At 33.1% G+C, this 72,089-nt stretch overlaps 2 long non-coding RNA genes, 2 other non-coding genes and 1 pseudogene across 4 annotated transcripts; all 5 read right to left on the bottom strand.

Moving 5' to 3' along the window:
• Positions 1-3,077: 3,077 nt before the first annotated feature.
• Positions 3,078-4,699, bottom strand: LOC121172872 (uncharacterized). The gene is made up of 2 exons (XR_005886620.1): positions 3,991-4,699; positions 3,078-3,886 (listed from the first exon to the last, which is right to left on the bottom strand). It is a non-coding gene; the product is annotated as an uncharacterized lncRNA (long non-coding RNA).
• A 2,366-nt stretch (positions 4,700-7,065) lies between these two features.
• LOC112998244 (small nucleolar RNA R64/Z200 family) lies at positions 7,066-7,157 on the bottom strand. The gene has a single exon (XR_003263283.1). It is a non-coding gene; the product is annotated as a small nucleolar RNA R64/Z200 family (small nucleolar RNA).
• Positions 7,158-41,408: 34,251 nt separating this feature from the next.
• Positions 41,409-43,517, bottom strand: LOC102669300 (uncharacterized). The gene is made up of 4 exons (XR_005886619.1): positions 43,313-43,517; positions 43,106-43,236; positions 42,034-42,279; positions 41,409-41,686 (listed from the first exon to the last, which is right to left on the bottom strand). It is a non-coding gene; the product is annotated as an uncharacterized lncRNA (long non-coding RNA).
• Positions 43,518-45,181: 1,664 nt separating this feature from the next.
• Positions 45,182-45,273, bottom strand: LOC112998243 (small nucleolar RNA R64/Z200 family). The gene has a single exon (XR_003263282.1). It is a non-coding gene; the product is annotated as a small nucleolar RNA R64/Z200 family (small nucleolar RNA).
• Positions 45,274-64,972: 19,699 nt separating this feature from the next.
• Positions 64,973-65,054, bottom strand: LOC112998249 (uncharacterized; annotated as a pseudogene).
• Positions 65,055-72,089: the final 7,035 nt, after the last annotated feature.

The raw sequence follows: 72,089 nt of genomic DNA, 5'->3' as shown, positions 1-72,089 counted from the left end.
CATTAAAGAAATCAAGGAAGGAAATTTATTTTTTAGGGAGATAGAATCCACGCCACTACGAAGAGGACACTGGTTTGCAAATTTCAAAATGAAATCAAGAAAGAAAAATGTTATTCCTTCCATATGGTGGAAATTTATTTTCTAGGGAGATAGAATCCACGCCACTACGAAGAGGACACTGGTTTGCAAATTTCAAAATGAAATCAAGAAAGAAAAATGTTATTCCTTCCATATGGTGGGTGTTGCTTCTAATACTGGTGGTTTCAAGACTAACCACCATCCTTACAAACTCATATTTCAATTTAGCACCAAGGTCATATTGTTAGATGATGGTGCAGTCCCAAACATTGCATATGATTTGGTGCCTATTTCTACAATCATGGTTGGTGGTCTTGATGTCGATTATTTAGTGGGAAAGGTTGCTCTTCTAAATTCAATAAATTTTGATTTGATTATTATTTCTACTATTATGCTCTTGTGATATTTGTTGGATAAGATATCATGGGACTGTTGACTAGTGTTGGAAATGAGAGAGAACGAAAAGGATGACAAGAAGACCAAGATGAATGTGATTCAACTTGAGGATGAAAGATATTTTTTTTTTTGGAAGTTTATTTATTCTTATGCATTATTTGTCTGTTTAAAATAATGAATTTATGTACAAGCAGGGTGAGGATAAAGTGTACTCTATTTGGAGAATATGTTGACAAGTTGAATGCTTCCTTGCTTCTGGAGAAGGTACAAATAGTGTAGTTTGCCAAAATAAAGTCCTTCGAAAGTATGAGTTTTGGTTTTGTATAATAGAAATAGAAAAAATATAAAAATATTTGTTCATATTTTTAAGTTAATGTTTTCCTTTGTTGTTTTTCACTAGAGAAATATTTGTTTTTAAGTCCTTCAATTTAAAGAATTTTTAAAGTAAAAAAAATAATAAATAAGTTCTACTTAATTTTTTATTTTAACTTAAGTAACTTTTAAGAAGAAGAAAAAAAAAACTGGGTCAAACGGTATCTTAGTATTGAATATGGAAGGAGCTATAAATGCAAGTTGATGTTTAACAAGGATAGGTCAAATTCACAAGAATCGGGTGAAAACAACTATATAAAGATGTTCAGTTTAAGGGAGAAAATGACATCTCTTTGTCTTTGAAAGGGAGAATGAACACTATCCATAAGTTAATGAGATTTAAATGACTATATTTGGACATGTTACTTACTTTGTTTAGGTTTTCATGCATGTGCTTTATATATATATATATATATATATATATATATATATATATATATATATATATATATATATATATATATATTAACTTTAATAACTATTAGTAATGTTTTATGAACAATACTTTATGGTTAACTTTGAATTTAATTATATCGATTTATAATATATATGATATTACCTTTTATTATTTGATGAAATTTATATAATAATTATTTATATTAGATTTAGAAATTTGTAACTAAAAATTGCTGTCAAAACTTTAAATAGATATAAGTAGTATGATGGATTTTATGTTAATGTATTGAAAAATTCCTATTATCTTCAATGTTTTATCAATATATTCATAATTTATATATTGGTATTGGTTTTTTAGTTTGATCAAACTAATCATAATATAATAAGTCTAAATCTTTTCCGCACAGGTTAAGATAGGTTAAGATACTAGTATAACGCTTGTAGGAAAGTCTACAAGTGTTGTATATAAGATAAAATAATGTCATTCGGTAATTACTGATTTATGACATTTACTATATAAATATACAAACACAATTTGTTTGCTCTCCAAAAGATACAAGGTTCTTCTAATCTATGATATTTACTTGACAAATATACAAACACAATTTGTTTGATCTCCAAAAAATACAAGTTTCTTCTCAGAAATCTCCTATCACACTACACCAAATTTCAAAATATACAAAGTTTTTTTTTGCTTTACGTAGCAGTTTTATGGTGCTATTGTTCTCGGCAATATATGTTTATATACAGTGCTAGTAGGAAGTTCTATGTGCGTTATAGAAAATAGGCAGTGCTTTTTTTTATTTTTATAAAGTGCTATATATAAGATAAAAATCATGAAAATAACACTGCATAACAACTGTGTTAATATTTAATGGTGACATTTAATTTTAAAAATCATGAAAATGGTATGATTTTAAAAGAGCAGCATGGGAATAAACAACAGAGAAGTCAAATCCTCCTCCTAGATGAACGTTGTCTATTGATATATTATTATTTTTAACAACGGTGTTTTGCTTCATTTACATTTTTTTCAAAACTGTAAACACATAATAATAATAATAATTCAACTTATCCACTACTAAAATCTATACAAAAACAATCAATCAAAGTGATAGTGCTAATGTAATTTTTTTATTTTTATTATATATATGTGTGTCCACATGCTTTATGATTTAAAATTTAACCATGTCATGGTGTCAATATCATGTCTGGTGTCAAAATTCATACTTCATTGATGCTTGTGACTATTAAATCCAGAAATCAGAGGAGGAGATCAGAGTTACTCCAAAAATTTCTCTCCTAATACTTTGTCTAAGTTTATATCCAATTTTCCAAGGTGATATGACATGTTGCAAAAAATTTGTTACAATAAGCTCTATTTTATGCTGACCCATTTGGCTACTATCTAACCCCCTAAGATACTGCATGATAAGTTTTCTATTGGAGAAATGATGCCTCAGAAAGCTTCTCCAACTATACTAGCATAAATTCATTACCAAAATTCAGGTAGCATGTTGTTTATAGACATCGCTGGGTAGGTTTTTATTATTTCTAATTGCAAGTTTGTGACCATTTACAAATAAACAAAGTGTTCATTATTCCTAATTAAATTAATGAATTGACGTAGAATGTTAAATACGATGTCAAAAATAGTTAATAGTATATATCATACAAAATCATATTAAGAAACACAGGTGATCCTTGTACACTAAAGTACTAGTACTAGGTTGAAAATTAATTAGAACAGGATCAATCAAATGCTGAGTGAAGCTTATTTTTTATAATTTAGGTTACAAAGTGCATAGAATAAAACCAATTAAAAGGACACTAAATAATTAAACATATAGAATTTCTTAATGACCTCCAAACATATTACTTGGGACAAAATGATTGAGCAGCAGACAAGAAGTCATAGCAATAATATTTTGCTTGAGTCATCCACCATTTTCCTGCAACACATTTTCTATTAATCTCCTATGCTTCCCACTTTAACACAAAATTTCACTTATGAAGACCCAAAATTTCCCATTTTCTAATCAAATAGATCTTCCTTGTTATTCACATTTGAATAATATAATGGCAAGTCTCATGTATATATATAAAATTAAATTTCCACTTAGCCAATCCAATTCCTTTACCTTCTCCCATTACACAACTCGGAGAACCAAAAATGACATCTCTAGCATGAAAGTGAGATTCTCTGGAGAGGAGAATTGGTTATTTCAATCTTACACAATGAAGGCTACATGGGAAATTTTAGACCAATAAAAACAATATGAACAGAATAGGTTTCCAAAAAGGTCATTAACTAATGTTCAACCCACTAACTTAACTGGTGATTCTCCAATTTCCCAGCATGCATTATTTGTTGAAATACCCTCCTTTATCTATGAAATCTCCTGTCCAGCAGACACAATATAAGAATAAAATTATCATAATAAAACCTACGCTCCAAACTATGTAATTAAGAGGAATTTTGCCAATAATAAGGAACCATACTCCATCGTTTCTTAACCGTAAAAATAAGTTTCCATTAAGGTACAAACTCAAATATGAAATATAAAAATGGTATAAATCAAGCCTAGGTTCTTGTCCAATTGAATATCACAGTCTGTCCCAGAGTTCTAAATCACGGCCAAACCTTTGAACAAACAGAATAAACCAATGATTAACTAACATCAAACAGATTATATCATGTGCCATAAGCAATCCAAGGAACACTTTCTTTTAAAATGTATATTTTACCTTAAAAGATGAAAGTGGTCTCTACCAAAATTGAGGCACACCGTTCTAATGACATTGAAATCCTTCATGCCCATACCAGCATTGCATAACATTTTTCCCTCTTCACTTCAGAAGTATCCCTTGTCGAGCAAGCACTTCATGAGTTGGACCCACTCGGGCCAAGGATGAGCAAGCTCGAGTATTGGCTGCTGCGCCGAGTGCAAGACTACAAGTTGTGTTAGGCTTGGGAGCAAGACTGCGAGGTTACTAAACATAGAACTTAGACACCGCTTTTTGTCCAAACAATATATAAACTCAGTATTAGGGACATTAGACCTCACTCATTCAAACAAGCGGCATATATCACCTCCATGTTTTATATTTACAGCATTTTTGGAAACGTATTATATTCTATGCTATATATTGACAATTTAGGCATTGTTTCAATAGAATTCAATTCATTAAAATACACACCCAGTATAAATTTTTTTTACATCCTATAATCATAAAATGCAGTGTTTGATTAACTTTCACATGCAGAACTGCCGAAACCAAAATCAAAAGCAATAATAAATGATTTCAATTGCAACACATCTACAGAAATGAAAAATTGAGATTGCAAAGAATATATATAGCAACGATTCTCATGCATGATAAAATCTACACTCACATTAAGAAGAATACCAATACTTTGACAAAAAGCAGAAAACCAGAGCCATTAACACACAAAATTCTCTACTGCAACAAAATTTTCTAGAAATTCAAAAAAAGACAAATTATCTGCATTTGAAGATCAGAAATTGGCAATTGTTATCAGTCATTGTGATTCCCAAACACGGAGCAATGAAAAACTCATCATGTCTCTCAACTTATAGATGAATTCGCAAAAATTCATAAAGAGAGAAATAAGGCACAAGGCAATTTCAAAAAGAAAAAATTAACTATCAGAGACTTAATCACATGATAAATACCAAATGAATTAATCCAACCTTATTGTTGCTTAAAGTTCAAGCAGTGCTGAAACTGATTATTTGTCAAACTTATTGTTGCTTAAATGAAGCAGGGGCTGAAACGGATTCTTTGCCAGTTATCAACTTTTGACAGACGGTTGCTCACTGTGCCTGCAGCAATATTACCAACAAGATCTTAAATTGCCCACTTTAATAAAATACAAGAGATGATGGTTTAACATCTTACTCATAATATTAATAGTGAGACTCTTGTAACCGACTTAGCTTTTAGCTCTGTGTTCTACCAAGCACCGAAGAAATTTTATGTTCCCAGTTTATTCATATCTGCTTTTTTCAATAATAAATTAGCATCTAATAGACTAGAAGCACATTAAACAATTAAGTAAAACTCGCAAAAACATAACTCAATAATAACCTACGAATGACTGGAAAGTAATATAATCAATGAATCACAGTGGATACATAAAAGAAACAGTAAAAATAGATCTATAGCATGAAACTCCCTATTCAATTTAAATAACAAAATTTAACAAAACACATGGATGGAAATGTTACTCTCATGGCCAGTCCCAAATGAAAAATGCGCAAGCCAATGGAATATGAGACTGCTCTGGCAGAGATGTCACCATTCACCAATGAGGGTGGTGCCATCAACAGTGAGCATTGATTTATAGCAGTTACTATATACAATTTGTTTGCTCTCCAAAAAGCATGAGACTCCTTCTAAGAAATCTCTTGTCAATAGAATTTAATTAAAATGTAATTATAATGCAAAAAATTTTACCCTATCTCCAATCACAAATTTTATCTAGAGGACTGTAATAATTTCCATTTGTTAATATCAAAACCCTCCTCCTTTGTCCGGGCTTGGGACCGGCTATGAGAACATAGGCGGAGTTAAAAACTTTTTTTTACAAGGGTTTGTCTAACTGATCCCAAGTAAAAGTCGGGTTAAACCACCCCATTTCTAATGACCAATAAAATTTAGATATTTTTTTATATTTTGAATTCTATCATTAATGTTATGACTATTACAATCTATATTATCTTTAATTTCTCTTTCATATCATTTATTTAGTTTCATATCATTTATGTATAAAATCAAAACTTTATAGTTGTTACTTAAAAGTTGATAATAAAAATTATAGTAAAATACATAAATATATTTAAACAAATTATAAAATATTAAAATTTTAATAATTATTTTTAATTAATTATAAAAAACTACATAAAAAGTTTTCCTTTATTTTAACTTTAGAAAAATTTTAAGATTAATTTCTTTTAATTGATTGAAATATGTAAAATTAACTTTTGGTAACTAGCTGTCATTTTACATATAGATAGTACCAACAATCAGATTGTAATGTCAAATGTAAAATGAGAACTATTTTATGTATTTCACTAAATTGAAAAAATTAAAATTCATTTTTCCAAAGTTAAAATAACTGAAAACTATATTCCAAAAGTTTTTTTCATGATAGATATTTACCTAGAGTGAATAAAGAATAGATTTTTATAATTAATTAAAAATACTAATTATTAAGATTTTAATATTTTATAGTTTTTTTTATATATATTTATGTATTTTAGTATAATTTTAAGTATTAACTTTTAATTCATTATTATAAAATTTTAATTTTATACATAAATGATATGAAGAAAAAATAATAAATGAGATGAAAAAAATAATAATAAATTATATGAAAGAGAAACTAATGACAATGCATCAAAGGTGATAGCCATATCTTCAAATTATAAAAGAATGGCCAAAAATCTATTGCTCATTAAAGATAAGGTAGTAATTCAAACCCTTTTAAAATAATATAAATAATTAATTCTGCTGAATAACAGAATTCTCAATAAATAAATTATAATTCTGCTTAACAGAATCATCAATAAATTATGAACAAATAAATTATAAGTTATCATTAACAGCAGAATCAAAAATAAATAAATTATAAATTCGGTTAAATAACAGCATTATAAATAAATAAATAAATTATGAATTCTGCTGAGTAACAGAATCATCAATAAATAAAGTATAAATTCAGCTCAGTGACAGAATTATAAATAAATAAATTACAAATTCTGTTCAGCAACAGAATTATAAATAAATAAATTAAAAATTCTGCTGAGTAACAGAATTTTCATTCTCATCGATTTGAAAATTTCTGAAGTCTGACATGGAATTTATTTCTGAAATTAACACTGCAGAAAATATAAAAAAACAAAATCAAAACCTAAAAAGATTAGCTCAAGATTTCAATTTCTATAGGAAAATACCTAAATAAACAACAAAATCAAGAAATTCATAAGAAATATTATAATTAAAAGAAACAAAAACAAGAATCCAAGGAAAGCACATGGGCGTATACTGCAAATAAAAATTCAGAGAGGAAACACAACGCAAAGATGAAGAAATTCAGAATATAAAAATAAAAATATTATATTTATCATGATGATTCAGAAAAACAGACCAGCGTAAGAATCATCATGTCTATTCACCGATGGAATTAAATTGAATAGGTAATTTCAAGAACAAGAAAACAGTGAAGGAAAGCGATAAATAACGAAGACGACAATACGATTTCAGAAAGTTAGAAATAGAAACAATATAATGTTCAGAGAGGAGAGTAATGGAATGAAGTAATGAGAGGCAGGTGATTAGGGTTTAGCATAAAATAAAGAAAAAACGATTGAATAAAAAACAGATAATAGGAGAAATGCTAACCTGTGTATTATGAGTGAATTGGAGAGAGGGAGAGAGGGAGTGAGTTGGGGCGGAAATGAAATGGAGGTGCAGTTGAGAATGTGAATGTGTATTTTATAACACGAGCGAGGAGTGAAATATAGAGATGAACGGCTGGAGATTGGGGTCAGAGATATGGATCGGACGGTGGGGAGAGGCGCATAGGAATCACTTCTTCACTTAATAAATCACTTTTATTCAACATTTTTTGTTATTCAATGTAGTATATATTTTATATAAAACTTACTCGTGTTAAGATCATTTATTCATTTATTTCACCGATTTTTTTCAGGTTTATTTAACATTTTTTGTTATTTAATGTAGTATATATTTTATATAAAACATGATGAAAAAAATGACTAATTCATTTAAAGATAACAGAAAAGAAGAAAATATGATTTCAAAAAGTGTAACAGAAAAAGAACCTAATAAAATCTAACAATGACAAACAAAAAAATCTAATTTTAAAAAAAGTAAGAAAGAAATAAAGAATCTGATCGAATTGAACAACTTAAATCTAACGTTGATGGACGATAGACAGAGTTACTCGTGGCGTGTATTTTTATAAGAAAATTCAGTCGAATGGTAAAATATCTAGATCGAACAATAACATGAAACCCTGAAACAATAATAATTTCTAATTAATTAAAATATAAATAAAATTTTAAATTATATACATAATAAATTATAAAGAATAATAATTAATTAAAACATTATTTAAACCCGACCCAATCCTATATTAGGCCACAAAGTCCAATAAATAACTTACTTACATAAAAAACAAGACATTTGCTATTTGCACATTCTTTGCTAAGTACACCACTGCCCTTTTTATTTTTAGTACCAATTATATCCTTTTAAATCCTATTTTTACTCTCTATATTTGTTATTTTTTAAATCTTATATTTTATCCAATCTTTATTATAAACGATGAACCTCTGTATTCATTATTTTTTAAACCTTTTTTTATGTATTACTGAATTTTCATAAAATTTATGTGATACTATACATTTCCTCCATGTGATATTACATTTCAATGTACACTTTATCTATTATATGGTGTACATAATACTCCTTCTTTGTACACAATAAAAAATGTGTAAAAATAATCACAAATCAAAGTTGTTGATAGACATTAGTTGTCTTCTCACATTTTGTGTATTGAAAATTTTAGATATAGGTATTAGTCTTTTAACATCTAACATCATAATAAGTATGCATCCCACCATTAGTGATTATTCTAGCTCTTAAAGGAAGGAATGTTCGATGACGGTCAAAAATCACTTTTCAAAACAACATATATCAATTCCAAAAAGTAGTTTCTGGAACTTTGTTTTAAATGTGCTAAAACATAGCTTTAAAATTACTTTTTAGAACTTATATATGGTTTTCTTGAAAATAAATTCCATAATTATGAGTATTTTATTAAAACATAGTCCGAAAAATTACTTTATGGAATTGATATATGTTGTTTTAAAAAGTATAGTGCAAAATTATGTTTTAAGAAATAAAAGGATATAAATATAATGGGGTATGCTAACATACCAAATTATTTGGAAAAAAAAACTTAACTACTTATTTCATGATAATAAATTTATTTACGAATAATAAGGTAATTTAATGTTTATATTTTAAAACTCATTTATTTCTCTCTCCCTCTCATTCTTAAAATTAAAAAAAAAATATTTAGGGAGAGCAGAGAGAATGAGTGTCACTAAATATATTCACCATATGAGATGCAAAACAAAAGGAAAGACAATGAAATGACTTTGAAAATCGACATTAGCAAAGTATTTGATAGAGTCCAATGAGGTTATCTTCTACGGGTGATGGATAAAATGAGATTTCACATGAAACAAGTAGGTTGGATGAAGCTTTGTTTGAAAATTGTAAACTACCAAGTCAAAATAAATGGGGATCATGTAGGACCAATCTCACCTAAAAGAGGACTAAGATAGGGTGACTCATTGTCACCCTACCTTTTCATTTTGTGCACAGAGGGATTCTCCTCTCTCCTTAAAAAAGTCGAGTGTAAGGGAAATATTCATGGTATAAAGGTGTACAGAGGAACACCTGTTCTCTCACACCTTTTATTTGGTGGCAATTGTTTTCTATTTTGCATGACACCAGAGAAGGAAACAACTAGACCAACTCAAATCCTTGATACCTATGAAAGGGCTTCTGGTCAAATGATCAATTTAGACAAGTCATATATTTTTTTCAGCACCAACACTCAACAATCTTTGAGGCAAACAATCATGTTTGGTTTTGGTGTCTCTACAATCATAGGGTTTGGAAAATACTTGGGCCTCTCATCTGTCAATGGCAAAACAAAGAAAGAAAATTTCAATTATGTAGAGGATTGAATTTGGAAATGCAACTAAATAATAAAGTCATCGGCTTTCTTTTACATAAAAGGTTCACAATCACTTTCTTCTACATCATATTCAAACTTGTCCAAATAAATAATAAAGTCATCGGCTCGAACAAGGCCGTCCGAGACTTCATACAATTAATATAAAACCCTATACCCCAATGTCACATCCTATCAAAGCGTTGTGTCTCGACGTCCTTCAACACAATATTCCTTAAAGCAGTTCACCTAGTCATTTGTTCCCCTGAACACAGAGTTCAAGATCATCACAGGATCCAAACACAAACAACAAACCGGGAGTGAGTTATCACATTCCTAACTAATAGAGAAACAAGACAACTAGATATACATATCATATAAACCAAATAAAACTTACTTACATGTAATTCCCGTAATTCCACCACTTTGTCATTCAAAATTCACTTTTCATCAATCAATCACACTTTTCAATCATCAATCACATTACACAAGAATCACACGCTCTGATCAAGACATAATAACACCTCAATTTCATAATAAACAATTAGCAAACGCATGAGACAGTTATGCTAAGACTCAAGCCTATATGCAATGTGGTATCATGTCAGTGAAAAACCACCCTAGGGCGCTTAGGAGTACATAATAAGACACACCACACAATGGATTTGTCAGGTCACTCTCACTAAGTAAGATCATAGGGAGACCAGTCAGGGTCAGATGTTTTGCGAGAATACTCCAACCATATGGGATCAGCATAGGCTTAAAGGAGCACTCAAACCCGGTGACCCCCTAGGCCTACACTCCGAAGAGTCCGTCAGGACCTTTCCCTCCTGATTCAGGTCCAACCCCTAAAATCATTTTAGCACACAGACACTGCGAGCGAATTATACAATACCCACGACCTCACACTCGTGTCTTAAACACGTACAACATATTGCGCTACAATTTAACACTGGTTCCTAAATAGGAACCTACACCTTCTCTTTAACACTGGTTCCTAAATAGGGAAACCTACACTTTCTCTTTAACACTGCGCATTTACACTTTTCTCAAGATAACACTGGTCGGGTTATTGTACAATTCACAGCTTACAACACAAATAATGTCACATCAAGAGTTAATCACACACTTATTTATAACCAAAACTCATTCACAATTTCACATCTCATAATGTCACAATCCACCATCACATGTTTTCACGTATCTCACAATTCAACACCTGTTCTACTTTACACTTTTTCTCAATCTCAATAACAATATTATAATCTCAAAGCAACATATTATTCCACAATTCATCACATATTTCATTTATAAGCACTGCTCATGAATTATACAATACCTCGACCTCATACTCGTGTTTCAAACATGTTTAACACATTGCGCTACAATTTAGCACTGGTTCCTGAATAGGAAACCTATATTTTCTCTTAAACACTGCACATAAACGCTTTTCTCAAGATAACACTGGTCGGGTTATTGTATAATTCATAGCTCACAATATAATTATTGTCACATCAAGCGTCAAACACACACACTTATTCACAATCAAATATCATGCCCACAATTTAACATCTCATAATATCACATCAATCATCTCATTTTTACATGTATCTCGCAAATTGACACATTCAACTTTGTACTACTCAATCTTCACTATAATATTATAATATCATTATAATAACTTATTACACCTTATAACTCATGCACATCACACAATAATAATATTTGCATGATACAAAACATATATATGTATATAGTAAATTAAACTACATTATTTTTTTATCAAAGGATTTCTATAACAATTAATTTAATATTACATCAAAAGAAATTACCACTAGACATTAACCTTACAATTTTCTTTAATTTATTATTCTAGTATTACAATAATTATATACACATAACATGTTGATCATCGTCGTAGAAAAATTAGAACAAGATAATAATTTATATAAAATAAGTCATTGAATAATATTATTTAAAATATAATTTACGTTAGCAATTTCTCATTGGGACATCAACTGATTCATCAAACATATATAATTCACTGTAATAATTAAAAGGATAAAATGAAAATTGCAAAAATACCCCAAAACCCATTCCAATTGATATCTTTAAGGATCCCTACACATGTTCTCACTAATCCCCAATTGTGAATAACTCATCCCTTACCTGTGAGCGGACTCACGTGTCTTCAGCCAGTGATAGTAACATCTCTAGCGATTCCCTGAGATTCCTTCAGTTATTTCTTCGACTGCTCCGATAGAATTCCCAAACGTCAGAGAGATGAAGAAGAGATTGAAACCTCCACTTGTATTGTCTTCATGAGATTCCATTTTCTCCCTCCACAAACGTTATCTCGAAAATCCCAACGGCAGAAGTGTGCGCAATTGAATTTCGAAAAACATATCCAAATTTCATGAAAATCCAACAATTAACGAAATCGGGATCATAGTTTTACCGAGATAGTTTTGGGTTTCTGCGGGAAATTAAAATGCTACAATGTGAAGGGTTTTCCTCTAAGCTCAGATATGATTTTGAAATTCCCAACGGTGAGAATGTTCAAAATTAGGTTTCAAACGTGGTACTCAAATTTCACGACGATCCAACGGTGAACGAGTCCGAGATCGTCGTTTTTATGAGACAGGTTTGGCGTGCTACGGAAAAAAGAAAGGGTTTTGAGAGGAGAAGAGGAAAAACGAAAATGAAGCCAAAAAGAGACACCTGACTTAACATAACTATTTATACCTAGGGTACTCAGCCTATTATTTGCTCTATATTTATTTATTTTATAAAAATAAACTCTATTTTATTTTCTATCAAACAAATAAATGAAATACTCTTTTTATTTTCTCTCAAATCATTATTTTAATTAATAATTATATCTCCTTATTTATTTATTTATAAAATCTCATCATTTTTCTAAAACTCTATTTATTTATAAATAACAATCCTTTTTAATCTATATTAAAAAAAATTGGGATGTTACACATTTGATGTGATTTTCTTAAATACGTTTGTTTCCAAACATTTCCAAATGTGCACTTGGTAGCCTTAAAATGACCGTCAAGCCCATAAACAAGATGGGCTAAACTAAGGCTCCAAACTCAAAAATAAAGATTGTACTCAAAATAGTAACATTCAATTTTATTTAGTAATTGAATAAAGCAAATAAAATTAATCTTCATTACCTTTTCAAATTCAACCATACAACAATAAAATAGTAATTGCTTCTATTTGCTTACTTTCTTTTTCTAAATTTTTCTATGATTAGTAACCTTTCTTTGCTTTCTAGAATTGACTTTCAGCTATATAGCTTGATTGACTTTGGGGCTTTGTTAGTTTAACAACTTTCTTGTATCAAACAATGGGCCTTTGGGCTTTTTTCTCTTGAAAAGGAAGTAGATTTTGCAATTTCTAGAGTGATTCAATAATTGGATAACTACAAAGAATTTAATTTTGGGACAATATGCAATTTTCTTAATATAAAGAGTGTTTAGTAGGGTGAAAATAGGCCAAGCAGACAATCAGGAGGCTTGTAGCCTAGCTGGGCCTGACCTTTTTAATAGGGCTCTTGCTAAATACATCTTCTTCTTTGCTATCTTAACACCATTTTCTGTCATTAAATTTATTATTACCATTTATATCCTTTTAACCTTGTTTCTACACCTCGAATAAAAGCATGTTTCTCTACGTCGCAAACTGATTGGGGAGGAGAATTTTGCCCATTAGCACCTTTTTTTGTTGTTTCCCCTTACTTAGCCCTTACAATACTCATAAATTGGATTCCAGGTCTCATGAATGCCTTTTCTTAGGTTATTCTACTTCTCATAAGGGCTACGAGTGGATTTCCCTTATTGAAAGGATGTTTGTCTCAAAGGATGTCTTATTTAACGAGTTTAAACACCCCTATTTAGTTTTGTTGAGTCTACATGTCCTGCCACTAAACCATCCTCGTCCCTCACTTCTTTTATTTTTCCTTCCATACCAATCATAAATAACCAGCCTCCTCATCAAGCTAACTTCTCTTATAGTTCTTCATCTCAATCTCCTCAAAATAATCAGGTTGCAATTACTACTGACATTGCTTTTAAGTCAAATTATGATATTGTTGTTCAGTCAGCTTCTATTGTTGTGTCTCTTTAGTCTCTTGACACTACACATACATCTCTATAAATAGTTGACAATAATATTGCTCATTCTTCTAATACCATTGATCTTTCATCTTCTTACACTTTTTTTTTCTCTTTTTCCTTCTTGACCTCTTATCTTCTGACACTTTTTCTTCATCTTTTGCAAACTAGATCCAAATCAAGTAATCTTTTACCTACGAATCCGTTACTTCTTCTAACTCATATTGAACCAAAGAATGTGAAACATACCTTGATTTCTCGAAACTGGTTGTCAGTTATGCAACTAGAATATGAACCATTGATGAAGAATAATACTTAGGATCTAATACCTCTTACATCTAACAAGAAGGCTATTAGCTGTAAGTGGGTATTTAGGGTGAAGGAAAATGCAAATGGTTCAATAAATAAGTATAAAACTCAACTGGTTGCCAACGGATTTAACCAAGTGCAAGGGTTTGATTTCCAATACATCCTAGAGCTACATTCATGAAAACATGAACTTTTTAATGCCAATGTACCACACTCATCATTTTGGTGAAAGTAACAATTTATTACAAAAAGGACAAGAAAAACAATCAGGGAACAGTTGATCCCCAAATTATATATAGTCAATGATGGACCATGGGTACAATTTGTAATATCATCCACGACCATTAATTAAAAAAATAATCTATCCTAGAAATAAAGAAAGTTCAGGTAATCAAAACATGAAAGTAAACATGGGTTTGAACTGAAAAATCAAATCCGAGCAAGTGAACAATGTGGCACGATCTAGGGCGAGAAGTGAAGTGAACGAGTTATTTGAGGGTTTCAGCTTTGAGTGGGACTGAGTTGTTAGGATTTCTTAAAATATAAAGGCAATTTTGTAATTTCCTTAGAGCGGGGACTTGTGGGGCAGGGGAAATGATCCTCATCCCCATCCTTGTCGTGCCTATGGCGAAATATTTATCCCCGTCCCCGTGGGAAAATATTCCCTATATGCGGGACCCTGAATAGGATAGTCCCTTTGGAGATCCCCGTTTATGGTACAAATTGATACCCCTATTGCAGAGTGGGAATCAAATGTTGATCACAGAAGGTCAATTTCAGGTGTTGCCAGATGTTTGGGTCTAATCTTATATATTGGTGGTCCTAGAAGCAGTAAGTGGTTGCAAGGTCAAGTATAGAGGTAGATTATCATTTTTTTATCCGCAAAAATAATATTATATATTAGGTAAGTTTTAGTACAAGTCGTATTGTGGTTTTTACAATCATCAATGAAGTCTCCCATGCGGAGGTTTGGTTCCCTAATAAAAACTAATCGTGATGGATTAAAGAACCAAAACTCTAAGTATATATTGGTGATCCCTATCTGTGGAGCTATTTTCCACTAATTACAAAACCATTCTTTGATATGGCTTGACCATAAATGAAAAGGATTGTCAAATCCTTTTTCCAGGTTCCTCAGCTAGCTCCAGCAAAAAAAAATGGCATCATCCAGTAACTTACTGGTGTTGGGACTATTGTTTGAAAATATGATTATGTTTCTATAGTTCCATTTACTCCAAGTTAGTGCCACCCACCAAATTAACCATCCCTGTGACTTGATACCAAGGCGTGTATTGCAGACAGAGTGTTGCATGAAATTTTGCCTTGGTGTTGCGAAAAAGAGCCCACCATATTGATCAAAGACAATGATTCCCACCAGATCTACCTAATTCTGTGACAGCTGAAAAACAAATGCCCTGCATCCTCCTCCTCCTTTTTTGTATAGAATGGGCAGAGTGTACCATTGATGTTTATATTTCTTCGCGTCAAGTTCAATTTAGTGGGCAATCTGTCCTTCATTAATCTCTAGACAAAAAATGTTACCTTGTTTGGTATTTTTAGCTTCCAAATGGCATGAAAAATTCTATCTGTATTATCATCTTTTGAGTTCATGTCCATTAATTGGTATGCACTTCTAATTGTGTATTTTCCACTCGTATCATTTGTCCATACCCATTTATCTGATTGTGGGAGATTTACATTAATAGCTTGTATTTCCTCTAGAAAATCAGCCTGCATACTTATTTCAGTCTCGAATAGTAGCCTTTTCCATTGCAAACATCATTCCTATTTCCCTTCTGAACTATCTCTTATTTGCAAAATGTATTACTTTTGTTGTTTCGAGTTCAGGTACAGTCTAGGATACTTTGCCTTTAAAGGGATCCCATCAGCCGCCCATCCATCTTCCTAAAATCTAACTTTTGAACAAGACCCTATTCCATCTTATGCCATGTTGGAACCATCTTTCCTCCCCTAAATTGTGACACACCTTTTTCAGGTCATACCACCATTTGGAGACTGCTTGATGTGAATTGTTGCCATCCAAGCTCCGCCTACCTCCATATTTGGAATCCAACACTCTAGCCCAAAGTTCCCCCTGATGGTGAAATAGATCTCACTTCTACTATCCCAGGATAGCCTGATTGAATTTGGTCAAGTCTCTAATTCCCAAGCCTCTTTTTTTATTTTGATAGAGATGTTGTCTTCCATCTCACCCAAGCAATTTTATGGATATCCATGTCTCCACCCCATAAGAACCTTCTTTGTAGTGTGACTAGCTTGTGTACCACCTTTGGAATCCTGAAAAAAGAAATAAAATAGATAGGGATTAAGTTTAGGGTTGACTTTATCAGAGTCACCCTGCCCTCAAATGATAATGGCTTTTGTTTCCACTTTGCTAATCTACTCTCACATTTTTTAACTATGGGTTCCCAAGTCACACAACTTTTAGGGTTTGCCTCGATGGGGATACCCAAATAGGTAAACGGTACAACTAGTAAGCTACAATTGAAGTACAAGGCAGCCTCATTCAACCATTGGGCAGATTTTCCAACCGTCCCAAACTGACTTTTTGCATAGTTGATTTTTTGGCCTGATACCATCTCAAAAATCCTCAATATTGCCTTGAGGAACTTCACGTTTATGCATTGATGTTTCATCGAAGAAAATGGTGTCATCTGCATACTGCAAGATGCTGATTTCTATTCCATCTTTTCCCTCCAATAACCCCTTGTACTTGTTTGCTTTCAGTGCTTTTCCATTAAACCCGTTAAGCTCTCAATCACAATATTAAATAAGAGAGGGGCTAGTGGATCCCCTCCGCCACAATATTATCATAGTTTGGCACAAAGTATTGCAGAATTATCCTGGATTCAGACCTTGTTGAATGAATTGCAAGTTTCGTTCAACACACCCATTGTATTATATGACAACCAAAATGTTGTTGCTCTTGCCCACAAACCAATCCTTCATGCAAGAACAAAGCATATGGACATTGATATTTTCTTCGTTCGAGAGAAAGTTCTAACCAAGTAGATGATTGTTCACCATGTTCCTGCACTAAATCAATGGGCATATGCTCTCATAAAGCAACTTTCTCCAAGCAAATTTATTTTTCTGGGAGCCAAATTCAAAGTGCTTGAGACTCCCTTAAAGTCTCACCCACATTTACTTTGAGGGGAGAGGGGTATTAGAGTATTGTACAGAGAGTTACAGTATCCAATTTCACTCTCTTAAGTTAGTAGTTAGGAGGTTAGTTATAGTTAGTTTGTATGTTAGTTATTGACAACTGTTGACAGTCATCATAACTAACTACCTAACTCTATAAATATAGAATTGTAACACAAAAATTAGTACCCTTATAATATTTTCTCTTTACTTTGAAGTTTTATTTTCTTTCTTTTCTCTTTTCTATGATCTGTTAGAACTCTAATCTCATGAAAGAAATTAAAGAAAAAATAAAATACACTGACAAATGATAATATCTATTTGATGTGACAAGAGAGACATAAACACATAGGAAAGGTGTCAATGGGGTGTCTAAAATATTTGGGTGCCCAAGTATCATTGTAGGAATTAATAGAAGATATTGCAGTTTCCTATATTAGATGAATCATAGATTTGATTTACTTTGTTTTAAAATAAGATTTTTTATCATTATTAGCTATTATTTGTTTCCTTTATTATTCCTTAAATCAAGGAACAAACTTTATTGTAATATTTCTATATAAGCAGTAATTTTACTGCTTGAATAAAATAAGAAAGTCTTCCCTATTACTTGGTAGCTAAGGTATTCAATAAGACCTATGGTATAGACCACTCAAAGACCTTTGCCCCGGTCGCAAACACGGTTAGAATTCTCCTATCACTTGCTGCAAACTTGGATTGGTTTTTGCACCAATTAGATGTTAAAAATGCATTCCTCGATGATGACTTGGAGGAAGAGGTATACATGGATAGTCCTCCTGGCTCCGAACACAGATTTGGGACAAAGGTTTGTAAACTAGAAAAGTCTCTTTATGTACTCAAGCAGTCTCCAAGGGCATGGTTCGAAACATTTACCCAATCAGTTAAAAGACAAGGATATTCTCAAGGCCAAGCACATCATACCTTATTTACAAAATTTTCTTCTAACTGAAAAATTGTTGCACTAATAGTCTATGTTGACAACATCATCCTCACTGGAGATGATGAAGAGGAATTGGCTAGGCTAAAAAAGAACTTGGCAGCAGAATTTGAGATCAAGGACTTGGGATCCTTGAGGTACTTTCTTGGAATGGAGGTTGCTTGCTCAAAAAGAGGAATTGTTATTTCTTAACAGAAGTATATTCTAGACCGCTTGGAAGAAACTGGAATGAGCGGTTGTAGACCAGCAGATACCCCCATGGATCCCAATGGAAAACTTTGGGAAAAAGGAAGTGTTCCCGTTGATGTTGGAAGATACCAAAGGTTAGTTGGCAAATTGATTTACTTATCTCATACTCGACAACATTGCTTTTTCAGTGAGTGTTGTATGTCAATTTAGCTCACAATCCTGTTCAGCATGATAAAACGAAACACATTGAGATTGATCGCCACTTTATAAGGAAGAAATTGGATGCTGGAATTATTTGCTTGTCATTTGTGACTTCCAATCAACAAACATCTGACATGTTGACCAAGAGCCTAGCAAGACCCATTCTTGAGCGTTTAGCAAGCAAGTTGGGCATTTTAGATATCTATGCACCAACATGAGTGGGGGTGTAGGAATTAATAGAAGATATTGCAGTTTCCTATATTAGATGAATTTGAGATTTGATTTACTTTGTTTTAAAATAAGATCTTTACCATTATTAGCTATTATTTGTTTCATTTATTATTCCTTGAATCAAGGAACAAACTTTATTGTAATATTTCTACATAAGTAGTACTTTTAATGCTTGAATAAAATAAGAAAGTCTTCTCTATTACTTCCTACAATCAGTACTCATTCAAAAAATGAAAAAAAAATAACAAAGAAAGGAAAACATTATATTTCTAATAGTAGAGTAATTCCTACTCTTTCCTAAAGAAAAGAAAACAATTGAAAATGAAATATTCTTCTAATGGCCAGTCCCAACACAAGGCAATGGAATATGATACCGCTTTGACAAAGATACCACCTGCAAAGGCGGTGTCGTTGATGCCAATAAGTATTGATTATGATAGTTACTTGACAAATATACAAGCACCATTTGTTTGCTCTCCAAAAAATACCAAGCTCCTTCTCAGAAATCTCCCGTCACACTATGCCAAATTTCAAAATATGCAACGCTCTTTTTTTGCCTTATATAGTGCTTTTTTGGTGCTATTACTATGGAAGATATATATTTATATACAATGCTTGTAGGAAAGTGTTGTATATGTTCCAGATAATAGACAATGCTTCTTATATAAGATAAAAATAGCATCATTCACTAAGCACTGATTTATGATCGTTACTTCAGAAATATACAAGCACAATTTGTTTGTCCTCCAAAAAATACGAGGTTCCTTATGAGAAATATCTCATCACACTACACCAAATTTCAAGATATACAATGCTTTTTGTTTTTTTGCTTTATATAAGCCCTTTTATGGTGCTATTGTTCTGGGCAATATATATTTAGAAACAGCGCTGGCACGAAAGTTCTGTATAAATTTGAGAAAATAGGCAGCGCTTCTTTTATAAAGTGTTATTGTTACAAGTGGAAACGAGGGTGTACAAGAAGTAAACTCACAGCAGAATGGAGAGAGGCCCAGAAGGAAAACGAAGCCTCCTACGTACATGGAGGACTACGTATGAAGACTGAAAGTGCGAAGGCTCGTGCATGGGAATAAGGACGTGTAACGACTTCTGTTAGGATATTGGGAATGTTCTAGAATTAGTTGGAAGGGGGAAGGTAGTTACTGAGTCTGTTACTGAGTTTGTTAGAACTCAACTAAGAAAGTATAAAAGCTTGTAATTGTCCATACATGAAATAACAAGCATTTCAAACTCAACTTCCATTTCTCCTCTTATCTTCTTTTTTTATCATGGAGGCCCTTGGTCCTCGAAGTCCAAGTCACAACATTGGTGCTTTCATTGAGCATCAATGGTGGAAGCAACTCGTTCTAGGGTTTCAGCAGATAGATTGGAAGACGCCATTGCTAAGCTATCGGCATCACAGCTAGCAATGAACGCGAAGATTGACGATCTCCTGCAAAGAATGACACAGCTCGAAGCCAATCAACAGCAACCGCAAGCTTCACCAGCATCTTCAGCAGGACAAACGCCAATCGTGACTGTTTCTACTCATCGTTTAAAGCTGGACGTTCCGAGATTTGATGGCTCAGATCCTACAGGATGGACCTTCAAAATAACTCAATTTTTTTAGTATCACAACACTCCAGATCATGAGAGATTAACGATTGCATCGTTCTACATGGACGGAGCCGCGTTAGCATGGTTCCAATGGATGCACCGCAACGCTCAACTATCGTCATGGTCAGCATTCTTGCACGCGTTACATACGCGATTTGCTTCATCAACGTATGAAGATCCTACGGGATTGTTGTGCAAGTTGCAGCAACGATCATCGGTGAACGCTTACTTGACGGAATTCGAGTCATTAGCTAACCGCATCGTCGGAATTCTGGCTCAATTTGTTTTAAGTTGTTTTGTTTCAGGGCTATCACCGGCGATTCGCCGGGAGGTGTAGGTCTTGCAACCAGTTTCCCTGGTTCAGGCGGTAGCATATGCAAGGCTACAGGAAGAAAAATTGTTAGATGTGAGAAGATCATCTTCACAGCGTTTCTCAACACTAACAGTAGCATCACGACCGCCGGCAAGCACTTTGATGCCACCGTTACTGTCGACGCCACAGAAAACGCAAAATTCCACGATTCCATTCAAACGCCTCTCACCGGAGGAATTGGCGCGACGTCGAGAAAAAGGATTATGCTTCCAATGTGATGAGAAATTTTCGCGAGGCCATAAGTGTTCATCATCACTATTTCTGTTGATAGCAGATGACGAAGACACGTTACCTGATGTAGAGAGGAACCCAGAATTGCCACCGGAACCACCAGAATTACCTCCTAAGTCACCTCCTGCTCAACTCAGTCTACATGCGTTATCGGGGCACTCGGCCCCCGAGACCCTACGAATGAAAGGCACTATTAACGATCTCCATGTTAGCATCTTAATTGATGGAGGAAGCACTCACAATTTCCTCCATCATCGTGTAGTCACAGCTCTAAAGCTTCCCACCCAAGACATAGCTTCGTTACGGGTCACAGTAGGAAATGGTGATGAAATTAGATGTCAACAACGATGTGGTGAGGTCACGGTGCAAATCCAACGAAACTCATTCACGATAGACTTTCATATCCTCCCACTCGGCGGTGCTGACGTCGTGTTGGGAGTGCAGTGGTTGAAGACACTAGGCCCAATACTCACTGACTACACTTCATTAAACATGAAGTTCATCATGGGAGGCAAGCTTATTGAACTAAAAGGAGATCGTGAGAGGGACCTCGAACAGGTAACACCTTCACAACTTCGTCGTTTACTTCATACGAATCCAACTAGCTCCTTCTTCCACATACGCCTGGATAAGCAAACTCCACCTCAAACCGCAACTCATATGATTCCGGAAATTGCATCCTTAGTCACCAAGTACTCTTCATTGTTTCAACCCCCGACAAACTTACCTCCATCACGATCTACAGATCACTCCATAACTTTGCTTCCAAACACAACCCCTGTCAATGTTAAACCCTACAGATACCCCTATTTTCAGAAACAAGAAATAGAGGAACAGGTTAATGCCATGTTAGAAAAAGGATTCATTCAACCGAGCTCAAGTCCATTCTCATCCCCAGTGTTATTGGTGAAGAAAAAGGATGGAGGATGGCGCTTTTGTGTGGATTATAGAGCACTGAATGCGGTTACGGTGAGGGACCGTTTTCCAATCCCCATGGTAGATGAACTGTTAGACGAGCTAGGAAGAGCACGGTGGTTTTTGAAACTTGATCTGATGCACGGCTATCATCAGATTTTGATGCGAGAAGAAGACATTAGCAAAACGGCATTCCGGACACATCAAGGGCATTACAAGTTTCGAGTAATGCCCTTTGGCCTTTGCAATGCACCCTCTTCATTCCAATCAACAATGAACGAGTTGTTTCGGCCATGCCTGAGAAAGTATATCATCGTTTTTTTCGATGATATATTAATCTATAGCAAAACTATCTCCGATCATCTTCTTCACTTGGAAAGCGCCTTTCGAATTCTAGTTGCAGGTCAGTTCTCATTAAAACTCTCCAAATGCATGTTTGCTCAAGAAAAATTAGAATATCTTGGACATGTGGTTGCTGGTGATGGAGTCCGACCGGTGCCGGAAAAGATTCGAACCATCCACGAATGGCCAATACCGAAAACCCCAAAAGCACAACGGGGATTTTTTGGTCTCGCCGGGTTTTATAGGCGATTCATTAAGGGATATTCAACCCTGGCAGCACCACTTACGAAGCTATTATGCCATGCACAATTTCAGTGGTCCACCGTTGCTACTGAAGCATTCCAGAAGCTTAAAGAGGCATTGATGGCAGCTCTCGTTTTGGCCTTACCTAATTTTCACATACCATTTATTGTGGAGACCGACGCATCGGGATCAGGAATTGGAGTCGTGCTTACACAAGAAGGACATCCTATCTCCTTCTTCAGTAAGCAATTCTGCACAAAGTTGATGAACGCATCTACCTATGTCCGTGAACTTGCCGCCATAACCGCCACCGTTAAGAAGTGGCGGCAGTATTTGCTGGGCCACAAGTTTATCATAGTGACGGACCACATGAGTTTAAGGGAGCTTATGGACCAAACCGTGCAAACGCCAGAGCAGCACCGCTACTTGGCACGCTTACTAGGATACTATTTCACGATCCAATATAGAGCAGGACGCGCCAACATCGTGGCAGACGCTTTGTCGAGAATACATGAAGAACCATCTGCATCACTCTCTTTAATATCGATGCCTCAATTCGAATTTCTCGAGGACCTGCGCAAGGAAGTTGCATCTAACCTAGCTTTTATGGAGTTATCTCGTAAGATTCACGATGATCCTTACGCACACCCTGAATATACGTTCACTAATGATCTTATTTTGCACAAAGGTCGAATCTGGATTCCCTCAGATTCCTCCTTCACTAAGTTGTTACTTGAAGAATTTCACCAATCTCCAACAGGTGGTCACATGGGGGTTCAAAAAACGCTTCATCGCTTACAAGAAAATTTTACATGGGATTCCATTCAAATGGATACTCATGCCTTCATCGCAAGATGCTTGACGTGCCAATGCACCAAATACGATAACAAGAAACCAGCTGGGTTGTTGAGTCCACTCCCGGTACCAGTGCAGCCATGGGAGGATTTGTCCATGGATTTTATCGTAGGCTTACCTACCTACAAGGGCCATACATGTATCTTCGTGGTCGTAGATAGGTTCTCAAAAGGGTTGCGTCTGGGAATGTTGCCTACTCAACACAATGCACGAACAGTTGCAAGTTTATTCATGGACATTGTGGGGCGTTTACATGGAATGCCACGAAGCATTGTTTCGGATCGTGATCCGTTATTCGTGAGTAGGTTCTGGAAAGAGCTCTTCTCTCTTAGTGGGACGAAGCTCTGCCTCAGCTCCGCCTATCACCCACAATCCGATGGGCAAACCGAGGTTGCAAACCGCATCATCGAACAATATTTGAGAGCATTTGTTCATCAAAATCCGTCGTGATGGAGGCATTATTTACTTTGGGCCGAGTGGTCATACAATACATCGTGTCACTCAGCCACCGGAGTCACGCCATTTGAAGTAACCTTTGGCATAAAACCACCCAATTTTCCTCAGTATATTGCAGGAACTGCTAAGGTCGATGCGGTTGATGATATGCTTAGTCAGAGGGAGAAGGTATTTGAGTTGCTTCGCCAGAAGCTCACTAAAGCTCAGGCACGCATGAAGGAGGTGGCAGATAAGCACCGCCGCGAACTTGAGTTTGCTGTCGGTGATTGGGTGCTGGTGAAGTTACGGCCTCGGCGTCAGACTTCAGTTTCTGACACCACGTACTCGAAACTCACCAAGAGGTATTATGGACCTTTTCAAGTCACGGCTAGGATGGGCAAGGTCGCTTACCAGTTACAGCTCCCCACTCAGTCACGCATTCACAACGTTTTCCACATTTCACTTCTCAAACCCTATGTGGCTAGAGAACCACCGCAGGCCTCGACTGAACTTCCCCCGGCAGCGATAGACAACGACTCAGTCGTTGCACCCTTGGCTATTATCGCGTCCAAGCTAGTTCCATCAAACTCAGGACATACACGCATGGTCTTGGTACAATGGAAGGACTTACCACTCGAGGAAGCATCGTGGGAGGAGTGGTCCAGTTTCAAAGCTTTACACCACCTTGGGGACAAGGTGTTATTTGAAGAAGAGGGGAGTGTTACAAGTGGAAACGAGGGTGTACAAGAAGTAAACTCACAGCAGAATGGAGAGAGGCCCAGAAGGAAAACGAAGCCTCCTAAGTACATGGAGGACTACGTATGAAGACTGAAAGTGCGAAGGCTCGTGCATGGGAATAAGGTCGTGTAACGGCTTCTGTTAGGATATTGGGAATGTTCTAGAATTAGTTGGAAGGGGGAGGGTAGTTACTGAGTCTGTTACTGAGTTTGTTAGAACTCAACTAAGAAAGTATAAAAGCTTGTAATTGTCCATACATGAAATAACAAGCATTTCAAAATCAACTTCCATTTCTCCTCTTATCTCCTTCTTTTATCGTGGAGGCCCTTGGTCCTCGAAGTCCAAGTCACAACAGTTATACATAAGATAAAAATACAATACTTTTCTAGCTAAAACATAAAAGTGCTTCTTAAATAAACGTTGTCTATCGGTATATTATTATTTTTAACAAAGATTTTTTGCCACTCACTTTTGGTTTGATTGGATGAGGAAAAGTATCTTTTTGAAACAGCAAGTGTGGAAACTGATATCAGGGGACGTTATCTTCATAACGAAGAGGTCAATCCAGATATTCAAAAGCAATTTCTCATAAAGATTGCCAAGACAGTGGTAAAACCGGTGATGGCTAAATTGTGAGCAGCAAGAGTAATTGATCTTTCTGTGGCTACTCTACACATATACATCATTTTTAGCATTTATATGGCTAACGTTTACAAGCCACAGTATTCATTAGTGTCTAACACAGCTTTTGAAACTGAACTTATCCTAATTTTTAATTATGACAATATCCAGCAATGGCAATTAGTCTCTAGTTTCCATACATTTCAATCATTTTATAAGAACACAACATTAAAAATTAGCACATGATAAATCTAATAAGATAACTAAACAGTCAACCTTTGGAAACCAAACCAATGGTACCATAGCACGTAGAAATGACTCAAGTAAATAGTCTAATGAGATCAGAAACTGAACATTTCAACCAACCCAATAGCTTCGGTAGAACTCTAGAAGTAGCAGAAGGCAGAGATAAATTAGCTGGTACAGAACCAATGCAGTTGGAATTAGCATAAAATATGACATTAAGACAATGAAATTTGTTCTGACCATTAGTATTCCCCTGATACAAAATCATATCAAGAAACACAGGTGATCCTTATACACTAAAGTACTAGTATTTGGTTGAAAATTAATTAGAACATATCAATCAAATGATGAATGAAGCTTATTTTTATAATTTAGGCTAAAAAGTGCATAGAATAAAACCAATTAAAAGGACACTAAATAATTAAACATATGGAATTTCTTAATGACCTCTAAACATAGACTCGGTGGAAATAATGCTTCTCGGTATTGGCGGCCGCGCTGAGTGCAAAACAAATGGATGGAAATGTTACTCTCATGGTCAGTCCCAAATGATAAATGCGACAACCCTACTCCACAAGTCAATGAAATATGAGACTACTCTGTCAGAGATGCCACCCATGAAAATGCTACCATCAACATGAGTAAGAATTGATTTATAAAAGTTACTAAATTGTTATCCAAAAAGCAAGAGATTCCTTCTCAAAAATCTCTTGTCAATAGAATTTAATTAAAATGTAGTTATAATGCAAAAGTTTTTATCCAACTTCCAATCACAAATTATATCCAAAAGACTATAATAATTTACATTTATTAATATCAAAATCCTTCTCTTTTATACGGGCTTGGGACCGGCTATGAAAACATAGGCGAAGTTAAAAACTTTTTTTTTTACAAGGGTTTGTTTAACTCATTCCAAGTGAAAATCGAATAAAATCACCCCATTTATTTTTTATATCATTTATTTATAAAATTAAAACTTTATACTTATTACTTAAAAGTTAATAATAAAAATTATAGTAAAATACATAAATATAATTAGACAAATTATAAAGTATTAAAATTTTAATAACTAATTATAAAAATCTATAAAAGAAGCTTTCATTTATTTTAACTTTAGAAACATTTTAAGTTTAATTTCTTTTAATTTATTGAGATATGTAAAATGAACAATCAGATCATAATGTCAAATGTAAAATGAGAACTACTTTATGTATTTCACTAAATTGAAAAAATTAAATTCATTTTTTGCAAAGTTAAAATAAATGAAAACTATACACCAATTTTTTTTTCATGATAAATATTTACCTAGAGTGAATAAAGAATAGATTTTTATAATTAATTAAAAATAATAATTATTAAGATTTTATAATTTTATAATTTTATTACATATATTTATGCATTTTAATATAATTTTAAGTATTAAATTTTAATTAATAATTATAAAATTTTAATTTTTTTACATAATTGATATGAAGAAAAAATGACATGAAAGAAAAATTAATGACAATGCATTCATTAAACATGATACTCATCAATAATGATTGAATTCAAATTATAAAGCAATGGCCAAAATTCTATTGGTCATCAAAATTAAAAACAAGGTAGTTAGACAAACCCTTTTATAATAATATAAACAATTAATTATGCTGTATAACATAATTTTCAATAAATAAATTATAATTCTGTTAAATAAAAGCATTATAAATAAATAAATAAATTATAAATTTTGCTGAGTAACAGAATCATCAATAAATAAAGTATAAATTCAGCTCACTGACAGAGTTATAAATAAATAAATTACAAATTCTGCTCAACAACAAAATGATAAATAAATAAATTATAAATTCTGCTAAATAATAGAATTTTTATTCTCAATTATTTGAAAATGACATATGAATTTATTTATGAAATTATCACTGTAGAACATATTAATAAACAAAATCAAAACCTAAAAAGATTAGCTCAAGATTTCAATTTCTATAGGAAAATACCTAAATAAACAACAAAATTAAGGTCTCTTAAGACATACACATAGCAGCTGCTCACATTAAGAATCGGAAAAGCGTATACTACACTAAAAACTGAAAATTAATGAGTCAAAGCCAAAAAATCAAGAAATTCACTATAAATATTAAGAAACAAAAACAAGAATTCAACGAAAGTACAACATGGGTGTATATTGCAAATAAAAATTCAAGGAGAAAACACAACGAAAAGATTAAAAAATTCAGAATATAAAATTAAAAATATTATAATTATCATGATGATTAAAAAACACGGTGATTGAATTAAATTGAACAGTAATTTCAAAAATAACAAAACAGAGAACGAAAGCAATAAATAACAAAGAAGAAAATATGATTTAATATAAAAATAATAGCGAAAAAACTAAACTTGAGGAAGAAGAAGATATGATTAATTCTCTCAAAATAACAGAGAAAGAACTTAAAAACGATGAAAGAAGAAAATATGATGTCCAAAAATGCAATAGAGAAAGAACTTAATAGAAACTAACAATGAGGAAGAATGAAATATATTTTCAGAAGAAAATAAGAAAGAAAGAACCGGATAGAATCTGAAACCCGACGTTGGTCCAAATGCAGAAACCAAACACGTATTTTTATAAGTAAGCACAATCTAAAGGTAAAATAAAAAAATAAAAAAAAAATCATAAATTATGATAAACATATGCATAATAAATTATAAACAAAAAAATAATTAATACATTATTTGGGCCAAGCCCAATCCAATATTAGCCATCAAGTCAAATAAATAGCTTGCTTACATAAAAATGAATACACTTGCTATTTGCACAATATTTCTAAGTACACTGTTTTGCTTTTTTTTCTTCTTATTACCAAGTATACAATTTTAAATCCTATGTTTTACTCCATACTTGTTAGTTTTTAAATCCTATTTTTTATCATATCTTTGTTATAAAGGTCGAACATCTTTATTCATTATTTTTTAAACCTTTTTTTATGTAATACCACATTTTTCATAAAATTTATTTGTGACATTGTATATTTCCTCCATGTGATGCTACATTTCAATGTACATCCATGGTTGACATCACATATTATATAGTATACATAATACTCTTGTTTTACACAAGAAAAAATTGTGTGACAATAATCACAAATAAAAGTTGTTGAATTACATTAGTTGTCTTCTCACGTTTTGTCCATTGGGAATTTTAGATATAGAATATTAGTTTATCAATATCTAACATCAAAATAAGTATGCATCCTACCATTAGTAATTATTGTAGCTCGTGAAAGAAGGTATGTTTGATGACTATCCAAAATTACTTTTCAAAATAACATATCTCAATCCCAAAAAGTAGTTTCTAGAACTTTGTGTTAAATGTGTTAAAACAGTTTTGAAAATTACTTTCTAGAACTTATATATGGTTTTCTAGAAAATAGTTTCCATAAATATGTGTATTTTATTAAAACATAATTCTTAAAATTACTTTCTTGAATTGATGTATATTGTTTTAGAAAGTATAGTCCAAAATTATGTTTTAACAAATTAAAGGATATAAATATAATAAATAAAATCTAAAGAGAAGGAGGAGTATACTTAGCAAACATTGTGTGTTAATTGCAAGTATTAAGGAAAAATGGTAAAATGTAATGCATTTACCACAATTCTTTAATAAAATAAAATAAAAATCTATAGATAGTTTAAAATTAAAATTTAATTTGAAAGAGGTTTTTATGCAATTCTAAATATCTGCATGCTAATTACCTATTTAGGTAATTAAATTCTCTGCATTATTGGAAACAATGTGCTAAAACCTTCTAGCTAAAGAATGGTGATATCAACTCTCATTTCTTCCCTTCATATGCTTCAACAAGGACAAGGATGAATTCTATAGAATATTTAACCCATGAAGATGGCAATGAGGTTGCAAACCATATTGATCTTTTTGATATTGCAAAAGTTTATTTCAATAATATGTATGTTGCTTCGGGTGTGGACATTGATCTAATAATAAACTCAATTCCTTCTTATACCTCGTTTGCTAACAATATTTCTTTAATTGCTCATTTCTCCATTGAAGAATTTAAGGATGCCCTTTTTTCCATGTTTTCTAACCAATCCCTTGGCACTGACGGGTTAAACCTAACTTTCTACAAAAGATTTTGGAATCTTTATGGCCTTGATATTTTTCAGTAGCTACATCTTGGCTTGAACAAGATTTTTATCCCACCACAAGAAAATAAAAATTCCATTGTCCTTATCCCCAAAATAAACAATCCAAAAACCATGAGAGACTATAGACTCATCTCCCATTGTAACATCTTGTACAAGATCATCTCCAAAACCTTAGCCAACAGACTTAAACCTCTCCTCCATAAATGTATATCCAATGAACAATCTTCTTTGGTTGAAGGCAGATCCATTCTTAATAATGCATTGATTTTCTCTGAATTTATTCACCATAAGAGATGCAAAACAAAAGGCAAGACAAGTGACATGGATTTCAAAATCAACATCAGCAAAGAATTTGATAGAACCTACGGAGTTATCTTCTGTAGGCGGTGGATAAAATGAGATTTCACATGAAATAGATAGGCTGGATAAAGCTTTGTTTGGAAACTATAAACTACCAAGTCAAAATAATGGGGACCATGCAGGACCAATCTCTCCTCGAAGAGAACTAAGATAAGGTAACTCAGTGTCACCCTACCTTTACATTCTTTGCATAGAGGGGTGCTCCTCTCTCCTTAAAAAAGCTAAGCATAAGGGAGATATTCATGGTATGAAGGTGTGCAAAGGGACCCCTTTCCTCTCACACCTTTTATTTGTGTGACGCTTGTTTTCTATTTTGCATGGCATCAGAGAAATAAGCAACTACACTCACTTAAATCCTTGATACCCATGGAAGGGCTTTTGACCAAATGATTTATTTAGACAAGTCATAAATTTTTTTCAACACCAACACTCAATGTAACGACTCGCCTTGTCGCTACAGTATCCACACTCTAATATGCGATAATTTCAATTTTTATAAAAAGAACTCCCTTGATTTTTGCTTATGAAAATAGAAGTGATTTTGTCTTGACATACATTCATCCAACAACCCGCCATTACTTAAGTGAATATACATAATTATATAGAAACAATAATTCGGTACACGTCATACACATAATGAAAATTAAATTTGTTCATAGATATAATCAAAATCCAAGTTTTACATCCTTAACTCAACAAAATAAAACTTAAAAACCAACTACGGAAGAGTTGATTACAAAACACAACTCTCTCCCAAAATAATGTCAACGTCATCACATCAGCTTGGCGGCTCCTCACCACAATTTCACTTCCTGCACCCTGTTGCTGTCATTCTGCTCCCACGAACAATGTTCGTGATCATCATAGGTATCAATCACACGATACAAAATTGCAAGGGTGAGTTCATTATAAAAAGAACCAATACCAATTCCAAATAACCACAATTAGCAAGGAACATAGGCAAACATGATGAGCATACACAACATTCATTATTCAACACTCATATCCAACAAATATTCATCATCCACATCCAACAATTACTCATCATTCATCCATGGACCCAATCAAGACTGCACAGAATGATGCATGCACCTGACTCAACACTTAGATGCAATGTCGTACGTACCAACAACAACTAAATCTTAGAAAATAGCCTAAGCGTGTCCACACGACACTCTCACTTAGGAACTATGCTGAGTTTGTCGGGACCACCCGATTGTGCACGTAACAGCCCCCCTCCCATAGCTGATCAGCCTGGTAGCCCAAAGGTGTTCCCTACCAGGTGACAAGCCCCCTCAGTACAAAGTACACTTGGCCATAGTTACTCTATTTCCTGTGTCGTATGAGCTATGATCACGGCCAAAAGTAAGTGTCAAAGACCATGGACCAATAAAAGCGCCTAAGCATCCCCTCAGAAATGCTTAGATTCTCTAACCACGCTAGTTACCCACGTCTGGACCATCCGACAAGGTCAGTGCATTCTACCCCCCATGACATACACTCCATACGACGTATAAACGTGGCCAAAAGCTAGTGCCAAAGACCCTGGAAGGTCAGTGCATAGTGCCCCCCATGAACATACACAACTTCCAAAGTATGAACGTGACCAAAAGCTAGTGCCAAGGACCCTGGAAGGTCAGTGCACAGTGCCCTCCACGAACATACACAACATGCATATGCCAATGCATTTCCAACATCAATCAACATTCCATTTCCATGTCATTCTCAACATAAATATCATCTCGTCTCAATGACGTTATCAACAACAACAACAACCTCATTTCATATTCACATATTCATCAATAGTAACAACAATTCATGTTGACATGGTCTTTATTAACAACGTCATCTCAAATCAATATCATCATAATTATCATTAGCATCACATATCAATTAAAATCCTCAATAGCAACATCAACAACAAATCGCATTTCGCACATATATATATTTCTTTCATGCCTGAGATTCACACTCACAAGTCTTCAAACAACACAAATCAAACAAACACAACAATATCATTCATCACAATACATACACACACACACACACACAGATATATATATATATATATATATATATATATATATATATATATATATATATATATATATATATATATATATATATCGCATCCCATTCGTCAAAACATAGGTTCTCCTGAAAAACCAGCATGCATATCAATAACAATTTTATCGCATCCCATTAGTTAAAAACATAATTTTCTTGAAAGAAAAATCAGCATGCAACAGGGACATGCAGATATCCTCATAGCTAGGTTCCCTGACCCTAGCTATGGTGTTAAAACGGTAAATTTTATAATAAACTCCCCTCACCTATCGTGAGCTACCCCACGGGTTTCTCATCGCGTCACTTGAAGATTCCTTTTTCTTTTCCGCTCGTCGGTTCCATGTAAGCCTCTACCATGCCAAAACAAAGGAGACTTAATATGGATTTTCAGAAACAAAGCTAACAACAATGCTCTAGGTCAAACACCCACGTCACCACATGAAAGAGTTAGAGCATTTCGGGTTTTACAAAGGAAGCGTAAAACATGCAATGGCGGTTCCAAAGTCAGAAAAGATGCAAAGACAAGTTGAAAATAATAAGGGACAAGCATAGAACCATGGTTATCTCGAAGGAAAATGAAAGGTCAGATTAGGGTTTCATTCTATACCGAAACCGCGAGCCAAGTTGGAAAATTTCGCTTCGGTTGAAGGGTTCCTCTCGGTGTGGGGTCTCAACGGAGAACAACGACGGTTTGTGGTGGATAATGGTGGCTGTGGGTGATGGAGAAAGTGTTTGGGACGTTAGAAATGACTTTGGAAGAAAGAAAGGAGAAGAAATGACATTTTTTCTAAGCTACACGAAAGTAAAGGCTGAAACGCTCAAATGAGAAATGCTCTCGGGAACGGAAGCTTCGTGCATACTCCTGACATCTTCTCAAAGATCACAACGGTCAGATTGTGGAAAAGTGTCTTGTAAAGCTGCAGACCAAATTTCGAGAAGATCCAACGGTTATCAAAGGCTGGGCAGCTTTTTTACCGAGACAGCTCATGTAGCTTTCTCAAGAAGCTTCATTAAGAGGCTTCCTCAAGAAGCTTCCTCGTGGCTTCTTTGAGAAGTTTTCTCAAGAGGCTTCTTTGAGAAGCTAGATCCTTATCTACCCATACCCCTCTATTAACTAAATTAACCTCCTTGAAAATAATTACAGATAAAAATAACGCAACAAATATAATCAAACATAATTACTAATAAAATATAGATATATATTAGGGTGTTACACTCAACAATCTTTGACCCAAACAATCATGTTTGTTTTGGGTGCCTCTACAATCACAGGGTCTCGAAAATACTTAGGCCTCCCTTCTATCATAGGCAAATGAAAGAAAGCAATTTTCAGATCAAACTTTGAAATGCATCAATCACTACTCGAGAAAGTATCTTTCCAAAGCTAGTAAGGAAGTTCTAATTAAATCCTGCTCTCAGGCAATCCCTTCATATTGCATGAGTATCCACTTGCTTCAAACCACTCTAGAGGATGATATTCGAAGGATGCTGAATTTATTTTGGTGGAGATCAAAAGGTGCATCAACAAGAGGAATCAACTGGCTCAATTGGGACAAGCTTTCCATAAAGAAGAAGTTTTGAGGTATAGGATTTTGTAATCTCCACGGATTCAACCTAGCCATGTTAGGGAAGTAGGGTTGGAATTTGATTAATAACCCACATACTACAATTTATAAAATTCTCAAAATAAATATTTTCCTAATATTGGATTCTTAGATGCCAAACTAGGGCATAAACCAAGCTATACATGGTATAGTATTTTTTCTTCACATATATTGGTTAAGGAAGACATTTAGTGGAGAATATGTGATTGTATCTCTATAAACGTTTGGAACCAACCTTGGGTGCGAGCATCAACAAGCCCATATATCACTTCATCAACCCTGCTCGATCTTGATGATCTCAAAGTCAATTCACTCATCGACAACCAACAATGATGTTAGCGTCAAGATGTGCTACAACAAGATTTCAATGACAATGGCCAATGAAATGTTGCTTCCCTCCCCCTGTTGAACAATGAAATCAATGATAAAATCATATGGAGATTAACTGCAAATAGTGAGTACAATGTCAAATCATCTTACCACAATGTCATGGAAACAATTGTCCAAAATAACAACTTAAAGGTAGTTGGAAATTGGAAAAACCTCATTTGGAAATTACAAGTTGAACCCAAGGTAAAGCATTTCTTATAGTGTATTCTTAGAAACTATCTTCCTACTCGTGTTAGGTTCCAGACCAAGGGAGTCGTGTGGCCTTCTACTTTTTAATGTCATGACAATTTCAAGAATGACTTACATATTTTTTTTGGTTTTAAACATGTTGAAAACATGTGGTAAGTTGTTGGGCTTTGGAGTTTAATTAAGCCAGAATTCTATTAGGTTAAACCCACAACCTAGCTAACATTCAAGCTCTTAGAAACCAGTAATTCCATTCTCCAATCAAGAATTGCTATGGTTCTGTGGTGTATTTGGAAAAGGCAAAACAAAAAAACTAAGGAATTAGGTAGACACTACTCCAAACATCTCAGTCTCTCTCACTATGCAATTCCTCCTCAAATGGATCCATGTTCGAAAGATCTCTCAACTACCAAGAGAATTTCAGACAACTTATGCACACTTGCGATGGACAAAACAACAATGGAAGTACTTGAACATCAATGTAGATGCAACACTCTCCACCGATGAGAACAAATTTTGCATTGGTCTCTGTCTACGCATTGAGGGAGGAACATTTTTTAAGGCATAAACTATGCAAGATTCAAGAAGTCTAGAAACAAAGGAAGCGAAAGCACATGCCTTGCTTCATGCTATAAAATGGGCACAAGAGTCAAACAATTCAAAGGTTATTTTTTAGAATGATTGTATGACATTGGTTGATAATCTGCAAACAAGTCAGCACGGTTCTTCTTAATACCACATGATACTTGTTGAATGTAGAACAAGGACGATATTTATTCCAAACTCAATGGTGAGTTTTGCTAAAAGACAAGCAAACCAAGTAGCTTATTCCCTTGCAATGACTTCTCGGTTTAGTGCTCGCATCCTTGAGTATGATTGCATTCCAAATTGTATCTTGTCTTTAATTCATAATAAAATGAAATTATCTCGCTTCTCTTAAAAAGACAAAAATTTATGTGGATGTTTGAATCTATAATGTTGATCACAAAAGGTATCATGTCTTTTGTGATGAAACAAATTGTATCTTGTCTTTAATTCAACCTTACTTTGTTCAATCCCTTTGTGATGTAAACTGGGCATCAAATGTTGATCACTAAAGGTGAATTTCAGGTGTTGCCATATATTTGGGCCCTTATCATATATCTTGGTGGACCTGCAAGGTCAAGTACAAAGGCAAAGTATCATAGTTTGGCATAAACTATTATAGAATTGTCCTGGATTCAGACCCTGTTGAATGAGTTGTAAGTTCCCGTCAACACACCCATTGTATTATGTGACAACCAAAGTGTTGTTGCTCTTGCCCTCAAACTTGTCCTTCATGCAAGAGCAAACCATATGGAATTGATGTTATCTTTGTTCGGAAGAAAGATCTAACCAAGTAGATGGTTGTTCACCATGTTCCTACACTTAGTCAATGGGAAGATGCTCTCACAAAGCCACTTTCTCCAAGAAAATTTACTTTTCTAAGAGAAAAATTCAGTGTGCTTGAGTTTAAGTCTCACCTACCTTGAGTTTGAAAGGGGTATTAGTGCATTGTACAGGGAGTTAAAGTATTTAATTGTACTCTCTCAATTTAGTAGTTAGGAGATTAGTTGTAGCTAGATAACACCACTAAAGTTAGTTTTCAAGTTAGTTATTGACAACTGTTGACACTTAACTCAATAGATTTGTAACACAAAAATTAGTACCCTAATAAATATTTTCTCTTTTTTTGCTTTGAAGTTTTATTTTCTTTCTTTTCCCTTCTCTATGATCTGTTATAACTCTAATAGCATGAAAGAAATTACAGAAAAATAAAGTACACTCACAAACGATAATAGCTATTTGATGTGACAAAAGAGAGATAAATGCATATGAAATTTATCAATGGGGTGTTACCATTACTCATTCAAACAATGAAACAAAAAGTTAACAAAGAGAGGAAGATAATTTATTTCTAATAGTAGAGTATTTCCTACTCTTTCCTAAAGAAAAGAAAACAATTGAAAACATCAACGAAATGTTGCTACACAAGGCAATGGAATATGAGATTGCTCTGGCAAAGATACCACCTGCAAAAGTGGTGCATTGATGCCAACGAGCATTGATTTATGATAGTTACTTGAGAAATATCACAATTTGTTTACTCTCCAAAAAGTACGAGGCTCCTTCTCAAAAACCTCCCGCCACACTATGTCAAATCATAAAATATGCAACACTTTTTTTATACTTTACATAGCACTTTTTTGGCGCTATTTGTAACAACCTGTTTTTTGTCAAATAAATAAAAAGAGTTTCATTTAAAAATTAATAGAATTTTTAGAAATTAAATAAATGAGAGAAAAGGGTTTTTTTAATTAAAATAAAAGTTTCATAGTATTAGAAAATAAATAGAGTAAAATGATGTTTAGAAAATAAAGGAATATTTTAATTGGTTATTTATTTAATGAAAGAGTAAAATAAAGTTCCTTTTAATAAGATAATAAAATAAAGAAAAAATAGAGTAAACAATAGGTTAAGAATGCCTAGCTATAAATAGAGTTATATTAGATAATTTTTTACATCTCTACGCTCTATACTCTTTCTTCCTCTCAAATTCGCTTTCCCTTCTTCCTCTCCCAAAACTATCTCTTTTTCCCACATACACCCAAACCTCTCCTAGCAAAACTACGATCTCATACTCGTTAACTATTAGATCATAGTGAAATTTGGACACCACCTTTGCAACTTATTTTCTCAATTTCTCATAGTTGGGATATGCAAAATAATGTTTGTAGAGAGACAAATGCCACTTGCACAGAAACAGTGAAATTGAGACTCTAATTCATTCTCCTTCTCTCTAATGCTTGGAGACCCTAGCAAAGCAACCATAAGAAAAGATTGAGAAATCTTAGGGAACTACTAAAGATACCACTATCGCTGTTGGACTACACATGTGAGTCAGCTTAGAGGTAAGATATGAGTTTGTCGCTATTGGGATTAGAATGAACATGTGTTTGAATCCTTAGAGGATCAAATTGGGGTTTATTTTGGGATGTTTATTGTATTTTAATTCTTACTTTAAGACTATAAATACGAGATTTTTGTGTTTGATGGAACAATTGATGACATGATGCGAATTGATTGATGAAATTGAGTGCTCTTGGTGTTTGACCTATAATTTTGATTCCTTTAATTTTGATATGATTATGTGAATTTGTTTGAGGGATTTTACTCCTCATGTTGTGAGAAAATTTTTTGTATAATTTGTTTGTACTTTGGACAAGATTTATAAGATTATCGTGTTAAATTGTTGTATTGGGATCATGAAATTGTAATTGACATTGTGTGCAATTGAGAAATTGAATATGTGATGAATGGTGAAATACATGTGATGTAGATATTGTATGCATTGAGTTGTAAATTATGAGCTATACAATCACACAATTGTAAGACCCTTTAAAGGGGACGAGTTTTGTGCGACAAGTTTTTTTATGAGATCCATTGTGGGAACCTGACGAGTTGAATCACTTTGGGGCGCAACGATTTAAAATGATTTTGAAAATAATTGAGTAATTGTGTGTATTACATAGTTCATAGGTAAAGTTTGTGTTTGTGCCATGTATATGTTAATATTGTGATGTGTATATGATTTATGAGGTGTGTTAACATGTTGCTTTGAGATTATAACATTATGATTGAGATTAGGCGTATGTGATAAATTTAGTATGTGTTGAATTGTAAGATACATATGTATTGAGATGTTGTGTGTATTGAGTTGTGAGCTATGAACCGTACAATTACACGACTATAAGACCTTGTAAGGGAGATGAGTTAAGGCATGACGCGTTAGTGCATAGTGTGTGATCTTATGTTTTGCTATAATATTTTGCATCAATAATTAATTTCATTCAAGCAATGATAGTGACTTTGTGCTAGCCTTTGTTGCAAGACTACTCGTATTTGGAGAATCATATTATTTCCTTCCAAAAACTTCTATATTGAAATTAATTGATTGGTCTTCAACCTCTAATTTTGTTTCTATTTATTGATACTAATTTTTTATAATTTAGTCTTAAAGGCCGTCAAATTTTAAGTTTGATAACATTTTGCAGATAGTTATAACTTTTTGTCGTAGTTGCTTCATGTTGAGTTTACTTTATTTAAATATTTTAGATACATATTTTCTTAAACAAAATTAATATCACATTCCAAAATTGTGAACACTGCAAGTGTGTTGCTCAAGTCCTTGAAATGTTATCTTCACTCTTAGGCTCAGAGGACGTGAAGAACTTAGATTTCAGTGCCACTAAGATGTTGGTTCAAACAATATATAGATGAATCATTCATCTCATTCTAAGCTTAAATTTCTTACTATGTTAACGAAAAAAGTTTTATTAAATTAAAATTAAAAAATTGTATAAAATAAAATAATATATATATAAAGATAAACATTAGTCCATATATAAAAAAGAAATAGGAAAATTTTCATTTAATTTGCAGAGATGAAAAATTTACTACAAATTATATTAATATCTATATTATCACAGTGAAAATAGTTTTTTGTTATAATAATTTTATGGATTTCTCCTTTTCGGACTTAAATAATTTATTTTATTTTATTTGATATAGAAATTTTGTAAAATTATATCATAAATAACATAAATACTTATAAGTAAATGCTGAGGCGCCAAACACTAAAACTTCTTTAAAAAAAAGCTTCTTATTTTTAAAGAAAATAACAAAAATAGAACAATATTTTTTTAGAAAATTTAATATTTATGGTTATACTCTCAATTATTTTATCCAACTTTTAATTTAAAGAATTTTTAAAGTAAAAAATTAAATAATAATAAATAAGTTTTACTTATTTTTTTATTTTAACTTAAGTAACTTTTAAGAAGAAAAGGGAAAATGAACACTATTCACAAGTTTATGAGATTTAAATGACTATATTTAGACATGTTACTTGCTTTGTTTAGATTTGCATGTGCTTGATATATATATATATATATATATATATATTAACTTTAATAACTATTAGTAATGTTTTATAAACAATACTTTATGGTCAATTTTGGATTTAATTATATCGATAATAATATATATGATATTACCTTTTATTATTTGATGAAATTTATATAATAATTATTTTATTAGATTTAGAAAATTGTAAGTAAATTGCTGTCAAAACTCTAAATAGATATAAGTAGTATGATAAATTTTATGTTAATGTATTGAAAAAATCTTATTATCTTCAATGTTTTATCAATATATTCATAATTTATATATTGATATCTGTCTTTTTAGTTTGATCAAACTTAATATAAAACACATTAGAGATTATAATCATAATATAATAAGTCTATATCTTTCCCGCACGATTAAGATACTAGTATAACTTTGTAGGAAAGTGTTGTATATAAGATAAAATAGTGCCATTCATTGATTTATGATATTTACTTGACAAATATACAAACACAATTTATTTGCTCTCCAAAAAATACAAGGTTCCTTCTCAGAAATATCCTATCACACTATACCACTTTTATGGTGCTATTGTTCTGGGCCATATATGTTTATAATACAGTGCTGGCAGGAAAGTTCTATATGTAGCGCTTTATTTATTTATTTATAAAGTGCTATGTATAAGATAAAAAAATAAAATATATTTTCAACTAAAACATAAAAGCACTTCTTAAATGAACGTTGTCTATCAGTATATCATTATTTTTAGGTGTTTTGCTTCATTTACAATTTTTTCAAACCTGTAAACACATAATAATAATAATAATCTAACCTATCCACTACTAAAATCTATAGGAAAACAAACAATCAAAGCAATGGTGCTATTTAATATAATTTTTAGATGTTTATTATATATATGTGTGTCCACATGTCTTATGTTTTAGAATTTAACCGTATTGTGGTGTCAATATCATGTCTGGTGTGGGAGTCCATGCTTCATTGATGATTGTGACTATTAAATCAGTAAATCGAAATTCTCCAAAAATTTCTCTCCTAATACTATGCCTAAGTTTATATCCAATTTTTCAAAGTGATGTGACATGTTGCAAAAAATTTGTTACTATTTAAACTCTATTTTATGCTTACCCATTTGATTACTATCTAACCCCTAAGATACTGCATGATAAGTTTTCTATTGGAGAAATGATGCCTCAGAAAGCTTCTCCGACTATACTAGCATATATTCATTACCAAAATTCAGGTAGCATGTTGTTTATAGACATGGCTGGGTAGGTTTTTATTATTTCTAATTGCAATTATGTGATCATTTACAAATAAGCAAAGTGTTCATTATTCATAATTAAATTAATGAATTGACGTAGAATGTTAAATACGATGTCAAAAATAGTTAATAGTAGATATCATACAAAATCATATTAAGAAACACACAGATGATCCTTGTACACTAAAGTACTAGTACTAGATTGAAAATTAATTAGAACAGGATCAATCAAATGCTGAGTGAAGCTTATTTTTTATAATTTAGGTTACAAAGTACATAGAATAAAACCAATTAAAAGGACACTAAATAATTAAACATATAGAATTTCTTAATGACCTCCAAACATATTACTTGGAACAAAATGATTGACCAGCAGACAACAAGTCATAGCAATAATATTTTGCTTGAGTCATCCACAATTTTCATGCAACACATTTTCTATTAATCTCCTATGCTTCCCACTTTAACACAAAATTTCACTTATGAAGACCCAAAATTTCCCATTTTCTAATCAAATAGATCTTCCTTGTTATTCACATTTGAATAATATAATGGCAAGTCTCATGTATATATATAAAATTAAATTTCCACTTAGCCAATCCAATTCCTTTACCTTCTCCCATTACACAACTCGGAGAACCAAAAATGACATCTCTAGCATGAAAGTGAGATTCTCTGGAGAATGAGTTATTTCAATCTTACATACTGAAGGCTACGTGGGAAATTTTAGACCAATAAAAACAATATGAACAGAATAGGTTTCCAAAAAGGTCATTAACTAAAGTTCAGCCCACTAACTTAACTGGTGATTCTCCAATTTCCCAGCATGCATTATTTGTTGAAATACCCTCCTTTATCTAAGAAATCTCCTGTACAGCAGACACAATATCAGAATAAGATTATCATAATAAAACCTACGCTCCAAACTATGTAATTAAGAGGAATTTCGCCAATAATAAGGAACCATACTCCATCGTTTCTTAACCGTAAAAATAAGTTTCCATTAAGGTACAAACTCAAATATGAAATATAAAAATGGTATAAATCAAGCCTAGGCTCTTGTCCAATTGAATATCACAGTCTGTCACAGAGTTCTAAATCACGGCCAAATCTTTGTACAAACAGAATAAACCAATGATTAACTAACATCAAACAGATTATATCATGTGCCATAAGCAATCCAAGGAACACTTTCTTTTACAAATGTATATTTTACCTTAAAAGATGAAAGTGGTCTCTACCAAAATTGAGGCACACGGTTCTAATGACATCGAAATCCTTCATGCCCATACCAGCATTGCATAACATTTTTCCCTCTTCACGACAGAAGTATCCCTTGTAGAGCAAGCACTTCATGAGTTGGACCCACTCGGGCCAAGGATGAGCAAGCTCGAGTATTGGCTGCTGTGCCGAGTGCAAGACTACAAGTTGTGCTAGGCTTGGGAGCAAGACTGCGAGGTCACTAAACATAGAACTAAGACAGCTTTTTGTCCAAACAATATATAAACTCAGTATTAGGGAGTACAAGTTGTGCTAGGCTTGGGAGCAAGACTGCGAGGTCACTAAACATAGAACTAAGACAGCTTTTTGTCCAAACAATATATAAACTCAGTATTAGGGACATTAGACCTCACTCATTCAAACAAGCTTCGTATATCACCTCCGTGTTTTATATATATAGCATTTTTGGAAACGCATTATATTCTATGCTATATATTGACAATTTAGGCATTTGTTTCAATAGAATTCAATGCATTAAAATACACACCCAGTATAAATTTTTTTTACATCCTATAATCATAAAATGCAGTGTTTGATTAACTTTCACATGCAGAACTGCCGAAACCAAAATCAAAAGCTAAAGCAATAATAAATGATTTCAATTGCAACATCTACAGAAATGAAAAAATTGAGATTGCAAAGAATATATATAGCAACGATTCTGATGCATGATAAAATCTACACTCACATTAAGAAGAATACCAATACTTCGATAAAAAGCAGAAAACCAGAGCCATTAACACGCAAAATTCTCTACTGCAACAAAATTTTCTAGAAATTCAAAAAAAGACAAATTTTCTGCATTTGAAGATCAGAAATTGGCAATTGTTATCAGTCATTGTGATTCCCAAACACGGAGCAATGAAAAACTCATCATGTCTCTCAACTTATAGATGAATTCGCAAAAATTCATAAAGAGAGAAATAAGGCACAAGGCAATTTCAAAAAGAAAAAATTAACTATCAGAGACTTAATCACATGATAAATACCAAATGAATTAATCCAACCTTATTGTTGCTTAAGTTCAAGCAGTGCTGAAACTGATTATTTGCCAAACTTATTGTTGCTTAAATGAAGCAGGGGCTGAAACTGATTCTTTGCCAGTTATCAACTTTTGACAGACGGTTGCTCACTGTGCCTGCAGCAATATTACCAACAAGATCTTAAATTGCCTACTTTAATAAAATACAAGAGATGATGGTTTAACATCTTACTCATAATATTAATAGTGAGACTCTTGTAACCGACTTAGCTTTTAGCTCTGTGTTCTACCAAGCACCGAAGAAATTTTATGTTCCCAGTTTATTCATATCTGCTTTTTTCAATAATAAATTAGCATCTAATAGACTAGAAGCACATTAAACAATTAAGTAAAACTCGCAAAAACATAACTCAATAATAACCTACGAATGACTGGAAAGTAATATAATCAATGAATCACAGTGGATACATAAAAGAAACAGTAAAAATAGATCTATAGCATGAAACTCCCTATTCAATTTAAATAACAAAATTTAACAAAACACATGGATGGAAATGTTACTCTCATGGCCAGTCCCAAATGATAAATGTGCAAGCCAATGGAATATGAGACTGCTCTGGCGGAGATGTCACCATTCACCAATGAGGGTGGTGCCATCAACACCAGTGAGCATTGATTTATAGCAGTTACTATATACAATTTGTTTGCTCTCCAAAAAGCATGAGACTCCTTCTAAGAAATCTCTTGTCAATAGAATTTAATTAAAGTGTAATTATAATGCAAAAATTTTTACCCTATCTCCAATCACAAATTATATCTAGAGTACTGTAATAATTTCCATTTGTTAATATCAAAACCCTCCTCCTTTGCCCGGACTTGGGACCGGCTATGAGAACATAGGCGGAGTTAAAAACTTTTTTTACAAGGGTTTGTCTAACTAATCACAAGTAAAAATCGGGTTAAACCACCCATTTCTAATGACCAATAAAATTTAGATTTTTTTTATATTTTGAATTCTATCATTAATGTTATCACTATTACAATCTATATCATCTTTAATTTCTCTTTCATATCATTTATTTAGTTTCATATCATTTATGTATAAAATCAAAACTTTATAGTTGTTACTTAAAAGTTAATAATAAAAATTATAGTAAAATACATAAATATATTTAAACAAATTATAAAATATTAAAAATTTAATAATTATTTTTAATTAATTATAAAAATCTACATAAAAAGTTTTCCTTTATTTTAACTTTAGAAAAATTTTAAGTTTAATTTCTTTTAATTGATTGAAATATGTAAAATTAACTTTTGGTAACTAGCTGTCATTTTACATATAGATAGTACCAACAATCAGATTGTAATGTCAAATGTAAAATGAGAACTATTTTATGTATTTCACTAAATTGAAAAAATTAAAATTCATTTTTCCAAAGTTAAAATAAATGAAAACTATATACCAAAAGGTTTTTTTCATGATAGATATTTACCTAGAGTGAATAAAGAATAGATTTTTATAATTAATTAAAAATACTAATTATTAAGATTTTAATATTTTATAATTTTTTTACATATATTAATGTATTTTAGTATAATTTTAAGTATTAAATTTTAATTAATAATTATAAAATTTTAATTTTATACATAAATGATATGAAGAAAAATAATAAATGAGATGAAAAAAATAATAATAAATTATATGAAAGAGAAATTAAAGACAATGCATCAAAGGTGATAGCCATATGTTCAAATTATAAAAGAATGGCCAAAACTCTATTGATCATTAAAGATAAGGTAGTAATTCAAACCCTTTTAAAATAATATAAATAACTAATTCTGCTGAATAACAAAATTCTCAATAAATAAATTATAATTCTGCTTAACAGAATCATCAATAAATTATAAACAAATAAATTATAAGTTATCATTAACAGCAGAATAAAAAATAAATAAATTATAAATTCGGTTAAATAACAGCATTATAAATAAATAAATAAATAAATTATGAATTCTGCTGAGTAACATAATCATCAATAAATAAAGTATAAATTACAAATTCTGCTCAGCAACAGAATTATAAATAAATAAATTAAAAATTCTGCTGAGTAACAGAATTTTCATTCTCATCGATTTGAAAATTTCTGAAGTCTGACATGGAATTTATTTCTGAAATTAACACTGCAGAAAATATAAAAAAACAAAATCAAAACCTAAAAAGATTAGCTCAAGATTTCAATTTCTATAGGAAAATACCTAAATAAACAACAAAATCAAGAAATTCACAAGAAATATTATAATTAAATATTAAGAAACAAAAACAAGAATCCAAGGAAAGCACATGGGCGTATACTGCAAATAAAAATTCAGAGAGGAAACACAACGAAAAGATGAAGAAATTCAGAATATAAAAATAAAAATATTATATTTATCATGATGATTCAGAAAAACAGACCAGCGTAAGAATCATCATGTCTATTCACCGATGGAATTAAATTGAATAGGTAATTTCAAGAACAAGAAAACAGTGAAGGAAAGCGATAAATAACGAAGACGACAATACGATTTCAGAAAGTTAGAAATAGAAACAATATAATGTTCAGAGAGGAGAGTAATGGAATGAAGTAATGAGAGGCAGGTGATTAGGGTTTAGCATAAAATAAAGAAAAAACGATTGAATAAAAAACAGATAATAGGAGAAATGCTAACCTGTGTATTATGAGTGAATTGGAGAGAGGGAGAGAGGGAGTGAGTTGGGGCGGAAATGAAATGGAGGTGCAGTTGAGAATGTGAATGTGTATTTTATAACACGAGCGAGGAGTGAAATATAGAGATGAACGGCTGGAGATTGGGGTCAGAGATATGGATCGGACGGTGGGGAGAGGCGCATAGGAATCATTGCTTCACTTAATAAATCACTTTTATTCAACATTTTTTGTTATTCAATGTAGTATATATTTTATATAAAACTTACTTGTGTTAAGATCATTTATTTCACCGATTTTTTTCAGGTTTATTTAACATTTTTTGTTATTTAATGTAGTATATATTTTATATAAAACATGATGAAAAAATGACTAATTCACTTAAAGATAACAGAAAAAAAGAAAATATGATTTCAAAAAGTGTAACAGAAAAAGAACCTAATAGAATCTAACAATGACAAACAAGAAAATCTAATTTTTAAAAAAGTAAGAAAGAAATAAAGAACCTGACCGAATCGAACAACTGAAATATGACGTTGATGAAGGATAGACAGAGTCACTCGTAGCGTGTATTTTTATAAGAAGACTCTGTCGAATGCTAAAATATCTAGATTGAACAATAACAAGAAACCCTGAAACAATAATAATTTCTAATTAATTAAAATATAAATAAAATTTTAAATTATATACATAATAAATTATAAAGAATAATAATTAATTAAAACATTATTTAAGCTCGACCCAATCCTATATTAGGCCACCAAGTCCAATAAATAGCTTACTTACATAAAAAAGAAGACATTTGCTATTTGCACATTCTTTACTAAGTATACCACTGCCCTTTTTATTTTTATTACCAATTATATCCTTTTAAATCCTATTTTTACTCTCTATATTTGTTATTTTTTAAATCTTATATTTTATCCAATCTTTATTATAAACAATGAATCTCTGTATTCATTATTTTTTTTTTTTATGTATTACTAAATTTTTCATAAAATTTATGTGATACTATACATTTCCTTCATGTGATATTACATTTTAATGTACACTTTATCTATTATATGGTGTACATAATACCCCTTCTTTATACACAATAAAAAATGTGTGAGAATAATCACAAATCAAAGTTGCTGATAGACATTAGTTGTCTTCTCACATTTTGTGTATTGAGAATTTTAGATATAGGTATTAGTCTTTTAATATCTAACGTCAAAATAAGTATGCATCCCACCATTAGTGATTATTGTAGCTCTTAAAGGAAGGAATGCTCGATGACGGTCAAAAATCACTTTTCAAAATAACATATATCAATTCCAAAAAGTAGTTTCTAGAACTTTGTTTTAAATGTGCTAAAACAAAGTTTTAAAATTACTTTTTAGAACTTATATATGGTTTTCTAGAAAATAAATTCCATAATTATGTGTATTTTATTAAAACATAGTCCTAAAAATTACTATATGGAATTGATATATGTTGTTTTAGAAAATATAGTCCAAAATTATGTTTTAAGAAATAAAAGGATATAAATATAATGGGGTAGCTAACATACCAAATTATTTGAAAAAAAAAACTTAACTACTTATTTCATGATAATAAATTTATTTACGGATAATAAGGTAATTTAATGTTTATATTTTAAAACTCATTTATTTCTCTCTCCCACTCATTCTTAAAATTAAAAAAAATATTTAGGGAGAGCAGAGAGAATGAGTGTCAGTAAATATATTCACCATATGAGATGCAAAACAAAAGAAAAGACAATGAAATGACTTTGAAAATCGACATTAGCAAAGCATTTGATAGAGTCCAATGAGGTTATCTTCTACGAGTGATGGATAAAATGAGATTTCACATGAAACATGTAGGTTGGATGAAGCTTTGTTTGAAAATTGTAAACTACCAAGTCAAAATAAATGGGGATCATGTAGGACCAATCTCACCTAAAAGAGGACTAAGATAGGGTGACTCATTGTCACCCTACCTTTTCATTTTGTGCACAGAGGGATTCTCCTCTCTCCTTAAAAAAGTCGAGTGTAAGGGAAATATTCATGGTATAAAGGTGTATAGAGGAACACCCGTTCTCTCACACCTTTTATTTGGTGGCAATTATTTTATATTTTGCATGACATCAAAGAAAGAAACAACTAGACCCACTCAAATCCTTGATACCTATGAAAGGGCTTATGGCCAAATGATCACTTTAGACAAGTCATATATTTTTTTAGCACCAATACTCAACAATCTTTGAGGCAAACAATCATGTTTGGTTTGGGTGTCTCTACAATCATAGGGTCTGGAAAATACTTGGGCCTCTCATCTATCATTGGCAGAACAAAGAAAGCAATTTCCAATTATGTAGATGATCGAATTTGGAAATGCATCAATCACTAATTGGGGAAGTATCTTTCCAAAGCTGGTAAGGAAGTTCTAATTAAATCTTGTGCTCAAGCAATCCCTTCATACAACATGAGTATCTATTTGCTTCCAACAACTCTAAAGGATGAGATTCAAAGGATGTTGAATTGAATTTGTTGGGGATCGAAAGGTGCATCAACAAGAGGAATAAACTTAGCTCAATTTGGACAAGCTTTCCATAAAGAAGGAGTTTGGAGGTATGAGGTTTCGTAATCTCCATGGATTCAACTTAGCAGGGTGGGGAAGTAGGATTGGAATTTCATTAATAACCCAAATACTACAATTTCTAAAATTCTCAAAGCTAAATATTTTTCAAATATTTGATACTTGGATGCCAAACTAAGGCATAAACCAAGCTATGCATGGCATAGTATTTTTGCTTCACATATATTGGTCAAGGATGATATTTTGTGGAGAATTGATGATAGTTCCATCAATATTTGGAGCCAACCTTGGGTGCAAGCATCAGCAAGCTCATATATCACTTCATCTACCCCGCTCGGCCTTGAGGATCTTAAAGTCAGTCCACTCATCAACCACCAACAACAATGTTGGCATCAAGTTGTGGTACAACAAATTTCCAATGACAATGACTAGAGAAATGTTGCTTCCCACCCCCTGTTGAACAGTGAAGTCGATGATAAAATCATATGGAGATTAACTGCAAATGGTGAGTACAACATCAAATCAAGTTACCACAATGTCATGGAAAAAATAATCCAAAATAACCACTAAAAGGTAGCTAGAAATCAGAACCTCATCATGAAATTACAAGTTCAACCCAAGGTAAAGCATTTTCTTATGGTGTTCTTAGAAACTTCCCTCTTACTCGTGTTAGGCTTCAGACCAAGGGAGTCACGTGCTCTTCTACTTGTTGTTAATGTTATGACAATTTTGAGAATAACTTCCATATTTTCTTCAGCTGTTTACATGTCCAAAACACGTGGGAAGTTGTTGGGCTTTGGAGTTTAATTGAGTCAGAATTCTACCAGGTTGGACCTGCAAGTGAGCTAACCTTCAAGCTTTGGGAAACCAATAATTCTAATCTCCAATCAAGAATTGTTATGGTTTTGTGGTATATTTGGAAAAGACAAAACGAAAAACTTTGGAATGAGGTAGATACTACTCCAAACATCTTAATCTCTCTCACTATGCAATTCCTCCATGAATGAAGTCATGCTCAAAAGACCTCTCAACCATTAAGAGCAATTCAGACAATTGATGCATACTCATGATAGACAAAACCACAAAAGAAGTACCGAAAGATCAATATAGATGCAACACTTTTCATTGATGAGAACAAAGTTGGTATTAGTCACTGTCTACACAGTGAGGAAGGAACATTTTTTAAGGCAAAAACTATGCATGATTCAGGAAGATCAGAAGCAGAGGAAGTGAAAGCATGGGCCTTGCTCCATGCTATAAAATAGGCACAAGAGTTAAACATCTCAAAGGTTATTTTTTGGATTGATTGTAAGGCATTAGTTGATAATCTGCAAGCAAATCAACATGGTACTTTTGAATACCACATGATACTTCTTGAATGTAGAACATGGATGATAGTTATTCCAAACCCAATGGTGAGTTTTGCTAGGAGACAAGCAAACCAAGTGACTCACCCCTTGAAAGGGCTTCTCAGTTTAATGCTCGTATCCATGAGTATGATTGTATTTCAAATTGTATCTTGTCTTTGATTCTTAATGAAACGAAATAATCTTGCTTCTCTTAAAAGAAATATTTGCATGTTTGAATCCTTAATGAGTTTATGATATGCATACTCAAGATGCATTAACACCATGCTCAAAGCTCATAAGTTTCAACCTGTGAGTGTCATTTGATGTGATTTTCTTAAATATGTTTGTTTTCAAACATTTCCAAATGTGCACTTTGTAGCCTTAAAATGACCGTCAAGCCCATAAACAAGATGGGCTAAACTGAGGCTCCAAACTCAAAATTAAGATTGTACTTAAAATAGTAACATGCAATTTTATTTAGTAATTTAATAAACCAAATAAAATTAATCTTCATTTCCTTTTCAAATTCAACCATACAACAATAAAATGGTAATTGCTTCTATTTACTTACTTGCTTTTTCTAAATTTTTCTATGACTAGTAAGCTTTCTTTGTTGTCTAGAATTGACTTTCAGCTATATAGCTTGATTGAATTTGGGGCTTTGTTAGTTTAACAACTTTGTTATATCAAACAATGGGCGGGGCCTTTAGGCTTTTTTCTGTTGAAAAGGAAGTAGATTTTATAATTTCTAGAGCGATTCAATAATTGGATAACTACAATGAATTTAATTTTAGGACAATATGCAATATCCTTAATATAAGGAGTGTTTAGTAGGGTGAAAATAGGCCAAGAAGACAATTAGGTGGCTTGCAGCCTAGCTAGGCCTGACCTTTTTTATAGGGCTCTTGCTAAATACATCTCCTTCTTTGCTATCTTAACCCCATTTTTTGTCATTAAATTTGTTATTACCATTTATATCCTTATAACCTTGTTTCTACACCCCCAATAGAAGCATGTTTCTCTACCTCGCAAACTGATTGGGGAGGAGAATTTTGCCCATTAACACCTTTTTTTGTTGTTTCCCCTTAGCCGTTACAATACTCATAAATTGGATTCCAGGTCTCATGAATGCCTTTTCTTGGGTTATTCTACTTCTCATAAGGGCTACAAGTGGATTTCCCTCACTTTATTTATGTTTCCTTCCATACCATACATAAATAACCAGCCTCCTCATCAAGCTAACTTCTCTTATAGTTCTTCATCTCAATCTCTTCAAAATAATCAGGTTGCAACTACTGTTGACACTACTTTTAAGTCAAATTTTGATATTGTTCTTCAGTCAGCTTCTATTGTTGTGTCTCTTCAGTCTCTTGACACTATGCATACATCTCTATTAATAGTTGACAATAATACTGCTCATTCTCCTAATACCACTAATCTTTCATCTTCTTACACTTCTTCTTTTTCTCTTTCTCCTTCTTGACCTCTTATCTTCTAACACTTTTTCTTCATCTTTTGCAAACTAGATCCAGATCAAGTAATCATTTACCTAGGAATCTTTTACTTCTTCTAACTTATATTGAACCAAAGAATGTGAAACATACCTTGACTTCTCGAAACTGGTTGTCAGTTATACAACTAGAATATGAAGCATTGATGAAGAATAATACTTAGGATCTAGTACCTCTTCCATCTAACAAGCAGGCTGTTAGCTATAAGTGGGTATTTAGGGTGAAAGAAAATGCATATGGTTCAATAAATAAGTATTAAACTCAGCTCGTTGCCAATGGAGTTAACCAAGTGCAAGGGTTTGATTTCTGAAACCTTTTTCTCTAGTAGTAAAACCGATTACTATTAGACTTTGTTTTTACTTTAGCCATTACAAATCAGTGGGATCTTGGTCAATTAGATGTAAATAATGCTTTTCTGAATGACTTACGTAATGAGACTGTTTACGAGTCATAGCCTCCTGGATTTCAACAGTCTAATACTTTAGTGTGCAAAGTGAATAAAGCTTTCTATGACCTTAAGCAGGTCCTAGACAATGGTTTGAAAGACTCTAATCTACTCTCCTTCAATTTGGTTTTGTGGCAAACAAGTGTGATCCCTCTCTTTCCATTTAAAAGACTGACTCTCACATTATTTATCTCTTAGTCTATGTAGATGATATCATCATTAATGGTAGTTCTTCATAGTTGATTCAACACCTAACCACTCAACTAAACTCAAAATTTTCTCTTAAACAACTTGGTCAACTGGATTACTATTTTGGTATTGAGACTAAATCTCTTTCTGACAAGTCCTTACTTCTCACTCAAAGCAAGTATAAAAGGTATTCACTATAGAAGACTAAAATGGAAGAAGCTCAGACAATATCTTCTCCCATGGTCTCCAACTGTAAACTTAGTAAAATAGGCTCGGATCTGTTTACTAATCCCACTTCATACACGTCTATAGTGGATACTTTACAATGCTTGACCATCACTAGACCATAGATCAGTTACTCTGTGAACCAGGTTTGTTAATTTATGGTGAATCCCCTAGAGTCATATTGAACTGTAATGAAAACAATCTTAATGTACTTGAAAGAAACAAGTTTGCATGGTTGTCATCTTCAAGCTATTGTTTTGGGCCAACCTTACTTTGTTCGGGCCCTTTGTGTTGCGGACTAGGATGTCAACGATGTGGGGCAGGGGTTGGGAGTTCTCCCATGCTCCTCGTCCTCGCCCCTCAGCTACCCCACCCCCACCCCGTCCCTGTGGGACCCATTTTATTTAAAAATATATTAATTTTAAATTCTAATACAAATAATTTTAAAAAACACTTAAAAAGTCTCACCAACATAATATTCAAATTCAAATAATCCATATACAGTTAAACTCAAATAAAAAAACATGGACAACAAGTTTAATTTGAAATAATACAAACATAACATTCAATAATAATACAAATAATTCAAAATATAAATATTATTTTGTAATATTTTGAACAACCAACAAGTCTTAAGTTCTCTCATTCATCAACAAAGTAAAACATATGGATCTATACTATTCCAAAACAATATGATTTGATGGAAGATAACTATCAGCCAAGAAAACAAAACAAGATATGTTTTTCTTCTCATTCCCGGCCCCTAGAAAACCAACCTTCTACAAATGCTTCATGAATATAGCTTCCAAAACACAACAAGAAGAAAAATAGAGACAAACAAAACAAGTATCTTGCGCTTGCAAAAGAAAATACCCCATTAAATTTAAATTGGAATTTTGTGTAAAACTTTTTATTCTTATCCATAAGTTTTACATAAAGCACATATTGGATTAAGGTACATTAGATTAGATTCCAATGCATCCTAGAGCTATTAAAAATATGGTTTCGTTTAAAATAAGTCAACATGAGTCTAGAGTGGTTGTAGCCAGTCAACCAAGAATCATGATAAATAATGCCTTGATCAACTAGTCACCAATATAAATATAAGAGTAGCATAAATATCAAATTGAAATACATAAAATCAGATAAAGAATATATAAAACACCATTAGAAAATATATAAAAGAGATTAAAGTGAATTACTGAAAGTCAGATTGACCAAGAGTGTTTAGATTTTTAGTAAGTATAATATCTTATTTATACTATGTCGTAAAAATAATTTAAGAACTTAGTCTAAAGAACACACTAACTTATTCATAGCTAAGAGCCAGGATGTAAGTTAGTGTGAAATTGCTAGAAAATCTTTGGGTGTAATTCAAAGAGAATTGGTCTAATTAGTTTCACATTTTAGACAATTATCAGTGAAAACAAATAAATAATCATTCAATTTTTTAATATCCATGGATTTATACAATGGTCAAACATAATAGAACTTTTAAGTTACCTGTTACAATGAATATTTGTTTAATAACTAATAATCCCATTATAAGTGCTAAGAAAATAGAATGGGAAACTAAACATATACTTTTAATGCCAGTGTACCACATTCATCATTCTGGTGAAAGTAACAATTTATTACAAAAAAAAGACAAGAAAAACAAACAAGGAATAGTTGATCCCCAAATTATATATAGTCAATGATGGACCATGGGCATAATTTGTAATACCATCCATGACCATTAATTAAAAAAATGATCTATCAAAGAAATAAAAGAAGTTCAGGTAATCAAAACATGAAAGCAAACATGGGTTTGACCTGAAAAATCAAATCCGAGCAACCAACTAGCCAAAGAAAATAGAAGATTAAAACTTTCAAATGTAAAATGTAATTTCGAAATGATCAAGCAAAACCAAAGGAAAAAAAACAATGAAGGCAATGTGTAGCAAACAAAATTGGCAAGAAGAGAGTAGCCAACACTTACACTCCAAGGTGACTGGCAGTGAGTGGTGATGGGACTGGGTGACAATGGTGTAGTCTAGGGAGAAGTGAACGGTGCGACATGGTCTAGGGTGAGAAGTGAAGTGAACGAGTTATTTGAGGGTTTCAGCTTTGAGTGGGACTGAGTTGTTAGGATTTCTTAAAATATAAGGGCAATTTTGTAATTTCCTCAGAGTGGGGACTTGTGGGGCGGAGGAAATGATCCTTGTCCCCATCCTTGTCGTGCCTATGACGAAATATTTATCCCCATCCCCGTCCCGTGGGAAAATATTCCCTGTCTGTGGGCCCCGAATAGGATAGTCCCTTCGGGGATCCCCATTTATGGTACAAATTGATACTCCTATTGTAGATTGGGAATCAAATATTGATCACAAAAGGTCAATTTCAGGTGTTGTCAGATGTTTGGGTCTAATATTATATATTGGTGGTCTCGAAAGCAGTAATTGGTTGCAAGGTCAAGTACAGAGGTAGATTATCATTTTTTATCCGCAAAAATAATATTATATATTAGGTAAGTTTTAGTATAAGTCGTACTGTGATTTTTACAATCATCAATGAAGTCTCCCATGTGGAGGTTTGGTTCCCTAATACAAACTAATCGTGATGGAATAAAGAACCAAAACTTTAAGTATATATTGGTGATCCCTATCTGTGGAGCTATAATACAAACTAATCTCTGATATGGCTTGACCATTGATGAAAAGGATTGTCAAATCCTTTTTCCAGGTTCCTCAACTAGCTCCAACAAAAAAAAAATGGCATCATTTGTGACACCCTCTACCCCTCACATATATATTAATAAAGGAATAAAAATTCAAATATTAATTAAAAGTATTTTTAAAACATTTTTAAATGCAAGCTTTTCAAATGGGTAAAAGGCTCACATTCACTTTCTTCTACATCATATTCAAACTTGTCCAAATAAATAATAAAGTCATCTCGACTCAAAGAAGGTCATCTAAGTCTCATACAATTAATATAGAACCTATATCCTAATGTCACATCCTATCAAAACGTGGTGTTCCCGTGTCCTCTAGCATGAGGTTTTTCATAGTCATCCACCTATTCATTTGCTCCCCCGAACACAAAGTTCAAGATCATCACAGGATCCAAACACAAACAGCAAACCGGGAGTGAGTTATCACATTTCTAACTATTAGGGAGAAACAACACAACATATAGTAGCCAAATACAATTTACTTAGCATATCTCACATTATTTCATCACTTTGTCATTCATCAATCACACTTTTCATCCATCAATCACACCTTTCAATCATCAATCACTATACACAGGAATCACACACTTTGATCAAGACATAAGAACACATCAATTTCATAATAAACAATTAACAAGCGTATGCGACAGTTATGCTAAGACTCAAGCCTATATGCAATGTGGTACCATGTCAGTGAAAAACCTCGTCGGGCGCCTAGGAGTACATGACAAGAGAAACCACACAATAATAAGTCAAGTCACTCTCACTAGGTAATATCATAGGGAGACCAGTCAGGTCACAGTGTTTTGCGAGAATGCTCCAACCATATGGGATCAACATAGGCTTAAAGGAGCACTCAAACCGTGTGACCCCCAAGGCCTACACTTCAAAGAGTCCGTCAGGGCCTCTCCCTCCTGATTCAGGTCCAACCCAGAAAACATTTTAGCACACAGACTCTATCTATGAACTGTACAAAACACACAACTCCTCAATTGTTCTCAAATAATTTTAACTCATCGCCCTTTAAGGGTCTTATCATTAACTCGTCGCCCTTAAAGGGACTTAACATCAACTCGTCACCCTAAAAGGGACTTAGCATCAACTCGTCGCCCTAAAAGGAACTTAGCATTAACTCGTCGCCCTTGAAGGGACTTATGATCGTGTGATTATACAATTCATAGTTCACAACTCAATGCACACAACACTTCAATGCACATATATATATATATCAATCATATACATACTCAATTTATCACATACACTTAATCCCAATCACAATGGTATAATCTCAATTTAACATGTTATCACACCTCATGAATCATATACACTTTATCTATGAACTATGCAATACACACATTTACTCAATTGCTTTCAAAATCATTTTAACTCGTCGGGTTCCCACAGTGGATCCCATCACAATACTCGTCGTCCTTAAAGGGTCTTACAATTGTGTGATTGCACAGTTCATAGTTCACAACTCAATACACACATCTCATCTCAATACACATGTATTTCATCATCCGTCACATGTTCAATTTATCACATACTCATAGTTTGAATCATCATTTCATAACCTCAACATAACAATTTATACAAAAGATTTTATCACAATATGGGATGTAAAGCTTCTAAAATAGTTTCTCACAATTGTATCAAAATCAATTAATCAAAATCATGGGTTAAACACAAAGACATCAAGAGCACTCAAGTTTATCAATCAATTCTCATAAGGACATCAATTGGTACATAGAACACAATAATATTGCATTCATAATCATAAAGAAAAATTATAATTCAATTAACATCCTAAAATAAACCCAAATTTAGTTCTCTATGGATCCCTACACATGTTCTCACTAACTCCCAATTGTGAATAACTCATCCCTTACCTCTGAGCGGACTCACGTGTCTTCAGCCAGCGATAGTAACATTTCTAGCGGTTCCTTGAGATTCTTTCATTTATTCCTCTGACTGCTCCGATAGAATTCCCAAACGTCAGAGAGACGGAGAAGAGATTGAAACCTTCACTTGTACTGTCTTCATGTGATTCCTTTTTCTCCCTCCACGAATATTATCTCAAGAATCCCAATGGTGGAAGTGTGCGAAATTGAATTTCAAACAACATATCCAAATTTCATGAAAATTGAACGGTTAACAAAACCGAGATCGTAGTTTTACCGAGACAGTTTTGGGTTTCTGCGGGAAATTAAAATGCTACAATGTGAAGGGTTTTCCTCTAAGCTCATATATGATTTTGAAATTCCCAACGGACAGAATGTTCGAAATTTGGTTGCAAACGTGGTACTCAAATTTCACGACGATCCAACGGTGAACGAGTACGAGATCGTCATTTTTCTGAGACCAGTTTGGTGGGCTGCGGGAAAAAGAAAGGGTTTTGAGAGGAGAAGGGGAAAAATGAAAATGAGGCCAAAAAGAGGCACCTAACTTAACATAATTATTTATACCTAGGATATTCAGCCTATTATTTGTTCTATATTTATTTATTTATTTATTTTATAAAAACAAACTCTATTTTATTTTCTATCAAACAAATAAATGAAATACCCTTTTTATTTTCTCTCAAATCATTATTTTAATTAATAATTATATCTCCTTATTTATTTATTTATAAAATCTCATCATTTTTCTAAAACTCTATTTATTTATAAATAACAATCCTTTTTAATCTAGATTACAAAAATTGGGATGTTACATCATCCAGTATCTTACTGGTGTTGGGGCTATCGTTTGAAAATATGATTATGTTTCTATGGTTCCATTTACTCCAAGTTAGTGCCACCCACCAAATTAACCATCTCTGTGACTTGATACCAAGGTGTGTATTGCAGACCAAGTGCTACATGAAATTCTGCCTTGGGTGTTGCAAAAAAGGTCCCACCATGTTGATCCAAGACAAGGATTCCCACCAAATCTGCCTAATTTTGTAACAGCTGAAGAACAAATGCCCTGCATCCTCCTCCTTCTTTTTTGTACAGAATGGGCAAAGCGTATCATTGAAGTTTATATTTCTTCGCGTCAAGTTCAATTTAGTGGGCAATCTGTCCCTCATTAATCTCCAGACAAAAAATGTTACCTTGTTTGGTATTTTTAGCTTCCATATGGCATGAAAAATTGTTTCTGTGTTATTATCTTTTTAGTTCCTGTCCATTAATTGGTATGCACTTCTAACTGTGTATTTTCCACTGGTATCATTTGTCCATACCCATTTATCCGATTGTTGGAGATTTACATTAATAGCTTGTATTTCCTCCAGAAAATTAGCCCACATACTTATTTCAGTCTCGAACAGTAGCCTCTTCCACTGTAGACACCATTCCCATTTCCCTTTTGAACTGTCTCCTATTTGCAAAATGTATTGCTTTTTTTGTTTCGAGTTTAGGTACAGTCTAGGATACTTTTCCTTTAAAGGGATCCCATCAGCCGCCCATCCGTCTTCCCAAAATCTAGCTTTTGAGTAAGACTCTATTCCATCTTATGCCATGTTGGAACTAGCTTTCCTCCCTGAATTGCGGCACCCCTTTTTTAGGTCATACCATTTGGAGACTGCTTGAGGTGAATTGTTGCCATCCAAGCTTCGCCAACCTCCATATTTGGAATCCAACACTCTAGCCTAGAGTTCTCCCTAATGGTGAAATAGATCCCACTTCTACTATCCCAGGATAGCCTGATTGAATTTGGTCAAGTCTCTAATTCCTAAGCCGCCTTTTTGTTTTGATAGAGATGTTGTCTCTCATCTCACACAAGTAATTTTATGGCTATCCATGTCTCCACCCCATAATAACCTTCTTTGTAGTGTGACTAGCTTGTGTACCACCTTTGGAATCCTCAGTATTGACTTTATCAGAGTCACCCTGCCCTCAAATGATAATGGCTTTTGTTTCCACTTTGCTAATCTACTCTCCCATTTTTTAACTATAGGTTCCCAAGTGGCACAACGTTTTGGGTTTGCCCCAACGAGGTTACCCAAATAGGTAAATAGTAAAACTAGTAAGCTACAATTGAAGTACAAGGCAGCCTCATTCAACCATTGGGCACATTTTCCAACCGCCCCAAACTGACTTTTTGCATAGTTGATTTTTAGGCCTGATACCATCTCAAAAATCATCAGTATTGCCTTGAGGACCTTCACGTTTTGTATGGATGTTTCATCGAAGAAAATGGTGTCATCTGCATACTACAAGATGCTGATTTTTATTCCATCTTTTCCCACCAATAACCCCTTGTACTTGTTTGCTTTTAGTGCTTTTTCCATTAAACCCGTCAAGCCCTCTGTCACAATATTAAATAAGAGAGGGGCTAGTGGATCCCCTCCGCCACAATATTATCATAGTTTGGCACAAAGTACTGCAGAATAATCCTAGATTCAGACCTTGTTGAATGAATTACAAGTTCCCTTCAACACATCCATTGTATTATATGACAACCAAAATGTTATTGCTCTTGCCCACAAACCTATCCTTCATGCAAGAACAAAGCATATAGAGATTGATGTTTTCTTCGTTCGAGAGAAAGTTCTAACCAAGTAAATGGTTGTTCACCATGTTCTTGCACTAAATCAATGGGCAGATGCTCTTACAAAGCAACTTTCTCCAAGCAAATTTATTTTTCTGAGAGTCAAATTCAAAGTGCTTGAGACTCCCTTAAAGTCTCACCCACATTTACTTTGAGGGGAGGGGGGTATTAGAGTTTTGTACAGAGAGTTGTAGTATCCAATTCCAGTGTCTTAAGTTAGTAGTTAGGAGGTTAGTTATAGTTAGTTTGTATGTTAGTTATTGATGAGGACATGACCAAGAGTAAGGGCAAGGATCCACTGGAAGGACTTGGAGGACCTATGACAAGGGCTAGAACAAGGAAAGCCAAGGAAGCTCTTCAACGAGTGATGTCCATACTATTTGATTACAAGCCCAAGTTTCAAGGAGAAAAGTCCAAGGTTGTGAGTTGTATCATGGCCCAAATGGAGGAGGACTAAATGGCACCACTTTGTCTCAATTTTAGAGTGTTTAGTTTGTCTAAATAATGGCCCAATCCTTGTAAAGTTGGCTGACCAAAAATATGGTTTGGGTTAATCAACTAAAAGGGCTTTAGTTTGGTTTAGTTCAAGTTTTAATAAGGGCCCAATTGGCAACCTAGGCATCAGCCTTTTGGGAGACCAAATGGTGGCTGGCTTGATGGCTGTTGGGGGTGACTTTTGGTTGCCACAATTTCAGTTACACTCAGCCATTAAGTTATTTTAATTCCCTAGGTTATTGGCATTAAGTTCTTTTAATTCTAGGTTAGTGGATCATTACTAAAATCTGATGTAAAGCTTCTATATAAGCTGAACCATTTTATCAATAAACACAAGTTGAGTTTTATTCAGAAAAATTAGAGTTTATCTCTTTTATCTTAGTGAGAGTGATTCTCCTAAGTTCTTGAGTGATTCAAGAACATCCTGGCTATATCAAAGGTCTTTCACATCCTTTGTGTGTTGCTCTCGCTGGAAAGGGTGATTCTTTCCTTCCACCATTTCATCTTCAACCTTGTTCTTTCAAACTCCAATTTCCAGAAAATCCAATTCTTCCTAGAATTATCTCGTGACCATAACTCTCATTTTACTCGTTCAAATTAAGTGATTCTTGAGTCTAAATTGAAATTCAAAACGAGAGCTTTCACCTTGTTTTGGAATCACCTCATTTGGAGCCCTGTAGCTTGAGTTATAGCCATTTTTATATTTCTGTCCAGTCACCACTTAACCTACATTTTACCATCTCATTCATCCATTTTATGCCAAGATTCACCTTATTAAGTCCCAGGAAATTAGCACTGCCTAGCCCTTGAATCTTGCAAATTTCCCATCCTTTTCTTAATCAATTTTCTGAATTTTCCAACAAGGTTTAATCCTAGACGATCCTAAGTCAGTCTTTGTGTAATGAGGGTTCATATCAGTTATTGACAACTGTTTACAATCGTCATAACTAACTACCTAACTCTATAAGTATAGAATTGTAACACAAAAATTAGTACTCTTATAATATTTTCTCTTTACTTTGAAGTTTTATTTTCTTTCTTTTCCCCTTTCTATGATTTGTTAGAACACTAATAGCATGAAATAAATTAAAGAAAAAAAATAAAATACACTGACAAACGATAATAGCTATTTGATGTGACAAGAAAGACATAAACACATAGAAAATGTGTCAATGGGGTGTTTAAAATATTTGGGTGCTCAAGTATCATTGTAGGAATTAATAGAAGATATTGCAGTTTCCTATATTAGATGAATCATAGATTTGATTTACTTTGTTTTAAAATAAGATTTTTATCATTATTAGCTATTATTTGTTTCCTATATTATTCCTTAAATCAAGGAACAAACTTTATTGTAATATTTCTATATAAGCATTACTTTTACTGCTTGAATAAAATAAGAAAGTCTTCCTTATTACTTGGTGGCTAAGGTATTCACTAAGACCTATGGTATAGACTACTCAGAGACCTTTGCCCCGGTCACAAACACAGTTAGAATTCTCCTATCACTTGATGCAAACTTGGATTGGTTTTTGCACCAATTAGATGTTAAAAATGCATTCCTCGACAATGGCTTGGAGGAAGAGGTATACATGGATAGTCATCCTGGCTCCAAACACAAAGTTGGGACAAAGGTTTGTAAACTAGAAAAGTCTCTTTATGGACTCAAGAAGTCTCCCAGGGCATGGTTTGAAAAATTTGCCCAATCAGTTAAAAAAACAAGGATATTCCCATGGCCAATCAGATCATACCTTATTTACAAAATTTTCTTCTAAAGGAAAATTTGCTACACTAATAGTCTATGTTGACGACATCATCCTCACTAGAGATGATGAAGTTGAATTGGCTAGGCTAAAAAAGAACTTGGCAGCAGAATTTGAGATCAAGGACTTGGGATCCTAGAGGTACTTTCTTGGAATGGAGGTTGCTTGCTCAAAAAGAGGAATTGTTGTTTCCCAACATAAGTATATTCTAGACCACTTGAAAGAAACTGGAATGAGCGGTTGTAGACCAGCGGATACTCCCATGGATCTCAATGGGAAACTTTAGGGAAAAGGAAGTGTTCCCGTTGATGTTCGAAGATATCAAAGGTTAGTTGGAAAATTGATTTACTTGTCTCATATCCAACAGCATTGCTTTTTGAGTGTGTTGTAAGTCAGTTTAGCTCACAATCCTATTCAACATGATAGAATAGAATGAAACACATTGAGATTGATCGCCACTTTATAAAGAAGAAATTGGATGCTGGAATTATTTGCTTGTCATTTATGTCTTCCAATCAGCAAACATCTAACATCTTGACCAAGAGCCTAGCAAGACCCATTCTTGAGTGTTTAGCAAGCAAGTTGGACATGCTAGATATCTATGCACCAACTTAAGTGGGGGTGTAGAAATTGGCAAGCAAGTTGGGCATGTTAGATATCTATGCACCGAATTAAGTGGGGGTGTAGGAATTAATAGAAGATATTACAGTTTCCTATATTAAATTAAATGAATCAGAGATTTGATTTATTTTGTTTTAAAATAAGATCTTTATCATTATTAGCTATTATTTGTTTAATTTATTATTCCTTGAATCAAGGAACAAACTTTATTGTAATATTTCTATATTAGTAATACTTTTAATGCTTACAAGACAAGTATTTGTAAAAATGCTATACATGTAGAGGAGTAAACAAAAAAAATATTCTCTTTAATTAGTTGGACAATCTGCAAGCAACTCATTTTGCTATATCTTGAACCCCGTCCCGTTAAAGCAAAAGTTAAAAATATTTCAAAATTAAAATGGAATTAGTTCACAAACATAACTGTTGAAAACATGATATAGGTTCAGGTATACATCTCAAGACCATCAATATATAATTAATTCATTCTTGAGATGGGTTCACTCATTCACAACAGAAAAAAACAAATTTAGGATTCCATAATAGAAGAAATCTAAAAAGTGACTATTGAACAAACTTCAGGGCCAAGAAATCTTTCATAGCCAATATCACATGAATATGCTGTCCCTATCTTTGGTTGAATGCCTATCAGTGGCTAACGTTTACAAACCACAGTATTCATTAGTGTCTAACAGCTTTTGAAACTGAACTTATCCTAATTTTTAATTATTACAATATCCAGCAATGGCAATTAGTTTCTAGTTTCCATACATTTCAATCATTTTATAAGAACACAACATTAAAAATTAGCACATGATAAATCTAATAAGATGACTAACAGTCAACCTTTGGAAACCAAACCAATGGTACTATAGCACGTACAAATGACTCAAGTCAATAGTCTAATGAGATCAGAAACTGAACATTTCAACCAACCCAATCGTTTCGGTAGAACTCTAGAAGTAGCAGAAGGCAGAGATAAATTAGCTAGTACAGAACCAATGCAGCTGGAATTAGCATAAAATATGACATTAAGACAATGAATTTGTTCTGACCATCAGTATTCACCTGATACAAAATCAGATTAAGAAACACACGTGATCCTTATACACTAAAGTACTAGTACTTGGTTGAAAATTAATTAGAACAGGATCAGTCAAATGATGAATGAAGCTTATTTTTATAATTTAGGCTAAAAAATGCATAGAATAAAACCAATTAAAAGGACACTAAATAATTAACCATATAAAATTTTTTAATGACCTCCAAACATAGACTCGGTGGAAATAATGCTTCTCGGTATTGGCAGCCACGCCGACTGCAAAACATATGGATAGAAATGTTACTCTCGTGGTCAGTCCCAAATGATAAATGCGGCAACGCCACTCCACACGCCAATGAAATATGAGACTGCTCAGTCAAAGATGCCACCAATGAAGATGCTACCATCAACACTATAAGAATTGATTTATAAAAGTTACTAAACACACTTTGTTTGTTATCCAAAAAGTAAGAGACTCCTCAGAAATCTCTTGTTAATTGAATTTAATTAAAATGTGATTATAATGGAAAAGTTCTTACTCAACTTCCAATCACAAATTATATCCAAAAGACTATAATAATTTACATTTCTTAATATCAAAACCCTTTTCCTTTGTCCGGACTTGGGACCGGCTATGAGAACATAGAAGGAGTTAAAAACTTTTTTTTACAAGGGTTTGTCTAACTCATTCCAAGTGAAAATCGGATAAAATCACCCATTTCTAATGATCAATAAAATTTAGACAATTCTTTTATATTTTCAATTCTATCTTTATTTTATGACTATTACAATTAATGTATCATTTTTAATTTATTATTTATATCATTTATGTATAAAATTAAAATTTTATACTTATTACTTAAAAGTTAATAATAAAAATTATAGTAAAATACATAAATATAATTAGACAAATTATAAAGTATTAAAATTTTAATAACTAATTATAAAAATCTATAAAAGAAGTTTTCATTTATTTTAACTTTAGAAACATTTTAAGTTTAATTTCTTTTAATTTATTGAAATATGTAAAATGAACAATCAGATCATAATGTCAAATGTAAAATGAGAACTATTTTATGTATTTCACTAAATTGAAAAAATTAAAATTCATTTTTTGAAAAGTTAAAATAAATGAAAACTATACACCAAAAGTTTTTTCATGATAAATATTTACCTAGAGTGAATAAAGAATAGATTTTTATAATTAATTAAAAATAATAATTATTAAGATTTTAATATTTTATAACTTTATTACATATATTTATGCATTTTAATATAATTTTAAGTATTAAATTTTAATAATAATTATAAAATTTTAATTTTATACATAAATGATATGAATAAAAAATGACATAAAAGAAAAATTAAAGACAATGCATTCATTAAACGTCATAGTCATATCAATAATGGTTGAATCCAAATTATAAAGCAATGGTCAAAATTCTAAGGGTCATTAAAATTAAAAATAAGGTAGTTAGACAAACCCTTTTATAATAATATAAATAATTAATTATGCTGCATAGCATAATTTTCAATAAATAAATTATAATTTTGTTAAATAACAGCATTATAAATAAATAAATAAATTATGAATTCTGCTGAGTAATCGAATCATCAATAAATAAAGTATAAATTCAGCTCAATGACAGAGTTATAAATAAATAAATTACAAAATCTGCTCAGCAACAAAATTATAAATAAATAAATTATAAATTCTGCTAAGTAACAGAATTTTTATTCTCAATAATTTGAAAATGACATATGAATTTACTTATGAAATTATCACTGCAGAACATGTAAAAAAACAAAATCAAAACATAAAAAGATTAGCTCAAGATTTCAATTTCTATAGGAAAACACCTAAATAAACAACAAAATTAAGGTCTCTTAAGACACACAAATAGCAGCGGCTCACATTAAGAATCGGAAAAGCGTATACTACAATAAAGACAGAAAATTAATGAGTCAAAGCCAAAAAATCAAGAAATTCACAAGAAATATTATAATTAAATATTAAGAAACAAAAACAAGAATTCAATGAAAGCACAACATGGGCTTATATTGCAAATAAAAATTCAAGGAGAAAACACAACGAAAAGATGAAAAACAATTCAAAATATTATATTTATCATGATGATTAAGCATTATTTATCACGGTTCTTGGTTGACTGGCTGCAACAACTCTAGACTCATGTTGACATATTTTAAACGAATCCATATTTTTAATAGCTCTAGGATGTATTGGAATCTAATCTAATGTACCTTAATCCAATATGCGCTTTTCTGGAAAACTTATGGATAAACATAAAAAGTGTTACATAAAATTCCAGTTTCAATTTAATGGGGTATTTTCTTTTGCAAGTGCAAGATACTTGTTTTGTTTGTCTCTCTTTTTCTTCTTGGTTGATAGTTATCTTCCATCAAATCATATTATTTTGGAATAGTATAGATCCATATGCTTTACTTGGTTGATGAATGAGAGAACTCAAGACTTGTTCGTTGTTCAAAATATTACAAAATAATATTTGTAGTTCGAACTATTTGTATTATTATTGAACATTATGTTTGTATTATTTCAAATTAAATTTGTTGTCCATGTTTGTTTATTTGAGTTTAAGTGCATATGGATTATTTGAATTTGAATATTATGTTGGTGAGACTTTTTAAGTGTTTTTTAAACTTATTTGTATTAGAATTTAAAATTAATATTTTTTGTTTAAAAATATAGGCCCCACAGGGTCGCGGGGAAGCTGGGGGGCGAGGATGGGGAGCGTGGGAGTACTCCACGCCCCCGCCTCACCCTGTTGATATCCCTAGTCCACAACACAAAGGGCCCAAACAAAGTAAGGTTGACCCAAAACAATTGCTTGAAGATGAAGACCATGCAAAATTATTCCTTTCATGTACATTAAGATTCTTTTCATCACAGTTCAGTGCGACTCTAGGGGATTGACCATAAATTAACAAACCTGGTACACAAAGTAACTAATCTATGGTCTAGTGATGGTCAAGCATTGAAAAGTTTCCACTATAGACCTGTATTAAGTGGGATTAGTAAATAGCTGTGAGCCTATTTTACTAAGTTTATAGTTGGAAGCCTTACGAGAAGAGATTGACTGAGCTTCTTCCATTTTAGTCTTCTATAGTGAATCCCTTTTATACTTGCTTTGAGTGAGAAATAAGGACTTGTTAGAAAGAGATTTAGTCTCAATGCCAAAATAGTAATCCAGTTGAACAAGTTGTTTAAGAGAAAATTTTGAGTTGAGTTGAGTGGTTAGGTGTTGAATCAACTATGAAGAACTGCCATTAATGATGATATCATCTACATAGACTAAGAGATAAGTAGTGTGAGAACCAGTCTTGTAAATGAAAAGAGAGGGATCACACTTTTTTGCCACAAAACCAAACTGAAGGAGAGTAGATTGCAGTCTTTCAAACCATTGTCTAGGGCCTGCTTAAGGCCATAGAAAGCTTTATTCACTTTGCCACTAGAGAAGTATTAAACCGTTTAAATCTAGGAGGCTGAGACTTGTGAACAGTCCCATTACGTAAGTCATTCAGAAAAGCATTATTTACATCTAATTGACCAAGATCCCACTGATTTGTAATAGCTAAAGTAAAAACAATTCTAATAGTAACTGGTTTTACTAGTAGAGAAAAGGTTTCTGAAATCAAACCCTTACACTTGATTGAATCCATTGGCAACCAGTTATACTTATTTATTGAACCATATGCATTTTCTTTCACCCTAAATACCCACTTATAGCTAATAGCCTTCTTGTTAGATGGAAAAGGTATTAGATCCTAAGTATTATTCTTCATCAATGCTTCATATTCTAGTTGCATAACTGACAACCAGTTTCGAGAAGTCAAGGTATGTTTCACATTCTTTGGTTCAATATGAGTTAGAAGTTGACATGGCAATGGCGCGGGGCGGGGACGGGTATTGCCTTCCCAGTCCCCGACCCCGACTCCCCAACCTATACCCGTACCCGTCCCCGATACCCGATGGGTTAAAATTTGTTACCCCGTACCCATCGGGTATCGGGTATCGGGTATCCCCGTCCCCGCCCCATTCCCGGTTCAGATTTGTAAAAAAGTTTTTTTTTGTAAAAAAATTATATTGAAAATATGATTTAAAAAAAAATGATTGTTACACATTTATTTTTAACTACTTGTATTTGCAACGTATTTGTCTATAAAAATCATCAAGAAAAGAATCTTAAATTATCTAAAAATTATATAAAAAAATAACAAGTAATTAATAAAATTTTAATAATTTCATCATCGGGGTAGTTACGAGAATGGGTACAGAATGGGTAGTGGCATCCCCGACCCCGATTAAAAAAGTCGGATAATCCCCGAACCCAAATCCGTACTCTGTCAACTCGGGCATTCCCCGTCAAAATCGCGACAAGTTTAGGCGGATACCCACGGGTACGGGTGTCATTGCCATGTCTAGTTAGAAGAAGTAAAGGATTTGTAGGTAAATGATTACCTGATTTGGATCTAGTTTGCAAAACATGAAGAAAAAGTGTCAGAAGATCAAAGGTCAAGAAGGAGAAAGAGAAAAAGAAGAAGTGTAAGAAGATGAAATATCAGTGGTATTAGGAGAATTGATAGCTTCTTGGTAGGTGGCTGGTTCATTTGAATCTATTTCTTCAGCTGCATGTAATGCATAGGCAGCCATGTCTTCAAAACCATATCTTTTAGGAGGTTTAGTGACCCTTTTTGGTCTCTGATTGATTTCAGAATTGAGCCGTGGAGGATCAGGTTCAGTAGCCAAATGAGACTCATTTGCACTGAAATCTTCTAATTTCTCACCTTCTTGAAGAACCATAGGAGATGTTTCAGAATGACCCCCTTTTTCTGAGTCTTTGGTTATAGATTCTACATCCTTTTCTTGAAGAGAATGGCAGCTCTATGTTCCAGCAATTGGAACCTCAAGCTTGGGATGAAACAGATGTGATTCATCAAAAATTACATCTCTGCTGAGAAGAACTTTCCTTTCAGTTGGTGACCAGATCCTATAGCCTTTCACTCCATCACCATAACCCATGAACAGACCCTTTCTACATTAACATGATAATAGGCATTGCAGCCAAATACTCTTAGGTTTGAGTAGTTTGTTGTTTTGCCATTCCATATTTCAATAGGAGTTTTAAGTCCTATAGCAGTAGAGGGTGTTCTATTAATTAGAAAGCAAGTTGTATTGATAGCTTCTCCCCAAAAACTTCTGTTGAGACCAGCATAGGACAATAGACATCTTGTTCTTTCCAGGAGTGTTCTATTCATTCTTTCAGCAACTCCATTTTGCTGAGGAGTGTTCCTAACAGTAAGTTGTCTAGCAATCCCTTCATCTCTGCAAAATTTGTTAAATTCCGTTGAGCAAAACTCCAAGCCATTATCAGTTCTGAGTCTTTTAACTTTCCTTTCAATTTGTTTTTCAATCAGTGTCTTCCATTCTTTGAAGCATTTGAAAGCTTGACTCTTCTGACTCATGATGTAGATCCATGTCATTCTTGAGTAGTCATCAATTATGGACAGAAAATACCTTCCACCACCTAGTGAAGGTACTCTTGCAGGCCCCCAACAGTCAACATGAATGTAATCAAGAGTTCCTTTGGTGGTGTGAATTGCTTTAGGAAATTTAATCATATGTTGCTTGCCAAAAACACAATGCTCACAAAATTTAAGTTCATCTAGTTTCTGATTTCCCAACAACTGTTGTTTTTGAAGTATCATCATACCTTTTTCACTCATATGACCTAGCCTCATGTGCCATAATTGAGTTAAGTCAGGTATGCTCTTATTTGATCTTGATGCAACAGTAACTTGACCATCCTCAACACATGTTGTACCTTGAAGTATATAGAGATTACCCCTCTTTATACCCTTTATCACCATTGTAGAGCCTTTATGAATTTTCATGACCCTATTTTCGGTGCTGCATTTGAACCCCTTTCCATCCATAATACCTATAGAGATTAGGTTCTTCTTCAGCTCTGGAACATGCCTAACTTCAGTGAGTGTTCGGATAATTCCATCATGCATCTTGATTTTTACTGTGCCAATTCCAATTGTCTTGCATGAGACATCATTTCCCATGAAGACATTTCCACCCGATTTCTCTTCATAGGTGTCAAACTAGGTTTTTTTAGGACACATATGAAAGGAACAGCCAGAGTCTAATATCCACTGATTTTCAGAATGTTGGTGATGATCAGCAACTGAGAGAACAAGCTCATTTTCAGATGTGGAACCTTCCTTGGCAACAGCAGTAGATGGTTTGCCCTTTTTCTTAGGACAATCTTTCTTCTAGAGACCTGGCTCCTTGCAGTAGTTACAGATATCCTTTGGATTGACATGAGTCTTCTTCTTTCCTTTAAACACCTTTTTCTTGATGTTCTTGTTAGAGTTAGAGACAACAAGACCAGATCCATTTGATTCTTCAGAATTTCCAGGTGCTTTAGATCAAAGTTCCCTTGAGTATAAGCTGGATTTCACCTCCTCCATGGTGACAAATTCCTTACCAACACTAAGAGAATTGACAAAGCTCTCATATGATGGTGGTAGAGAGGCTAACAGAATCGTGGCAGCATCTTCATCCTCTATCTTAACATCTATATCTCTTAATTCCATCAAAATAGAATTTAATTCATCAAGATGATCCTTAAGAGATGTACCTTCTCTCATGTGTAGACCAAACAGATGCCTCTTCAAGAAGAGCTTGTTGCAGATTGACTTAGTCGTATACAGTTTTTCCAACTTGAGCCATAAGCCACTTGCAGTTTCTTCATTTGCAACTTCATATAAAACTGCATCAGACAAGGAAAGCAAGATTAGTGAGTGAGCCTTTTCTTCTTGTTTTGCAAGTTCTTCAGTCTTTGAAACAGAGGCCTTTTCTTTTGATTCAAAAGCCACTTCTTTCTTCACATATGCAGAAGCAACAGGAGCCCAAACACGTTGTTCCTTCAACAAAGCACGCATCTTGATGCGCCACAGATTGAAGCTATTCTTTCCATTGAATTTCTCAATCCTGATTATGTTTGACATGATTTATTGAGTGTTCTTGATCACAAAGAAGAAGCGAAAGAACCAGAAACAAAACTCCCACAGCTTGATCTTTATATTCAGACGAGAATCTTGAATTCCCTTGATCGCAACTTGAGCTCTTGATACCAGTTTGTTGTGGAAGTGATGAAGAACAAGCAAGAACAGTAGCAGTAGATGCAACAGAATAGAAATATCATACACAGATTGCAGCAGAATAGAAAAGGAGAGAGAAAGAACCCAAAAATAGCTTTACGTGGTTCACCTTGAGTAAGGCTACATCCACGGGAGGGAAAAACAGAAAGCTTTTATTATGGTTGCAATATACAAGTGAAAGCTTATCCTATCTGTAAAATACAGGGCATCCTTGCCTTATATAGGCAGAGGACAAAACAGAAAAATAACAGAATAAACTTCCCTATGGATTTTGGTCACAGCCCAACAAATTCCTATAATGATACTTGGGCACCCAAATATTTTACACACCCCATTGACACCTTTCCTATGTGTTTATGTCTCTCTTGTCACATCATATAGATATTATCGTTTGTCAGTGTATTTTATTTTTTCTTTAATTTCTTTCATGAGATTAGAGTTCTAACAGATCATTGAAAAGGGAAAAGAAAAAAAATAAAACTTCAAAGTAAAGAGAAAATATTATAAGGGTACTAATTTTTGTGTTAAAATTCTATATTTATAGAGTTAGGTAGTTAGTTATGACGACTATCAACAGTTGTCAATAACTAACATACAAACTAACTATAACTAACCTCCTAACTACTAACTTAAGAGAGTGGAATAGGATACTGTAACTCTTTGTACAATATTCTAATACCCTGGAGGAACATGGTGAACAATCATGTACTTGGTTAAAACATTCTCTTGAACGAAGAAAACATCAATGTCCATATGCTTTGTTCTTGCATGAAGGATAGGTTTGTGGGCAAGAGCAACAACATTTTGGTTGTCATATAATACAATGGGTGTGTTGAAGGGAACTTGCAATTCATTCAACAAGGTCTGAATCCAGGATAACTCTGTAGTACATTGTGCCAAACTATGATAATATTGTGGCGAAGGGGATCCACTAGCCCCTCTCTTATTTAATATTGTGACTGAGGGCTTAACGGGTTTAATGGAAAAAGTACTAAAAGCAAACAAGTACAAGGGGTTATTGGAGGGAAAAGATGGAATAGAAATCAGCATCTTGTAGTATGCAGACGACACCATTTTCTTTGATAAAACATCAATGCAAAAACAAAAAGGTCCAAGGCAATACTGAGGAGTTTTGAGATGGTATCAGGCCTAAAAATCAACTATGTAAAAAGTCAGTTTTGGGCTGTTGGAAAATCTGCCCAATGGTTGAATGAAGTTGCCTTGTACTTCAATTGTAGCTTACTAGTTGTACCATTTACCTATTTGGGTATCCTCGTCGGGGCAAACCCAAAAAGTTGTGTGACTTGGGAACCCATAGTTAAAAAATATGAGAGTAGATTAGCAAAGTGGAAACAAAAGCCATTATAATTTGAGGGCAGGGTGAATCTGATAAAGTTAACCCTAAACTCAATTCCTATCTATTTTATTTCTTTTTTCAGGATTCCAAAGGTGGTACACAAGCTAGTCACACTACAAAGAAGGTTCTTATGGGGTGGAGACATGGATAGCCATAAAATTGCTTGGGTGAGATGGGAGACAACATCTCTATCAAAATAAAAAATAGACTTTGGAATTAGAGACTTGACAAAATTCAATTAGGCTATCCAGGGATAGTAGAAG

The sequence above is a fragment of the Glycine max genome, chromosome 10 (genome assembly GCF_000004515.6).
Source record: "Glycine max cultivar Williams 82 chromosome 10, Glycine_max_v4.0, whole genome shotgun sequence".
Lineage (NCBI taxonomy): Eukaryota > Viridiplantae > Streptophyta > Magnoliopsida > Fabales > Fabaceae > Glycine > Glycine max.
Note: the sequence above shows the minus strand (reverse complement) of the source record. Positions and strands in the feature narration are given on the sequence as shown.